The 72,089-nt window shown below is 33.3% G+C and overlaps 1 pseudogene; it reads right to left on the bottom strand.

Annotated features, from left to right (window-relative positions):
• Nucleotides 1–42,219: 42,219 nt before the first annotated feature.
• On the bottom strand, nucleotides 42,220–42,338 carry LOC118609199 (annotated as a pseudogene).
• Between the last annotated feature and the right edge of the window lie 29,751 nt (nucleotides 42,339–72,089).

The raw sequence follows: 72,089 nt of genomic DNA, 5'->3' as shown, positions 1-72,089 counted from the left end.
CTTTGTATATTTTGGATATTAGGCCCTTATTGGAGGCATTGCTTGAAAATATATTTTCCAATTTAGATAGTTGTCTCTTTACTTTGTTGACAATTTCTTTTGTTGAGTAGAAGATTTTTAGTTTGATGTAGTTCCATTCATTTATTTTAGCTTTTACTTTCCTTGCTTTTGAGGTCAAATTCATAAAATCCTTGTTAAGTCCAAGGTCCTTAAGTTTAGTTCCTATGTTTTCTTCTATGCATTTTATTGTTTCAGGTTTTATATTTAGGTACTTAATCTGTTTTGATAGACAACAGTCTAGTTTCATTCTTGTGTGGATGGCTTTCCATTTTCCCAGAACCATTTATTGAAGAGGATTTCTTTTCTTCACTGTATGTTTTCGGCTTTTTGTTGTTGTTGTTGAAAATTATTTGCCCATATAAATAAGGATTTACTTCTTGACTCTTAATTCTCTTCCACTGGCTCATGTTTATCTGCCAATACCATGCCATTTTGATTACTGTTGCTTTGTAGTATAATTTGAAGTCAGGTAGAGTGATGACTCCAAACTCATTCTTTTTTCTCAGGGTGGCTTTGGCAATTTGGTGTCTTTTTTGCTTTCATATAAATCTGATGAATTTTTGTTCTATTTATTTAAGATTTTGATGGGAATTGTATTAAATCTGTATAATGCCTTAGGTAATATGGTCGTTTTAACTATGTTGATTCTTCCAATCCAAGAACATGGAATAACTTTCTATTTCTTTGTGTCTACCTCGATTTCTTTTAATAGAGTCTTGTAGTTTTCATTATATAGGTCCTTCACATATTCCATTAGATTTATTCCTAGGTATTTTATTCTTTTGTTGCAATTGCAAAAGGAATTATTTTTTCCACTTCTTTTTCTGACACTTCATTATTAGAGTATAGGAACACTATGGATTTTTGAACATTGATTTTGTATCCAGAAACTTTACTGTATTTGCTTATTGTTTCTAGTACTGTTCTTGTGGTGTCTTTAGTGTTTTCTTTATAGAGAATCATATCATCCACAAATAGTGACAGTTTGACTTTTTTGTTTCCTGTTTGGATGTCTTTTATATCCTTCTCTTGCCTGTTTGCACATGCGAGGACCTCCAATGTTATACTGAATAACAATGTCGCTAGTGGACAGCCTTGCCTTGTTCCTGATCTTAGAAGGAAGGTTTTTAGTTTTTCACCATTAAGTGTAATGTTAGCTGAGGACTTGTCATATATGGCCTTTATTATGTTAAGGTACTTTCCTTCTATACCGAATTTGTTAAGTGTTTTGATAATGGATGGATGCTGTACTTGTTGCAGGCTTTTTCTGCATCTACTGATATGATCATATGATTCTTATTTTTTGATTTGTTTATTTGGTGTATTACCTTAATTGATTTGCGTATATTGAACCATCCTTGTGCCCCTGGGATGGAGCCCACTTGATCGTGGTGTATAAACTTTTTAATATGTTGCTGTATTCAGTTCGCTAGTATCTTATTTAGGATTTTTGCATCTGTGTTCATAAGAGTTATTGGTCTACAGTTTTCTCTTTTTTTCTGTGTTATCTTTACCAGGTTTGGGTATTAGAGTGATATTGACCTCATAAAATGAGTTGGGAAGTATGCCTTCTCTTTGATTTTTTGGAAGAGTTTGAGGAGAATAGATATTAAATCTTCTTTGAATGTTTGGTAGAATTCAGTGGTGAAGCCATCTGACCTTGGACTTTTACTTTTGAGTAGGTTTTTGATGGCTTTTTAAGTTTCCATACTACTGGTTTGTCTACTTAGATTTTCCAGTTCTTTTTGATTCAGTCTAGGAAGGTTGTATTTTTCTAAGTACTGGCCCACTTCTTCTGGGTTATTAAATTTGGTGTATACTTTTTCATAGTATTTTTGTATCATCCTTTGTATTTCTGTGTTATCTGTCATAATTTCCCCTTTCATCCTTGATTTTCTTTATTTGCATCCTTTCTTTTATTTCTTTAGTGATTCTAGCTAGGGGGTTGTTAATTTTATTAATTTTCTCAAAGAACCAGATCTTTGTTGCATTTATCTTTTCAATTTTTTTTTGTTTTCGATTTCTTTTATTTCTGTTCTAATTTTGATTATCTCTTTCCTTCTGCTGAATGTAGGCTTTATTTATTCTTTCTTTTTTATTTTTTTGAGATGAAGCATTAAGTTGTTTATTGGGATCATTCTTGTTTTGGGAGATAGGCCTGTAATCACATGAACTTTTCTTTTAGGATCACTTTTGCTTGCTGTGTCTCAAATGTTTTGATACGTTGTACTATCATTATCATTTATTTCCATGCATCTCTTGATCTTTTTATTTCTTCCTTGACCCAGTTATTCTTCAGTAGCATGTTGTTTAATCTCTATGTATTTGTGGTTCTTCCTGATTTCTTTTTGCAGTTGATCTCCAGTTTCAAAGCATTATAATCAAATAATATGGTGGTATCATTTCAACCCTCTCATATTTGTTGAGGCTATCTCTGAGTCCCAGTAAGTGGTTGAATTTTGAGAATGTTCCATGTGCACCAGAGAAGAATGTATAAGCAGCTTTTTGGGGATGGAAAGCCATATATATGTCAATTATGTCCAGCTGGTATAATGTGTCATTTAAGGCTGTTATTTCCTTATTGATTTTCTGTTTGGATGATCTGTCCATATCCAACAGTGGGGTATTTACATCCCCTACTATGATAGTGTTTTGCTCTGTTTGTCCCTTTAGTTCGGTTAGTTATTGTTTTATGTAATTCAGGGTTCCCTGACTGGGAACGTATATATTAAAAAGTGTTATGTCTTCTTGGTGCATGATTCTTTTTATTATTATAAAGTGTCTCTCTGTATCATTCTTTACCTTTTTTATTTTGAAGTCTATTTTGTCTGATATCAGTATCACTACTTTTGTTTTTCTCAGAATGCCATTTGCTTGAAATGTCATTTTCCACCCTTTCACTTGGAGTCTATATTTGTCTTTGGAGCTGAGATGTGTCCCCTGAAGGCTGCATATGGTTGGCTTTGTTTTTTGATCCATTCTGCAACTCTCTGCCTTTTTATTTGTGAGTTTAGACCATTGACATTAAGGGCGATTATTGAAACATGAGGTTTTCTTATAGTAATTTTATCTTTTGCTTTCTGGTAGCTCAGTGTTTCCATTGCCTCCTTGTCTTTGTGTTTCTGTTTTCTCTATTTTGGTTGGCATTTGTGAGTTTTAGCTCTGGTCTTTCTTGTTTTATGTTATATACTTCCATTCTGAATCTTCGGTGTGTGGTTACCATTACGAATATGAAAAAATAGTTATATATACATAGTCGTCCATTTTCTTCTATGCGTGCCTTTTCTCCATTGCCCTTTGCGAATTTGGATTTTTGAATCCTCCCTTTTTCAGTCATTGTTATCTCAATTTGTTTCTATGTTTGCTGAACATTCGTTACTATCTTACTGTATCAATTCTCTTCTTATTATTTAAGCTTATCATGCTCTGTTCTTAGTATTGCACTCCTCTGCTTTTATTTGCTTGATAGTCACTTATTCCTAATTATGTTTTTATTTTTATTTTTTGACACTTTGTTTTAGGTGAGCTGACCCTTTTTAGAATTTCCTGTGGTATAGGCTTTGTAGTGGAGAATTCCTTTAATTTTTGTATGTCTGGAAAGGTCTTAATTTCTCCTGGTAGTTCCTTTCACTTAATAGTTTAAATATTTGATTCCATTTCTTTCTGGTTTGTAAGATTTGTGCTGAGAAGTCTAATGGGTTTTCCTTTATAAGTTTACTATTTTCATCTCCCTGGTTGCCCTGAGAATTCTATCTTTGTCATTGATTTTTGGTAACTTTAATACAATATGTCTCGGTGAAGGCCTTTTTGGGTTGATATAATTGGGTATTCTTTTGACTTTTTGAACTCCATGCTCCAGCTCATTCTGGTATCATCTAGTTTTTGTATTTCTCTTTCATCCTTTTTCATTCTTCAGTTTTTCTCTTACTTTAGTTTTATTTCTAGATTTCTGTCTTCAGTATCCCTGATCCTTTCCTCTATTTGATCAACTCTATTTCCCAAGCTTGCTATTTCATTTTTCAACTCTTGCAGTGTGTTTTTTTATCTCCAGAAGTTCTATTTGGTTCTTTTTGAGGGTTTCAATCTCCTCGTTCTGCTTATCTAGTTGTTTTTTCAATTCCTGAAATTGTTGATAGGATGCATTTCAGAATTTGCTGAGTTTTTTCAGATGTACCATCCTGAATTCTCTGTCACTTAAGTTGTATATTTCTATGTCTGTAAGCTTATTTTCTGGAGATTTTGTTTTTTTCTTTCTGAGATGCCTCATCACCTTGGTTGTTCATGGTGTTTAATGGACTATTTCTCTTCCTGGGCATTAATGGAAGTGTATCCTGCTGTTTTTTTTTTTGGGTTTTTTTTGTTTTTGTTTTTCAGAAAGAAGATTTATTATATAAAGGTCTCTCTTTAGTTTGCTGTAAAGAACACCCTTTTCTTTTTGTTTTGAGTAGGTGATGTCTAAGCCTCTTGGATCACTGCTTTATATAAAGCCTTAATAATGCCTGTTTCATTTTCTTGTAAATATTTAATCACACTCACTGTCCTTAGTTTCAGTTCCTGTCAGTGTCAGTCTTGGCAGCATTTGCTCAGATTCCCCTAGGGCTCCATGGTGTTTGATCTTGGAGGGCATGAGGCGAGGTGCCCTCTGGGTTGGAAGTTAGGGGTTGTGGCTCATCCTCACTTTTGCAATCACTTGCTGATCAAATAAAAAACAGCCTAGTCAGTATCCTTGATTGCAACCAGGGCCAGTAAAAATCAACTGTTGTTTCTCTGTAATCCCATCCTGCTTTTCTACTTTCTTCCCTGACACCTTGGCCCTGCTGTCAGCTGTGTGGAACTCATGGCACTCCAGGCAGGGCTGTTTAAGGAAGTCACCTCACCTTCGTCCCTCCCCCTCTTCCCACAGAGAGCTCAGAAGGCTGCGAAAGGCAGCTTCTTTATTTCTCCCAGTCCACCGCCCAACATCCAGTGTTCTGACTGGTGGTGGCTCTTATGCGCAGATCTCATGTTCAAGACATGCTGGTGTATAGTTTGGCTGTTTTTTGTTGAGTTTTAGATGTTCAGCTTATTGTTGTTTCACGGGGAGAGATGAGGACGTTTCTCACTCCACCATGTTTCTCAGAAAACTTCGCTCTATTTTTAAAGCAATTTGTCTGTAGACTTTGTTTGGTTCAGGCATCAATTGAAATGGAAACTGCACCCAAGAAATCAAGAGAAGGTTGACACTTGTAAGGGCAGCAATGGAAGAACTCTTGCCCAGGTGCTGTGTTCTCTCCACTTGAGGAGTTCAGTGGTAGCTGTCTCTGAAGGCCAGGGTGAAAGGCAAGGATTTATCAACATATTTAACCTTTTGGAATATAAGCCTCCTGAGGATAGGGAAATTTATCCATTTTTCTCATTTCTGCCTCCCCTGTTCTTCAGTCAGTTGACAGTAATTATTTCTCGGCTACATGATTTGAATCCTCACAAAACCCCTGTGCATGTGGCATTACTCGCTCCACTTGACTAATGGGGAACATCTTAATGAGTTATAACAACTTATTGAGAATCTTAGAGATGGTAAGTGAGTTCACGGTCAGGCCCTAGTTCCTTGATTCCTCAGCTTATATCTTTAAATTTTCTTTGCCTTCAGTGTCCACTAAATATTATAAAGTCCTGAAAACATCTTTAAAATAATGGTATGTTCATGCGTGTTTTATTCTATATGTTATGTTTGCAATGCAATTAATAATAAAAGAAAGATTTTAAAAATATGTATATCTACACTTGAAGTATTTTCTGTCATTGATTTGAGGAAATTGTATTGTCAGTAATAATTTATTTTGAAATAGAAGTAATGAATAATTCTCTTAAGGTCTGATGTTTCCAAAGTAACTTTTCACCAATTGGTATGTTTACATTTCAATTGAAGAGAGAAAATTTTTCAAAAAATATATATTTTCTTAGACTTTATATTTTCTTTTTTATTTAGATCCCCAAAGAAATCCAAATACAGGCATATTTTGGAGATATTTTGGGTTCTGTTCTAGACCACCCCAATAAAGCAAATCTCACAATAAAGTTATTCTCATGAGTTTTTTGGTTCCTCTATTCATATAAAGTTATGTTTATATTGTACTGTTATTAAGTGTGTAATAGAATTATGCCTAAAATGTACATAATTAAAAAATACTTAATTGCTAACAAATGATAACTATTATCTGAATCTTCAGTGAGTTATACTCTTTTTGCTGGTGGAGAGTCCTACATCGGTGTTGATGGCTGTGGAAACTTCTTAAAGTAAGACAACAATGAAGAAGTTTCCCTGGTCAGTTAAGTCATCCTTTCATGAATGATTTTGCTGTAACATGTGACGCCGTTTAATAGCATTTTACCCATAGCAGAACTTCTTTCAAAATTGGACTCAATCATTTCAAACCATCCTACGACTTTATGAACAAATTTATGTAATATTCTAAATCCTTTATTGTCACTTCAACAGTCTTCACAGCATCTTTACTAAGAGTAGTTTCCAGTTTAAGAAACCACTTTCTTTGCTCATCTGAAAGAAGGAACTCCTCATCCATTCAACTTTTATTATGAAACTGTAGCAATTCAGTCCCATCTTCAGACTCCACTTCTAATTCTAGTTCTCTAGGTTTTTCCATCACATCTGTAGTTATTTCTTCTACAGAAGTCTTGAATCCCTCAAATTCACCCATGAGGATTGGAATCAACTTCTTCCAAACTCCTGTTAATGTTGTATTTTGAGCTTTTCCATGACTCACAAATATTCTTAATGGCATCCAGAAGGGTGAATTCTCTCTAAAAGCTTTTTAATTTGTCCAGATTCTTCAGAGTAACCATAATCTATGACAGCTACAGACTTACAAAATGTATTTCTCAAATAATAAGACTTGAAAGCTGAAACTACTCCTTGATTCATGGATTGCAGAATGGACATTGTGTTAGCAGTCATGAAAACAATATTAATCTTGTATATCTCTATCAGAGCTCTTAGATGATCAGGTACATTGTCAATAAGCAGTAATATCATGAAAAGAATTTTTTTTTTTTTTTGAGTGGCAGGTCTCAAGAGTGGACTTAATATATTCAATAAATCATTTTGTAAACAGACGTGTTGTTATTCGGGCTATGTTCTACTATTTGTAGAACATAGGCAGAGTAGATTAGCATAATTCTTAAGAGCACTAGGATTTTCAGAATGGGAAATGAGCATTAGCTTCAAGTTAAAAGTCATCAACTGCATTAGTCCCTAACAAGAGAATCAGCCTGTCTTTGGAGCTTTGAAGCCAAGCATTGACTCTTCCTTTCCAGCTATGAAAGTTCTTGATGAGATCATCTTATGATGTAAGGCTGTTTTGTCTATATCGAAAATCTGTTCTTTAGTGTAGCTACCTCCATTAACAACCTTGGCTGGATCTGGGTAACTTGCTGCAACTTCTACATCAGTATTTGTTGCTTTCTTCACTTTACACTTTTATATTATGAAGAGAGCTCTTTCCTTAAACCTTATGAACCAACCTCCAAAGCTTCAAACTTTTATTCTGCAGCTTTCTCATCTCTCTCAGCCTTTAAAGAATTGAAGAGAGTTAAGACTTTGCTTTGGATTAGACTTTGGCTTAAGCAAATGTTGTGGCTGGTTTGATCTATCCAGACCATTACGACTTTCACCATATCAACAATAGACTGTTTTGTTTTCTTATCATTCATATGTTCACTGGAGTTGCACTTTTAATTTTCTTCAAGAATCTTTTTTTTTTTTTTTTTAACATTCACAACTTGCCTAACTGTTTGAGGCAAGAGGCCTAGCTTTTGGCCTATTTCAGCTTTTAGCATGCCTTTATCACTAATCTTAATAATTTCTAGCTTTTGATTTAAAGTAAGAAATGTGTCTCTTCCTTCACTTGAACACTTAGAGACCATTATGAGGTTATTAATTGGTCTAATTTCAATATTGTTATGTCTCAGGGAATAAGGAGGTCTGAGGAGTGGGAGGGAAGCAAGGAACCAGCCAGTCAGAAGACACACGGCCTTTATTGATTAAGTTCATAGTCTCATACAATCATGGTTCATAGCACCCCAAAACAATTACAATAGTGACATCAAAGATTAGTGATCACAGATCACAATAACAGATATACTACTAATAAAAAAAATTAAAATATTGTGAAAATTAACAAAATGTGACAGTGTGACATGAAGTGAGCAAATGTTATTGAAAAAATGAGTCTGATAGACTTGCTCAATGCAGTTGCCACAAACCTTTAATCTGTAAAACAGGCATTATCTATAAGCAGGAGAGAGCAAAGCACAATACAATGAGGCGTGCTTGTACTATCACACAGCATATAAATGCTTAAATTTTTCTCAGTATTCAAGTCCATCTTCCCAAGTAAAGCCCACACATGAAGGCCATCATTTTGACAAATGTCTTAACCAAAAAGGAACACTATAGGGGATATCCTGTCAGTATTCACCTCATTTACAGACACATAAACCAAAATCTCTCTCTCTTCTTCCCCTTTCCTCTCCCTCTCCAACTCTCTCTCTCTCTCTCTCACACACACACACATATAAACACGCACATACATAAATTCAAGCTATTATTAAAGGAGTTATGTACTCCATTTGTTTATAGAGGTGCTAAAAATTTCACTGATTTTTTTTTCTGCAGAGCACTTTTTTTTAATATATGACTACTTTTAGTGACCATAAATTTAGTTTTTTTTCCCCCTAAAGTTACAGCAATGCATAATGCTTGCTGAAATGATTTTACTCCCAAATGAAAAAAGATTGAGCTTTATGGAAAGATGATGCTTTGCACATCCATCAGTTAAAAATTCTCCTTCGACTTGAAAATTTCATGTAATCTAATTTCAAGAGCAGTGTTACTGAGGCATGCAGTTTTGAAAAAAACACTAGACACTCTAAGCTGATGTATAATTTCAGTGTTTTCCTAGAATAAATGAGAATTTCAAAGGCTCGAAGAGAGTATTTCTTCTGCCCTCCCCTTGAAAACTCCCTAGTATATGTCCAGCACATCTTTAAAAGGACTTTCTATTTATTTCATTCTTAATGTGTTAATATTTACATAATTTCTAGACACTATAAAACTACTACATATGAACATTCAAATATTTCAATTCATAGTATTTTACTGAATCTTTGATAATTATCACCCGCAGTTAATAATTATTTTAATGGAATTCTAGAACTATAGAAGTAAAATAATTTCCTAGTGCAATCACTTCCTCCAGTAAAGCCAATAGTTAAATTATACCAACTATGTAATTATTAATCTCATTTCTAAAGTGCTATGAGAGAGAAGCCTAATCTATATCCTTTGTTAAACATGATTTATATATTATTTTTTCTCCAAGAAAACTATTTAATACTCCTTTCCAACTGTCTTCATATCACTAATTTTCCACTTGGTAAAACCACAACTTTTTAATATAATCTCAGAAAAAAAAGTCATAAAAATATAGTCTTTTAAAATGTATTTATACTCCACTCATCTTCCACAAAGGATATGATGTTGCTTACATATAATACGAAAGATAAATAATGATAAAATTGTGTTTAAAAGAGATAACTTTAAGAAAATAATAAAGCTGCGAATAAGATAAACATGAAGAATTAGAGACTCCATAGCAAGTGATACTCAACAGTGGCTCAAAGTAGGTACCAATTTTGCTCCATACTTCACAAATTTACATTTGAAAGAAAAAATTGATTATATTTTTTCCAGTTTTCAACTATTTGGGCCATCACTATGCTATGTGGTAGGCAGAATTCTAAGATATCCTCCAAAATTCTTGACCCCCACCCCCACAGTGTACCCACAATTTCTTCCATTTATTCAATCAAATATTAATTTAGGTGTTGCTATAAAGAGATTTTTCAAATGAAATTAAAGTCCCGAATTAATTAACTTTTAGGAAGATTGTCTTGGTGAGCCTAATCTAAACATGAGCCTTTTAAATCCCAGTCTAAAGGTCAGAGATAAAGAAGTCAGAGATAAAGAAGTGTGAGATGGATTCAACATAAGGGAGGTCCTTTGTAACCAGCTTCAAATATGGAAGAGATCACATGGTAAGAAATGCAGACAACTTGTAGCAGCTCAAAATGGCCACTGGAAAATAGTAAGAATGAGGACCTCGGTTTTGCAACAATGGGAAAATATTTCTGCCAACAACCTGAATGAGCTGAGAAGCATATATTTCCCTAAAGCCTCCAGAGAAGAACTCAGCCCTTGAGCAGAAAACCAATCTGTTTCACTGGACTTTTGACCTATAATATCAGGAGCTAATGAATAAGTGTTGTTTAAAACAGCTAATTTTATGGTAATTTTTATACAGCATAAAAACTAATATAATATACAACTTTCAGGCCATAGCTCCTCACTCATTCTTATGGGAAGGCATACATACAGTTGTGTTTTTTGAAAAAAAAAATCTTGTTTCTATGGGTTCCCTCATCTTGCACACATTCTAAGTTGGACATGTCTCCTCCTTAGATTATTCAACTTTCAGAAGAAGATGTTAACCCAGATACCCTCCTAGTTGACTTTTATATGCACATAGTTGTACCTTTAAGTAGAAGCATAGGATATCTGCACTTAGGGACCTAGCAAGAAGAAAAAAATAAAATATCTGATGCTCAACATTCAACAAAAGTTTAAGTTGAAAGAAATAGTACTCTTGAAGATTGCCTGAAATCTTGACTATCCATTTCTACTCCTGTATGCTCTTACGGAGTCCTTAAACAAGGTTTAACATTCATTCACTAAATAACTGGACTATATGATTTTGAACCTTCTATACTAAATATCACTTTTAATAAACTGTGCTTTTAGCTTTAGTTGGTTTATATCTGGGGGCAATTTCAGTACCATTTTTCCTCTTTCTATATTTTGTACATCAATCTTCACGTTCCCATGACAGAAATTTGTTCATCTGCAATTCTTGGCTTCTAAGGTTGTCTTGGGCATTAAGACAGATAGGGGGAAATGAAGCATAAAAGGTAAGAATGGAGGCTTGTAGGGCTCAAGTTTGAATTGCCATACCTCCTGGCTACTCACACTTTATTGGTCAAACCTTAGTCCTATGTTCACACCTTACTTGAGAAGCAGCTGAGAAATGTAGTTAGCTATGTAACCCATGAATAAAGAGGGGGAAATGAGTTTGACAACTAGCCAGTCTCTGTTCACCTCTTGAAAATGAATAGGAAAAAACAGCATGGTTTTGTCTTTTTTTTCTCACTCATACCTTTATTTTTTATTTGGCCTATTTTTATATTACTTTTATTTCACCTTGTATTATGTATGTTTCTAAGTTGTTTTGTTTCTTTGAATAAGGTATAATAAGAATCATTAAACTGCATAGTCTAGGAGATGAGAATAGTACTTATTGCATAGGCTTTCTGTGAAAATTCAATGTATTATTATGCATATAGTACAAAGAATAGTATATAGCTCGTGGTAAATAAAGATGATAGTTTTCTTAATTGTATTATTATTTACAGTGATATAAAGAAAAAAATGACTGTTTAGAAGAGAAACAGCTTTTCCTAGAGTTAAGTTCTAAGACATGTTGCTGTGAGGTCTTCCTACTGTGTGTATGATATTCTGGACAAAAATAGATGTGGCCATGGGTTTCATAAAGTCCTTATTCATAACATCCTCATTTGCAAGTCATAGATATAAACATAAAGCAGCACTAAGCAATATTATTTAGAGATCAAACAATGAGATTCAAGTTTTCATATTACAGCTTCATCTTAGGGTAAAATTTTGAATTCCTTTAGGCATTCTGCCACTAAATCAATTCTCATAACTAGAATTTTGGTGAGTTAAGCAGCTAAGAATTTGAGATTGTATTTTCTTATTTAAAAAAACCTGAAAAACAATAATGTCAAACTGGAGAACAATTAATGCTTTTATGAGGAATAGAGCAGAGAGAACTACTATAATACCTGCACTATAAAGACATCATTCAAGTTAATTTACAGTCCCTGAACAGTATTTAAACTCAAGATTGACATAAAATCAATTAGCAAGGGAAAGTCAGTTTATAAATGTTATTTGTGACTTTATTACCAATTGCATTTTGATTTAATGTACTGTATCACTAGCATGGTATGACTTTCTTCATGACTATTTCTATTATAAGGAAGGTTTTACAAAACTTTAAGTTTGCATGATAGAGGGGAGGAGAAAAAGAGAAGTAAATGTCTAACATCCACAAAACCACATGAACAAATTTTAGTTGAGGAAGAACAAACTCTTCCTATTTGCTCTCATTTCTTATAAAGAATTAGAAGTCTTTCAAATTTATTTTTCAGGAAACCATATTAAAAATTGACTTAAAAGCATCAATAGTGGAACTTTTCAATAGGGGAATTCAAAAATATATGTATATATTTTTTATAAATTTCAGTTTTTCTAACTTTTATGTTCAGAGTTATTTAGTTCATTTGTTATAAACATTTCTTGAATAAATTCTTAGTAATTGAATTATTTTTTGCTCTAGATTAGTTCAGAGAAGATAAAATATGTCCGATAATATCATTAAACATGTGTTCATTTATCTCATTAAAAAAAACCTACCACCTTGAACATGCTTGATCCCATCTGACTGCGGAAGCTAAGCAGGGTTGGGCCTGGTTAGTATCTGGATGGGAGATCACCTAGGAAGACCAGGTGCTGTAAGTGTAAAAAAAAAAAAAAAAAAAACTGAACAAGAGGACCCACATTAGTCCAAATAGACATGTTAGAATAGGTATACACAACTTTTGTATCACGTTTCTTAAAAAGGCTAATGTACACAAGTAAAAACCAGAAAATAGTAGGGCAATTTCACAATCCAATTTAGAATTGAGATCAAGACCAATACATTACACTTATACTGTTTATAAAATAAACTTATGATGATGATCGTTATAATCAAAACGCTTAAAATATTAATTTTCCTGAAACAATTATCTGATTCTAATAATTTATTTCTCAACTATGTAAGGGAATTCTGTCAGTGGCTAGATATACTATAAATCTGACTGCCTGTTTATGTGCTAAGAATATAATGCAGTCTACATTATAATGTTTAATTTCTGCTACCCCATGAGGAGATGTGAAATCCACCATTACCCCAGTAGCATGAAGGGGGTCCTTGGTTCTTCCTTGCCTACTTGATAAAGAATTACAGGTCAGCAAGATTTAGAAAAAGTGAGATTTATTGAAGATACACTTTTAAAACCAGACGGGCCACACCAAGGAAGGCTATAGCCCCATGGAATTCAGGAGGTAAAAAGACAAAAGATAGAGTATCCTCCAAGGAAGGATTGGATTTCAGTGAAGAGGGCTGTAACCACTAGAAGTGGGAAGGTCTGTTTATATTTGGGCCTTAATGAGAGGTTATAAGAGTAGTGCTAGATGATTGGCATGTGAGGTTATTTTGATTGGCAGTTAGTTGTCATATAACCCTTTGTCTACTGTGTGCGTATTTATCCAAAATTCAGTCTATTATAACTTCATGAACTTCCAGGCATAGGTATAATATTATAATGATGGTATAATGAGGCTGAGATTATAAACAGGTTAGGCTAGTACTTTCTGCACAGGCATTTGTGGCTGATTTAAGCCAGCGGCTTTTATGGTCTTTGTGCCTTAGGATATAAGGGTAATTTATAACCATAAAATGGGTGTTTCAGGGAGGTCCTTAAGGGAGGTCTTCAAGGGAGGTTGCCCTGGTTACAGAGCTGGGCCTTCCCTCTTGTTGCTCATGACTACCTAACTACTGTTATGTTGTATCACATCATTCATCATCATATAAAGAGTTATAGATCATTGTCATCCACTGAATCTGGGGAAGTTGTTAATCTTTGATTCCTTCTTAGTCTATTTAGTAATGGACCTATAACCAAATAAAAATTGTCTTTTCTATAGCAATCTCTTAATCTATTCCCTTGGCAGCCAATTATTGAGCTAGAATAGAGATGTGTACTTCTGCATTAATAATACAGCCCTGCTTTGTCTATTATAGGACTTTTATTTTAAACAAACAAGCATCATAACAAAAATTTTCCTGGTGTGATTGTAAAGAACAAAATTCATGTTTACAGGAAAAAGTCCAGAGGATGAGCTGAAGCCACATCCGGGTATTTTATTAGCGCTTCAAATAATATTATCTACATTTCAGTAACAGAACACTACTCTTCTAAGTGTTCTTTTACTCTTTTCTCATTCAAATAAACATTAAAATCAGAAATACTGCACATAAAAGTTTTTGACTTTATGCACATGTTCTGTATTTCTGTATGAACATTTCTAACATTTTAATGAGGACAATAGCACAAGGATATTTGCAGAAGCAGTTGTAAAAAAATTATTCATCATCCACTACTTGTGGTATTTCCAAAGCATGATTAACCTTCATCATATTCTGAGATTAGGATTTTTTTTTTTTGCAATTTGAAGATGAATATATAGAAATGCAGAAAGATGAAATGTAGACATGAGATCATATAAACAATAAACTTAAAATTAATGGTTTTATTATCACAAAAATGGCACAGACCACTAAAGCCATTACAAACAGATATGGAGGAAATACAAATAAAGAGAATAGTCATTTCACCTAGATTCAGTCTTCAAAAATGGCATCTGTTTAATACTCATAATTTTGTTAGAAATTCTTTAGAAATATAAAATAGAAATTGAACTTAGATTGGCATTTTGACATCATTTCCACCATCTTCTTTGTGCTCCTCTGCATTAATAGCACTGGATATTTAGAAACTACATTTTCATACCTTTATAACCATGCAAACTTCATTTCTTTAAAATGGCTTTTTCTCTTCTCTTTCTCCTTGTTTTGAACTGGCCTTGTACTCACTTGCTTTTCTTTCTTTTTTTCCTTATTCTTCCATCTTTGCACATACTACTTGGCCTCTTCCTTAATCATTAAGCCCTTAGGTAAGCATCAAACAATCTTAAGAACAAAATCTCAGGTCTGTTAACTGCAGAAACAGAGTTTCAGTCAAACTAAAGATAACATTTTGACCTTAGTTGTGTTTCAGCCCCAGATCGATGAAGGCAGATTGACCGTACTGAAATCCCCTGGAAACCAGACAAAACAATGCCATGACTGACAGACAGCAGGACCTGATGCAATGATCAACTGCCTCCTACTCTAGTCCCAACCAATCGGTAGAGTCCATGACCCCAATTCCCTTAGCTACCATGACTAATGAGTTTTCCTCTATGTAACCTATCCCATAGAGGTTATCTAAGAGCCAGGTCTTTAATCACTAGCTCATCTGTCTCTCCTGGCTTGACACTATTTCCTTAAATAAACCTTCACCAATCTTTTAACGTAGGACGCTTCAGTTGCTTCCATGTCCTGGCCACAGTGAATAAAGCTGCTATGAACATCAAATGCAAATATGCAAATATCTTTTTGGATATGGGTTTTCGAGTCTGTGGGGGTAAATTCCCAGTAGAAGGATTGCTGGATCATATGGTAGATCAATTCTTAATATTTTGAGGAACATCCATACTGTTTTCCATAGTAGCTGTAACAATTTACATTCCCACCAGCAATGTAGTAGGGTTCCTTTTTCTCTGCATCCTCTTCAACATTTGTTATTACTTGTCCTGTTGGTTATAGTTGTTCTAACAGTTGTGAGATGGTATCTCATTGTGGTTTTGATTTGCATTTCCCAAATAGCTAACGATGCTGAACATCTTTTGATATCTTTGTTGGCTATTTGCAGGTCTTCTAGGGAGAAGTGTCTGTTCAGGTCCTCTGTCCATTTTTTGATTGGATTGTTTGTTTTCTTGTTGTTATTGAATTTTATGAGTTCTTCATATATTTTGGATATTAGGCCCTTATTGGTGGCATTGCTTGCAAATATATTTTCCCATTCAAATAGTTCTCTCTTTACCTTGCTAAAAAAGCTGTGGTACACATATACAATGGAACATTACTCAGTCATAAGAAGAGAGGAAATACTGCCATTTGCGACAACATGGATGGACCTCAAGATAATCATGCTAAGCGAAATAAGCCAGACAGAGATAGTGGAAAATCACATGATTTCACTTATATGTGGGATATACCTAAAAGCAAAAAATGAGCAGGACAAAAAAAAAGAGACTCATGGACATGGACTATAGACTAATGGTTACCAGAGGACTATAAACTAGTGGTTACTAGTGGAGTGGGGGAAAAGGGGGAGGAGGACAGAGTAAAGGAGGTAAAATATAGAAAGATAGGTGGAGGTGAAGTGGGTAAAGGAGATCAAATATATGGTAGCTGAAGGAAACTGGACTTTGGGTGGTAAACACACAAAAAAATATATAGATATCAAATGACAATGTACACCTGAAAATTATATAATTATATTAAGCAATGTTACCCCAATAAACTTGATTTAAAATAAATAAATAAATAAGCAAGCAAGCAAGTAAGTAAGTAAGTAAGTAAATAAATAAATAAATAAGCGAGCCTTCATTTTTATTGCTGCAAAACCCTGTTCATATTTTTTTTAGCTTTAATGGGTACAGACATTACAAATCTCCTTTCATTCAGTAACTCTTTCCAGAAACATCCCCTCTATGTTTGGTCATGAGAGGACTCAGGTGAGATAAGAAAGGAAGAAGAAAAGCAAACACCATTCTTCATGCAGCATCAGGCAATACATGGACTTTACAGACATGAGATTTTGTAGTGTTTGGGCATTCTCCTGGGACTCAGCCTGCTCAAGTCTGCAAGCAGTAGAGCTCTTCAAAGACGTCTAGTTTTCTAATACCTTGAAAGGTAGCAGCAAATTTAAAGGCTAGCTGCAAATTTCTCCATCTTTCCAATAATTTGTTAAGCACTGATTTTATTTTAAAATCTTTTCTTTTTTATGAAATATATCCAGCTGATTTTTAAAAAAATCAAATCCATCCAAATACACATAGACATTTAGTGAACTTGCCAAAAGATGTGTGTGTGTGTGTGTGTGTGTGTGTGTGTGCGCGCGCGCGCGCATGCTATCATTTTACAAATCAATGAGTCCTTGCCTGGGCCCCACCTGGCTGCCAGACTTTCTATTAAAGTTTGAAGCTATTCAAGTCTATTAAAATACTTATTTAGAATTCATCTCTATTCCCTCATTCAAAGTCTAGGGTTCTGACAGCATGTTTCTCATTTGACCTGTCCCTTACTAATAACCCATCCCTTCCTAATGACCCAAAGCCTCTAACTGCCTGATCATTTGTAACTCATTGCTACATATTGCATTTGACAGATTAATTAGACAGATACAGGCCCAATATCCACAAGACAAAATGTCAGTGATCCTGGGTCTATTTTTCAACACATTTTATGCAGGGACATTTAAGTATAGATATTCAGTATCTCATCAACTAACCTGGATGGGGCACAAAGGTAATAATGTATTAGCAATGTAGGATCTGTGTATCATTTCTGTCATTGAAAAGTTAAAGCACCATATAAGTTATCAATCCTGAAAAAATAATGTCCATAGGTAGCTTTGTAACTTTTCTGAAGTTTACTTTATTGTGGTTCACTGAGAATAGAAATCCCAAAATAGATTGTTTTTAGAATAACCTTTTCTAAAAGAAAAGGAAGATATGAATCATAAAAACCTCTTTCTTAGAAAGTTAGTTTCTTCTATAGATCTTTCTGAGTATTTTCATCTAAAAAGTACAAGGAGTTGAAAATGAATTCTGGAAAGACGTAGTGCATGCCAGCATAAACTGTCCCCAAATAAACATTTGTGTAAAGATAAAAACACAACTAAAACCAGCAACACAAAATCCCCAGCAGCATTAAAAATAAAAGTTGTTCACAGATCTTATTCTCCTCATCAAAGTATCAAAACCTGATAAATTTCAAGTCTCTCCTCTTATAAGTTCAAAATGCACTTTCTTAGACAGTGGATTTTAAAAAAATAATAAATAAATGTAACCCCAAAATTTTGAAAGTAACTTTGAAAGAATCTAATTTAGTGCTATCAAAATTAAGTGTTCATTTTAATTGTTTCATAAAAATAAAATTTTTATTAGGACATTACAAGAGCCAATACAATTTAAGCAAAAACTAAAACTCTATTGACTTCTTATTTAGTTTATTTTACTAAATTATCCAGTGGCAATTATAATGCCAGCTTACATTTATTGGACACCCGTAGTTTGTCAGGTGTTTTATATGTTTCATCTCATGTAATACTCATAGTGGACCTGTGAAGTACTAATAATATTTAATGACCATTTCACACCAGAGAATACTAAGACATAAAGAAATAACTTGCTCAGGATTACACATCTATGAAGAAGAAAATGCAACATTAGACACCAGGAAATATGACAGAGTTTCCATTATAAAGCGTTACAACATATTGCTAGCCACTGTAGTCATGATACCATACAGTACTTTCATCATTTGCAGTTAGTGGAGGAGTAACAATAAACTGAATCAGCCTGGTATTTATTGAGCATCTACTAAATGCAAGATAATTAGAAGTTTAGAGAACCAGGCAAAATGGTGTAGGTGATAGTAGCTTTGCTCATCCCCTCTTGGAACCAAATCAAAACTGAGACAAAAAAGTAGAGCAAACAGCAAGCAGAGTTACCTGGAGGTCTAGATGAACAGAAGAACTACAACTAGGGAGAAAGATAAGAGATCACCCTATAATGGTTGGCGGTATGATAGAGCAAAGATGTGAAGCTGTTGAGTGGGACAGAGGCTACAGCAGCAACAGCTGCAGACGCCTCTTAAAGTTGCTGTGTCTGCAACTGGATATTGGTGGTGATGGTCCTGCTCACTCTGAGCAACAGTACTGGGGTGCTTGCTCTGGAGCTCACCAGGGACTTATGGGGGACACTGAGTTGTTGGAGTGAGGATCTGAGGTGAGGCTTTGTGCTGGGCAGGAGTACTGGTGGTATCCATTGCTCCTCTGTTGAGCCCTCCCCTCTCCCAGTGTGCGTACACAGTGCAGTGCAGCCAAAGCTGAGACGTCATCAAACTGGATAACAGAGGTCACTCTGTCCAGAGGTTCCCTGAAACTCTGCCTCACTAAACTCTGGACCCCACCCAAGCTGCATCCTGTTGTGTACTCAGCGAGTCATATACCACTTGCTGAGCAGCACCAAGACATACACTGGTGGCAGCTGACCTCGGTTTCTGATGTGGCTTCTTGAGGCAACTATAAAACACCAAAGGTAAAATACAAAGAGAGAATCTTAAAGTTGCAAGAGAAAAGCATTTAGTTAACTACAAGGGAGCTCCTATTAGGTTGGCAGCCAATTTTTTGAAAGAAACTTTGCAAGACAGAAGGGCTCAATACAAAATATTCAAAGTGTTGAAAATCCAGGATCTATAACCAAGAATATTTTATCCAGCAAAGCTATCATTTAGCATCGAAGGACAGACAAAGAGCTTTCCAGACAAAAATAAGGGAATTCATCAACGCCAAGGCAGTATTACAAGAATTGTTTGAAGGACTTCTTTAAGAAAAAAAAAATGTATAAAAATCTTGAATAAAAAATGGTACTAACTACATATTAACCAAGTACCTCAAATGGAAAAGAATTAAGTGCTCCAACCAAAAGAGGGTGATTTAATGGATAAGAAAACAAGATCCTTACGAATACTGCCTATAAGAGACTCATGTTAGATTAAAGATGCACACAGACTAAAAGGAAGGGGATGGAAAAAGATACTGCCTTGATGGACCTAGTGGATATTGTGGTGAATTTAGTCAGATAAAGAAAGACAAATAACATATGATTTCACATACATGTGGAATCTAAAGAACAAAGTAAACAACAACAACAAAAATGAAAACAAACTCATAGATGCAGAGAATACTTTGAGGGATATTAGATGGAAGAGGATTTGGGAGGATGATGAAAAAAGACAAAGGGATTAAGAAGTACAAATGGATAGATACAAAATAGTCATGGAGATATAAAGTGTAGCATAAGGAAAATAGTCAACAATGCTCTAAAAATAGATAAGGGGGAATAGGGGTACCTGATTTAGTGGGACGGCCACTTTGTGAGTTGTATAGATCTCTAATCACTATGTGCAACTGAAAAATGAATATGTTATTGCATGCCAACAATAATTGGGGCTTCAGACTCTATGGTTGAAGTGATAACATATAAAACCAAGAAACATTGGTGTCACTATTTTTCTGGTGTTATTCTAGAAAATAGCCGGTCTGAAGATAAAAGGTGAAGCAGACTAGTAGTGAAAAATAATATGAAGGATACAGAGAATTGGTGCTTTATTTTTAACTATTTCTGAGACTCAGCTGCTTCTCTGTCCTTGAGTTCCTTGAAGCACTGTAGTATCTTATAAAAATGTCTTCCTTTTTGCTTAAGCTAGGTCAAATTAGGTTTATGTTACTATCAATCCAAAAGTTTCTAACTATAATAGCAGGGAAAATATGACTTCTCAAGCCATAATCACTTGTACTACTGAGAAGAATTTTACCCAATTTGTGTTTCTGATAGAAGAATTTTGAAAATGTGAACATACAGAGCATTTTTTTTAAGTTAAAATTCATTAGCGTCCTGGATAAGAGAAAAATGGCTACTAATCAGATTTTGTAAAATTTTGTACAAGGATCTCCAAATGTACCCATTCATTTTCCTCTATTTCCTATCACTTACACTTACTTAAACTCCAGCTAAAAGAAAAAAACAAAAACAAAACTGTCTTAATCACCAAAGGCATTATTTCAACTAGGTTGATATTCTACTGGTATTCATAGATACGATGGTTTGGTCAATGTCTAACTTGACTGGCCAGAAGTTTATTCTGATCAGTCAATATTCATGTCATATTATTTGATAAATATTTGAAATTTCACCTTCGACTCTCACAAGTCTGATTTGCTACATGTGTGTCCATCAGCTTAGTGTGTTCATCAGCTTAGTATGTCCTTTTCTAATTGGTTCACTGGAAAATTCTTGCTATTGATTGATTCATTCATTCAACAAATATTGAGCACCTATGAAACACAAATTATTTTACTTGTTTAGGAGACTTATTTTTTAAGAGGTCATTTTGCTGTGTGAGGAAGACTCTAAAGGCAAGAATGAGACAAGAGGACCAATTGAGATACTATTATGACAGCCTAGTCAACACTTGATGATATCTAGGATGATAATAGTAGTAATGCAGATGGTGAGAAATAGTATCTTCTAAGATAAGCCAAAATTATTTGGAATTTAAATATCACTTTTTCTATGAAGCCTTTCATTTCTACAAGCAGAGTTATTTGCATTATCACATGTACTAACATGATGTACTTTTAACATTTTACTCTAGTCTTTATCAAATTGTAATGTAATTAAGTTATAAACGATTGATTTTCCACCCAGACGTCGAACTCTTTTAATTCAGGCATCTTATAGCTTTTATATTTCTTTCTCAATGTCTAGCACAATGCTCAGCTCATATTAAACAATTAATCTTTCTCAAAAAAAGAGCAAGAGAGAAATATGAAAATAAATAATATTTTCTATATTAGGAATATTATTTATATGAATTCTCTGGTAGTTATAGTAATTCTTATTTAATACTTAAGGTTATCTAATAATGGTCTGGAAGAGCAATAGTTAATAAAAATGTTTATTTTATGTACATCTTTCATAGATTATATATACATATATAAAATTACATATATATATCTTTTTTGATCAAAAAAGTAAATATATATTGTTCCACTGGCCATTTTTGCAATGATTGTCAATTCAATGCATTACCATGGCTAAAGTGGAAAATGAAAAATGCCAAATTTGGTTAAATTTCTCAGAAAAAAATTCCATTTGAACTACATGCCTAAATTATTGGCAACCTTAAGTGAACATTTTGCTCTTTAGTCAAGCTATATTTTTAATTCATATGAGATTGAAGTAGCTGCATTGAGTGATTAAATGAAGTTTTTTTGGCTGTTCTTCAAAATGAGTAATCCACAGAAAAGTATCTATTATCAAAAATAGTTGCTGCTCTACATGAACAAAATATGGTGGCACCACATTGTGGAAAAGCTAGTAAGCATTATAATATGTGGATATCTGAGAAGTGGAACCTTGATAATGATATCTAATCTCCCCATTATCTAGAGGCTGTGATTCATTTCTAAACTTAGTTTAGCTTGTGGCAATGAGAACTGGCTTCCACCATTTAAAAGAAGAGTCACTAAATATAAAAAAATAATAATAATAAGCAGAAATTATTGTCAGGAATCCAGCTAAGCATAAAAATATACCTGTATCATCTCTTAGATTTCAGTGAAGTCCCCTGGAAAGATGCTGATAGTAGAAATGAACAAACAGACAAACAAAAATTAACCAATTGCATAGTAGTTTTCAATTACAATTTGATATTTGAGATTTACTCTTTTCCCAGAATAAAATGTCCCTAGACATCAGTACATGTTTTAAGAGTGTTCTTAGTTAAAGAGATGCCACACAGTATGTGGTTTGGTACAATTCATAATGCCTTTGTCTTTTATTTTATAAAATATCCTTCCTCTTTTAATTGATATTTTGGAATCATCAAGTCATTTACCCATGATTCCTACTCAATGCTACAAAAGAATATAGGCAAAACAAACAGAGAATCTCATGATGACTATCATCTGTACAGTGCATTTAATTCATTTCTACATCTTAGCGCAAATCCACTGACTCAAGAAAGATTTTTAAATGCAAATCTAAATGGTTGCTCTTTGATTTGATAATAAATCATTTGCCCTTATATTGAAGATTTACCATGTATTAAATGGGGAAGATTAAAGATAATTTTATTGGAGAATTTCAACTTTTTAAAAATTATTATTCTCAATTATAATTCCTGATACGTCTTGCAGTTGTCACATATTTGCCACATATTTGTAATTCCTTTAGAAAAGCTGTTTAAAATTATGTCTATTAACTTGTTTTTAAGGTGAAACATTTTTTATAGCACTTATCCTTTTATACTAAAAATATATTGCATGTGAAAAAATTATTCTACCCACTTACACATGATTACTATTATTATCCAGACAATATAATTTCAGATTTTCTTGGGTATATGTAGTATATGTATGTGTATGTACATATGTACTATTTCCTATAAAAATAAGATTATACTCCATATACTGTTTTAAAATCTGCAATAATTATCTATGTCATCAATTACATTTATATTTACATAATACAAAAATTTCAATAAAAACTATTCCAAAGGTTAATTTAAAATAAATATTAATAATTGATACTTGTAAAGTGTTTACTAGTGTTAGGCATTACTTTAAATACTGCACACAAACTACATTTTTCTGTTGTGATCTTCACAACAATACCATAATGGATTTTATCCCTGTTTTAAAGATGAGCAAACTCAGGTACTGAAAAGTTAAGTCATCTGCCTCAGGTCAAAGTGCAAATGATGAACCTATGGTTTTGTTTTTACTCACTACACTGCACTGCTGATGTAAAATCCTCATAAAGTAGTATATCAAACTAAAAAGTTTCTGCACAGCAAAAGAAACCATCAACAAAACAAAGAGGCAACCAATAGAATGGGAGAAGATATTTGCAAACAATTCCTCCGATAAAGGCCTAATATCCAAAATACACAAAGAACCCATAAAACTAAAAATATATATATATATATATCAAGTTAAAAAATGAGCAGAAGACCTGAACACTTATCCTGAGAAGACATGCAAATGGTCAACAGACATATGAAAAGATTCTGAACTTCACTAGCTTTTAGGGAAATGCAAATCAAAACCACAATGAGAAATTCTGGGAAACATGGCGGAGTGAGAGAAGTTCTCAAACCTCTCCCCTTGAAACAATAATAAGCTGAACATCTAAAACTCAACAAAAAACACCCAAACTACACACCAGCACATCTGAGCATGTGATCTGTGCATAAGAGCTGCCATAGTTTAGAATACCAAGTGTCAGGCGGTGGACTGGGAGAAATAAAGAAGTTGCCTCTCTCAGCCGCCAGAGCTTCCTGCAAGAGGACGGGGAACGGGGAGCAGAGAAGGAGTAGCAAGTTCCCTGAACAGCCCTCCTAGGAAAGCTGTGAGCTCCCTGTGGCCAGCTGGCAGCAGGGCCCAGTCATCAAGGAAGAAGACAGAGAAGCAGCGGGCAGAGAAACAATAGCTGATTTTTACCGGCCGCGGTTGCAAAACTGAGACTGAGCCGCAACCCCCAATCCTCAACCCAAAGACCCCATCCTCCCATACATCTGAGACTCAACACCGTAGAGCCCCAGTGAAACAATGCCGAGACTGTCGCTGACAGTGACAGAGACTAAAACTGAAGATAGTGAGCGTGATTAAATATCTATCAGAAAATAAAAAGGAATTTTTAAGACAGGGATTCAAGAGGCTTAGATGCCACCTACTGGAAACCAAAAGAAAAGCTCCTTCTTTGCAGCAGGCTAAAGAGAGATCTTTATATAATAAATCATCTTCCTGAAAAAACAGCAGAAAACACTTTCATTAATGCCCAGGAGGAGAAATAGGCCATTAAACACCATGAACAACCAAGGTGACAGAAAGAAAGAGAAAAATCTCCAGAAAATAAGCTTATAGACATAGAAATACACGGCTTAAATGACAGAGAATTCAGAATGGTACTTCTGAAAAAACTCAGTGAATTCAGAAATGTGTCCCATCGACAATTTCAGGACTTGAAAGAACAACTAGATGAGCAAAGCAAGGAGATTGAAAACCTCAAAAAGAACAGAATAGAACTTCTGGAGATAAACCACACACTGCATGAGCTGAAAAATGAAATAGCAAGCTTGGGAAATAGAGTCGAACAAATAGAGGAAAGGATCAGTGATAGCGAAGATAGAAATCTAGAAATAAATTAGAAGGAAGAAGAGAGAAACCAAAGAATGAAAAATAATTAAAGAGAAATTCAAAAACTAGCTGATAGCATCAGGAGAGGAAACAAGAATAATGGGCATTATTGAAGGTGAGGAAAAGGCACAGGGACTATAGTGGTTGAGAATTTCCCAAATTTAAGGAATGAGCTGGAGCTTGAAATTCAAAAAGTCAACAGAACACTCAATTATATCAACCCCAAAATGCCTTCACCAAGACACATTGTATTAAGTTACCAAAAATCAATGACAAAGATAGAATTCTCAAGGCAGCCAGAGAGAAGAAAACAGTAATGAATAAAGGAAAACCCATTAGATTATTCTTGGACTTCTCAGCGCAAACATTATAAACCAGAAAGGAATGGAATCATATATTTCAACTATTAAGTAAAAGGAATTACCAATCTAGAATAATATATTCAGCTAAGCTCTCCTTTGAATATGAAGGAGAAATTAAGACCTTTCCAGACATACAAAAATTAAGGGAATTCTGCACCACGAGGTCTACACTACAGGAAATATTGAAAGGGGTCAGTTCACCTAAAACAAAATGACAAAATTTAAAAAAAAAAAACATAATTAAGAGTAAAATGACTATCAGGCAAATAGAAGCAGAGGAGTGCAACCCTTACTAAGAACAGTGCATTATAAGCTTAAACATTAAGAAGAGAATTACTATGGCAAGATAGTAATGAAAGTATAGTGTACATAGGAATAAACAGAGACAACAATGACTGAAAAAAGGAGGATTCGAAGGTCCAAATATATAAAGGAGAAAAAATAAGGCATGCAACTATATATATATATGTGTGTGTGTGTATATATGTACATATATATACATATATATATGTACATATATATGTATATATATGTACATATATATATACATTCTTATTCTATACATGCTTATACATTCTTCTCTAGTGCTCATATACATATATATACATATATATACATACGTATATATGTATATATGTATATACATATATACATATATACGTATATATATACATATATATACATATATATACATATACATATATATACATATATGTATATATATGTATATATATACGTATATATGTATATATATGTATATATATACACACACACATATATATATACATATATATATGTGTATATATATATACACATACAGTTGTCCATTTTCTACTAGATATATAAGGATATATAACAATCCTTACATATTTGTAATAGTAACCACACATAGAAGATTCAGAACTGAAATATATAACATAAAACAAAAAGAACCAGAGGGAAAACCCACAAAAGTCAACCAAAATAAAGGAAACAGAAACACAAGAACAAGGAAGTAATGGAAACACTGAGTTACCAGAAATAAAAAGACAAAATAGCTATAAGAAGACCTCATATTGCAATAATCACCCTAAATGTAAATAGACCGAACTCACCTATTAAAAGACAGAGTTGCAGTATGAATCAAAAATAAATAAATAAATATATAAATAAATAGATAAATAAATAAATAAATAAGAAAGCCAACCACATACTGCCTCCAGAAGACACATCTCAGCTCCAAAGACATATATAGACTCCAAGGGAAAGGGCGGAAAATGTTATTTCTAGCAAATGGCATTCAGAGAAAAGCGGGAGTAGCAGTACTAATATTAGAGAAAATAGACTTCAAAATAAAAAAGATAAAAGAATATACTGAGGGATACTTCATAATGATAAAGAGAATCATGCACCAAGAAGTCGTAACATTTATTAATATCTATGCTCCAAAGCAGGGAACCTCAAATTATGTAAAGTAATAACTAACAGAACTAAAGGGAGAAACAGACCAAAACACTATCATAGTAGGAGACCTAAATACTCCACTGTTGGGTACGTACAGATCATCAAACAGAAAACCAATAAGGACATAACAGCCTTAAATTACACATTATACCAACTGGACATAATTGACATATATATTGCTTTCCATCCCAAAAAGCTGCTTATACATTCTTCTCTAGTGCTCATAGAACATTCCCAAGGATGGACCACATACTGGGACACAGAGGTAGCCTTAACAAATATAAGAGGGTTGAAATCATAGCAACCATATTCTCTGATCATAATGCTTTGAAACTAGAGATGAACTGCAAAAAGAAAGCAGGAAGAACCACAAATACATAGAGATTAAGCAACATGTAATTGAAGAATAACTGGGTGAAGAAAGTAATAAAAAGAAAGATCAAGAGATACGTAGAAACAAATGAAAATGACAGTAGAATATATCAAAACTTTTGGGACATGGCAAAAATGGTCATAAGAGGAAAGTTTATGTCATTACAGTCCTATCTCCAAAAACAAGAATGAGCCCAAATAAACAACCTAACACTTCATTTCAAAAACTAGAAGAGGAATAATAAATGAAGCTTAAAGTCACAGGTAGAAAGAAATCATCAAAATTAGAACAGAAATAAATAAAATTGAAAACAAAAAAAAACAATAGAAAAATAAATGCTGGTTCTAGGAGAAGTTTAATAAAATTGACTGACTAGACTCACTAAAAAAAAAGAGAAAGCACACAAATAAACAAATTCAGAGATGAAAGAGGGGAAATTACAACTGACATCGCAGAAATACAAAGGATCATCCAAGAATACTATTAAAAAGCATATAACACCAAATTTAATAACCTAGAAGAAATAGACCAGTACTTAAAAAAATACAACTTTCCTAGAATGAATCAAGAAGATATGGAAAATATAAGTAGACTGACCAGAAGTATGAAAACTTAAACAATCATCAAAAACCTACCCAAAAGTAAAACCCAGGGCCAGATGGCTTTACCAGTGAATTCTACCAAACATTCAAAGATTTAATACTTATTCTCCTCAAAATCTTCCAAAAAATGGTAAGGAGGCAATACTTCTCAACTCATTTTATGAGGCCAGTATCACTCTGATACCCAAAATCTGATAAAGATAACACACACACACACACACACACACACACACACACATACACACACACACACAAACTGTGGACCAATATCTCTCATGAAAACAGATGCAAAAATCCTAAATAAGACACAAATGAACCAAATATAGCAACATATTAAAAAGATTATACACCACGATCAAGTAGGCTTCATCCCAAGGGCATAGGGATGGTTTAACATACACAAATCAATTCCTGTGATACACTACATGAACAAATTAAAAGATAAGAATCATATGATCATATCAAGAGATGCAGAAAAAGCCTTCGACAAGTACAGCATCCATTTATCATCAAAACACTTAACAAAATCAGTATAGAAGGAAATTACCTTAACATAATAAAGGCCATATATTACAAGCCCTCAGCCAACATTACACTTAATGGTAAAAAACTAAAAACCTTCTCTGGACAAGGCATGGCTGTCCGCTGTCGCCACTCTTATTCAATATAACATTGGAGGTCCTAGCAAGTGCAATTAGGCAAGAGAAAGATATAAAAGGCATTCAAATAGGAAACAAAGAGTCAAATTGTCACTATTCATGGATGACATGATTCTCTATATAGCAAACTCTAAAGACTCCATAAGAACACTACTAGAAACAATAAGTAAATACTGTAAAGTTTCTGGATAGAAAATCAATGTTCAAAAATCCATAGTGTTCCTATACTCTAATAATGAAGTGTCAGAAAAAGAAGTGGAAAAAATAATTTCTTTTGCAATTGCACTGAAAGGAATAAAATACCTAGGAAAAAATCTAACAAAACATGTGAAAGACCTATATAATGAAAACTATAAGACCCTATTAAAAGAAATAGAAGTAGACATAAAGAAATAGAAAGTTATTCCATGTTCTTGGATTGGAAGGCCAACTGCAAAAGAATAAAATTAGACTGTTGTTTATCCTTACTCACCCAAATTAACTCAAAGTGGATTAAGGGCCTGAATATAAGACCTGAAACAATAAAATGCATAGAAGAAAACATAGGAACTAAATTCAAGGACCTTGGATTTAAAGAGGATTTTATGAATTTGACCTCAAAAGCAAGGAAAGTAAAAGCTAAAATAAATGAATGGGACTACATCAAACTAAAAAGCTTCTACTCAGCAAAAGAAATTGTCAACAAAATAGATAACCATCTAAATTGGAAAATATATTTGCAAGCAATGCCTCCAATAAGGGCCTAATTTCCAAAATATACAAAGAATGCATACAACTCAATAACAACAACAAAAAAACCCAAACGATCCAATCAAAAAAATGGGCAGAGGACCTGAACAGATACTTCTCCCTGGAGGACATACAAATGACCAACAAAGAAATGAAAAGGTGTTCAACATCACTAGCTTTTAGAGAAATGCAAATCAAAACTACAATGAGATACCATGTCACACCTGTTAGAATAGCTATAATCAACAGGATAAGTAATAACAAATGTCAGAGAGGATGTGTAGAAAAAAGAACCCTCATTTACTACTGGTGGGACTGCAAATTGATACGACCACCCTAGAAAATAGTATGAAAGTTCCTCAAAAAACTAAGAATTGGTCCACCATATGATCCAGGAATCCCTCTAATTTGGGGTATTTGCCCCAAAGACTTGGAAACAGATATCTGAAGAAATATTTGCACACCAGTGTTCATAGCAGCATTATTCACGTTGGCCAGGACATGGAAGCAACTAAAGTGTTCTACGATAGATAACATTATATAAGTTCCAATTGTGAAGCATACCCTTACTTAAGCAGTTCCTCACACACCAATTTTGATAGCTTTGAAAATTTATTAGTTAGTAGTAAACTTTTGCTCATTTTAAAGTATACATCTGCTATTAACTGTATGCATTATCCAGCCTCTCCACATAAATATTAGCCAGGGGCTAATTGAATGGCACTTTTGTATGATTGGTGGTTGAAAAGTCAATCTTCATTATAGATTTTTCTACATAAGCATTGTTATTTCTGTATATTTTCAAATTCAGATGAACTAAGAATAAAGATACATATTTTATGTAAGACTTCTGGACCAACGGAAGCAAATATACATAAAGGTTTTTATGTTAAAATGTTTCAATTCATCATTTTACTCTCAGATGAAGCATATGACAAAATCTATGTTTGTCCTTCAGTTCATCATTGACTCTAGCACACATATCTAAAAGGAAAGTTTTATGCTTATTTCAGTTGAGTATGCCATTTAGATAAAGTAAAAAAATATATAAGTTGTGGAACACATTAAACTTCAAAGCAATTATGCAGCCAAAAGCCTTCCTTTATACTCAGCTTCAGCTCTTTTGTCCTTTAAATTTTTGTGTAAACTCCTAAATCTTTAAGCATCTTAAAAACCTAAAGGCTATAATTTTCAGAATCAGATATGTCTACCATTCATTAAGATCATTTAATTTTTTTCTAAATAAAAAACAAAGTCATTTTAATTTTAGTAATATTTTAAACCATTCATAAATTTGAGATATTTTTTAAAGTAAAATCTTTTAAATTCTTATAAATTAATCAACTGGGAAATCTTTCTTAAAGGTAAGCAATGTCCAGGATTGAATGAAGAACTCTCATGACTATTTCAAATAGAGCATAAGGACTATATCTCGTGTCTGTGTTCTACTGAAAGCAAGTGAGAAAAATAAATTTGTGGGTCTAATGAAAAAAGTAAGAAATATTTTTAGTATGCAGTAAACATCTCCTACTTCTCAGATGGACCTAATATATCATTCTCTGCTCTATAAATATCATATTTTATTCATCCTTGTGATAAAAATTTTACTTCATTCTAAAATCCTTTCAAAGTCCAACAGATTCTGCAAAAATCTATAATTATTAGGAACAAAGGCTAGGAATCAGGCTATTTAGCATTAAAACATTCTCTCCTGTTTACTGGTTGTCAGATATATGGCAAGTAAATTAAATCTCTTTGTGGCTCAGTGTCCTCAAAAGAAAGAACAAGGATAATAATTTAGCAAACAAGGTTATTGTGAGGGTTAGAAAATATGTCAGAAAGATTGCAGTTTTCAATTTCTGTTGTTGAATATATAAATTGAATATATAAATTCAACAAATATTTTATTAACATTTAGTGTAGTGGTTATTTTTGAGAAAAAAAGTATATTCATTTGGAAAATACTTATAAATCTTTTGTGAAACATGGGCAAGTGTTTTTTTTTTTTTGTGAGAGGAAGAGATCAATTTATATTGCTTCTAAAATGTTGGAGAGAAAAAGAACCATGAAAGAAGAGGGAGAAAAGAGTTACAGAGAGTCTGTAAAATATAGGACTGCATGCAGAAATAATCAGTGGAGTTTCTTCTTTACTATGTACTTAGAACACATAAAGATTGGGGATAAATGGCACTGAATTTCAAGTAATTTGATTGCTATAATAGGTGAAAACCTTTCCAAATTTAGGAGATCATCCAACCAAATACTTACTAAAGCCTAGAACACTTGTGAATGCTTTATATGACTTAGTTTACTATTTGGCTTTTTAAAAAATAAGAAAGGGCCAAAATTTTGTGGCATATAAAAAAGTGGACTGCCTTGCAAAGGATCAAGAAGGTAGTCAACCCCAGATATTGAAAAAAATCCTAAGGACTGCATTGGATTTCCATGGAATATAGTATTGAGACTTTTAATTAATCAGATCTAGATATAAATGACCTTCTGTAGTTGGTATTGACTTTATGAGTATAGCCATGACTATTACATTTTAAGGTAATGCATGTTTTTCAAGAAGATTTTTGGACATTAACTCACTTGTTCTTCACAAAATTCTATGAGGCAGGCTGGGCAGGCATTTTTCTTTCCGCTGTGAAGGTCAGGAAGCAACCTGAGAAGATTGTGACGTGCTCATTGTGCTACTGTGATAGAATAAGAAATATACATTAGGTTTTTGTTCCCAGTTACTGACACAAAGCTCCTAAAACCTTTTCCTCAGTGATAAGGATGAAAGAAGAATCTTTTTTTTTCTTTTTAATTTATAATAAGCATCTTTCCCCATCACCAAAGTCTATGTTAATGACGTGACTATTTATGGGTTCCTAGAAGCTTCAGGATGGGAGTCGATTGCCAGAGAAACCAACCACATGGTAAGAGAGTTGGAACTTTCTGTCCCACCTTCCTGACCTTCTGGGAGGGGAGAGGCACTGTAGATTGAATTAGTCACCAATGGCCAATAATTTAATGTCTACATAATGGAATCTCCCTAGTACAGAGAGATTGGGAGAGTTTCCAGGTCGGTAAACACATACATACACTTGTCAGGAGGGTGGTGAACCCTTAACTTCAAGGGACAGAAGCTCCCATGCTCAGGACCATTTCAGACCTTGCCCCATGTACCTCTCTCTTCATTTGGCTGTTCCTTTGCATCTTTTGTAATAAACTGGTCATAGTAAGTAAAGCATTTCCCTGAGTTCTGTGAACCATTATAACAAATTATCAAATCTGAGGTAAGGGTCATGGGACTCTGATTTGTAGCCAAGTCAGAAAGAACTGTGAGTAATCTGAGGATCTATGACATGCATTTAGCACGTGAGGTAGGGGATAGTTTTGTGGGACTGAGCCCTTAACCTATGGGGTCTATGCTAATTCCAGGTAGTTAGTGTCAGCATTGAATTAAATTATAGAATACCCAATTGGTATCTGTAGAAAATTGGAGAATTGCTTGGTGTAGAAAACCCACACAATTGGTGTCAGAAGTTTTGTGAGCAGAGAAAAAAATTTTCCTTACCCAAGGTCTCACAAGCTAGTTGAACAACGAGGACTAAAATACTCTAGTCTCTTCTTTGATGTACAGGATAGGAATCTACATAGTGGAGAAAAGCACTTGGATCTGGTGACTTTTCATTTTTTTAATATAAAGGACACCTTTTATGAAACCCAAGAAAGGAAGGGATATATATATTCATAGAAAAAAGTTAAATGTATTATTCAAAAATTAGTTTTAAAGTTTGTTTAAAATAAATAAATCTATCATTTAGATTAAATAGGAAGCTCTTTAGGAGGAAAATGATCCTTTAGGTAGTAATCTGCTTTTGATTTTAAATTTGTTGAATAGAAACCAGCCATAGCCTAGAATAAAAGCCTCTTCTTCCTTATGTATGCCCAGAGTACACACACAAATTCACAAAGTTCCTTCTCTACCTTCCCTCCTATCCAAAGTGGAACTCACAATTTAGAACTTATCCTTACCACAAAGGAAATCTGTCTAGAGGATAAAATCCTCTTTGTGTGACACAGGCTGCTGAGTAGACGTGCCAGGATAGTCAAAAGGATTGATAGATTAAAATTTTAAGTCTATGAATTGTATTTTCCTAAGAAGATAAAAACATAACACTTTAAAGAGAGCATTGAGGAGGGAAAGGAAGAATAAGGTCAACAGGAATCAAGAGAACACCCACATTCTGAAGATCTAAGCAATCTGAAAGAAAACTTTTGTATTTGTAAAGTAGAAGAGGCGGTAAGCACCTTGTCTCATTTCCTGTTTGAGCCTATGACAAAGGATCAAATCATGAACCTAGACTCACACAAATTGTAGATCTTATCCAGCATCATGTTTACTAATAATTTCTAAGTTATAAGTAAGCAAAGGATACAGACTGAGCAGGGAGAGGCCTGAAATGATGAGTGTAGCTCCACATTTTTTCCCCTTTGTATTTTGGACTCACACAAGCTCAGAGTGACAGATAGAGTAATTGATGTGTGTGAAGTACATCATACTTTAGGGGGAATTTAAGTTATGAAACATTGCCATTTTTATACCTAAGTAGTTGTGCAGCTTACATAATGTTTTTCCAGGAAACCATTGCTCATAAATTGGACATCTTGTTATAAACTTTCCATAAACTAGTACTTTATTTCTAGCAAAAGCATTAGTCTGTTTAATAAGTTCAATTTGTAGCATGCTTACGAGGAGATTGAATTGGATTATCAGCTTTTTTTTCCTTTTCCAGAAGCATCTGTCCAGTAATAAGAAAAAAGTGGATCACAATCCCATTGTTTAACTCCTTTCTCCGCATTACCTTTCTCTACTCAATTTCGATATTTTAAATCATAGATATTTGTCTGCTTTTGGGACAATTACTTAAAATCTTAAATAATGTGCACTTATAACTTTATGTAAAAGGATCAAGGCTGTATGTACAAAATAAAAGAGAAACTTTATTCCACGGTCATTGAAAAGAGAGTAATCCAGTTGGTGCTAGAGGCTAATTTTCTCACCCTATCTTGTACTTTTTTAAAGAGACGATTCATCTCTCCTCATTTAGGTTAATGGAAGAACAGGTTGAGCAAGGAAGGCTTTTCTTTCTTGCTAGATCACTTACTGTCCTGGGTAGCTCTACTATTACATAATTGCTTATATGTTTCTTAATATCCTTTTCCTATAAATATCTAGTTAAGGAGGTGAAGTCTTTTTACTGGAACCTTTTCTATGGTATGTCCAGGCCAAGGATTATCAGTTTAAAAACAAGTCTTTTAGATGACATAAGCTTTGGTAATTATGTGTGCCCTGCTACTTCTCTGCTTGTGAGTTTTTCTCCAATAAAAAAAATATATATATATATAATATTTACATTGTATGATGGTAGTTTCATAGACCTCTGTTTCCTTTTTATACAACAATTATAAGATGGGCATAGGCACACAGTACAAGGTGCCAAAAAAAAAAAAAATTTACTCTTGGATTAAAAACCAGTTAAAAACATAATAACGCTGTCCCTTTAATCCTTCCATCCTTTATATTATAGAGAAATGTTTATAACCAATATTATATTAGTAATGGTATTTCTCTAACCAAAAGTTAAACCTAGTAATGCCTAGTAGAATAAAAGTTTTACTGAGATTGTTCATTCAAGTATTTATTGAACCTCTACATATATATAGCAATTCTGGTCTAAAAAAATATCTATTGCTACAAGACTAAAAAGAGCAGTTCTATCGTTCCATATATAAATGATATTTTTGCATTCATAGAAATAAAGTATCTCAGAATCATTTAGGCCATAATTTTTGAGAAGGTTCGATTTCCTTGTTTTAAAAGAAGAATGTACACTGGTACTTAATTTTTTAACTACCATAATGACATATAATTCTTTAGTAAAATTTATTACTATTTTCCAATCATATTGGCTCAAAAATATAATGAAGGTAATTTAAAATCAAAATTTCAAGTATTTCTAGTGTTTACTTTTGCACATATGAATTACACATCTAATAATATGGGGAACTTTCTAGGTATAATTAATGTAAAATAAACATGAAAGTTTAGAAAGTGTGTCTGGGCTCCCCTGGGCTAAGTTTAGCTAGAAGTAATTTGTTAAAAAGTCTTTGGCTATAAAATAACCCAACGGAATAAATATTTTAAGGAAAAGCAGGACATTAGCAGTGACACTAAACTCTGGAGATCACACAGAAAATGTTTCAACAAAATCTAGGGTGTTCTCCTGAGGCAAGAGATTCCAAGATTACAAACTGTGAATCTAATTATACATTAGGCTTTCCATACCCCATGCTCATGTTTACATGGAAACTTTTAAAGATTAAAAGAGAAAGAGAAAGAAGTTTTAGGTCTTAGCAATAGAGTTATTAATACACAAGACTTAAAATGTAAAGTCAACTTTCTTAAGGCCCACACAGTGATGGAACTTGTGTGATACTGGGGATTCATTATTAATATTGGGTTATGTTTTATACAGCAAATGACCTCAATGTCATATGAAAGTAAACATTTATTTTTGTTTAGGGGTCAGTGGGTTAGATGGGTGATGATATCAATCTTAGCCAGGCTTAACTTACCTTGGCTAAACTTATTCATTTGTCTGTGGGCACCTTGTCTGTGGGCATCCATTGACTGCTTGCTAATCTAAGATGACCTTAGCATGGATTTCCCATCTGTGCTCCGTGTGGTCTCATATCCTCCAACAGTCTAGCCTGAGCTTTTATTGTGTCACTGACAAGTGTTGAGTAGAATAAATGGAAATCGGTGAGTCTTTTTGAGGCCCCATCTCAGAAATGGCATGGCATCACTCTGGTCAAAGTAATGGTCATACTAGATTCCAGATATGAAGTGAAGGGGAGGAAAAATAATATATTTTTCTAGACTTTCTGGCTGGAGCACTGTTAACTGAACTGGCATGCAAAATTATTTAATGTACATTTTATGTGACCTAGGAGACCTCATAAGGAAATGAATACCTGAAGAAATTGTTAAATTTGAAAATCTTTATATCAGATTTGATGCAAGTGGAAAGTCATGGGGAAAATGTGATAAGATGAAAGGGTATAAATTAAGGTTAATAAACTTGTTAAAACTTAGTGAGTCTGTTCATTTAGATTTTTCTTAGCATCTCTCCATCTTCAGAGATAATTATGCTTCTTTCCTCTGGGTATAGGGAAGGCACGTCTCACAAGATGGTCTTATGACCTGCTTCAGAAAAGGAGAGGAGGTCAGAGAGGCCTTTCTACACCTCTCATTTCTCAAATTCCTTTATTTTTAAAAATCACTATACCAAGGAGACATATTTTAGGGTAGTGTGCTCTGAATCCCATCAAAGGTGATTAAAATTTACAAAGTAAATATTACATGTATGAAAGCCATTAACTAGAACAATCAATATAATAAATTCATCAAAATATCCACATTAGAAAGTACAAAAATGTACATAAGCCTCATAGTATATAACCAAGGGATTAGGTCTATAACCGTGATTATTTTCCATCTTGAGAAGTCCTGCCGTATATCATTTTCTGCTAAAGTCAACATTTAAAACTTTTTAAAGGCACAACAATTTCTAGGACTTTGGCATCTTAGATGTGTTGTTACCCAAATTCAATGTCCGTAGTAAATGGCAAGAGGAAACCACAACTCTTCATCTTGGAAATACGCCAGGCAGCCCTGGTAAGCAGCAGGGTAAAGGAGAGACTCAAACAGATGTTAATGGGAGAGGAGTGCACATTTTGCAATGAATTAAAGCACAGAAAATTTCTCCCACACCAGGTAAAGAGAGATAAGAGTGGCAGTTTAGAGAAGACAGCATCTTCCCAGGAGTGAGTCATTTGCTTTTTGAACTAAAGCCAAAAATCATAAATAAGAGCAGGGCTCTGTAATAAATGTCAGTTCTTTTATATTTATTAACCGCTGTTATTTATATACAAGTTAAAATTCCTATGAAGGAGCTCGTATTTCCTTTCTTCACTTAATCCAAAAACACATTAAAATGTAGGAGAGGGAGAGGAATGAAAGGTCCATCCATCCAGTCCATCCCACAAAATATATCTTCTTTTAAATCCATGTCAGCAAAACTATCAGGTAAATCCATAATTTTCTTGTTTTTATTAACATTATCTCACTGAATAATAACAAACATACATTGAATACAGAGATAAAATGGACCAAAAGCCTGGCACCAACACATACACAAATAGATAGCACTAGATTTCAAAAAACTACCACCAAAATTAGTTGGAAGCTTAAAATTTTTTTAAAAAAATGTACTTTAGTCAATTTGCTGTCATGAACAACATTTTATTAGAATGTTAACTTCTTTTTTCAAAGATTTTTATTAAAATATAGCTAATATATAATTTTGTATTAGTTTCAAGTGTACATCATAATTATTCAGAACAATCCATTAAAAAATTTAGTTTAGTCAAATGTTTCAGCAGCCATTTTCAACTCTCTTGCCTCTCTTCTGTCCCAATAGTTCTTTATTGCACTTTATATTCTGAGCTCCATCTTTTGGATTTAGCTCTTTTTTTTTTTTTTTTTTTACCATGGATCTAGTAGTAATGACTCCAAACACCCTAATCTTTGCATGTCATGCCTCCCATATAAAAAGAATTTACTACAACATCTAGTGCTTCCTTAATATTCATAGAGGATAGTAAGAATACTAGGGATTTCCACAGCTTTTTAGCAGGTTTTTAAAGACAAAGCTTTTATAGGAAAACACTGGAAACCACTAACAATAATTAGAAAGCTAAACTTGTTTTCCATGTGATTGCTAATTATTTGATCTATTGTCCTTGAAGATATTTATTTTTTCTTGAAAACCTAGGCAGAGCTTTACAAACTCATGACCAATAATCCCTTATATTCAAGAAATCACCAAGTTTCAGTTGATTCAACTCTGAAATAGAAATATGTCTCAAATTTAGTAACTCTTTTCTATCTCCAAGTCTACATCCTAAGTTCAAGCCTAGTTATTTTTTCCCTAGACTATTTATTAGTATGCTGCCTTGACAATTAGCTTTTAGCACCGTTCCCAACCCAATCTCCAATTTAGTATTCACATTTCTGCCTGTTATCTAAATTTATTTTAAAATTTCTTGAAGAGCCATTTCCATTCCTTATAGCTGATAAGATGAATATAAAATCCTTGGCTTTGAGGCTATTGATTATTTCAGAGAACATATTTTATTGCCCTTATATGTGTAAGGCTCTGTGCCAGGTGGCGGTTCCTGACTACAAAATGAGTTAGCCACTGCATCTGCCACTGAGGAATGTATTACACTGTATTAAATGACCAGAAGTTGACTTCAGACTTCATTGAACTGACATGAATCGTGTGGTTCAGAGCAGCAGTTTTTTCATGTTTCCTATTAGGTTTATACACAACTTTCTGTCTTTCCTGAAATGGGAATGTTAGTGATGAGGAAAGAGGGATGACATTTATGATACATCTCTTCATATCCTCAGAGATTTTGTTAAGTGGCTTATAAAATTTTAAAAACGTAATTTAGCACACATTTTTAATCCTTTCAAGCCCAGTTCTACAGGTTGGGTACAATTATCCCCATTTTTTCTGATAAGGATTGTTTAAGGCTGCTTAATTAATAAATGGTACATGCAATTTGGAAAATCTAGCCCTTTTTTGGAAAAAAAGTGAATCTCACTGAAGCGTTCATTTAAGATTATGAGTAGGAATGCTACATTTTCTAGGATTTGACATTTTCAGCAATCGAACTACTAGAAACAGAGTGCTGTAAAAAAATGACATCATTTGTTTCTAAAGACTATTGATGTAATAGAGTGATGCAAAAATAATAAAAGCGAGATATTTCATGGGAAACTTTGGGGTTAGGACTGTAACTTGCGAATCGCCTATATGTAAATGCTGCTATCACAAGCGCCACCAGCGACTGCTCTCAGGGGAAATGGGAAATGGTCTACCTTTTAGTTAAAGGTAAATAAAAGTATCTAGGGAAAGTGAATGAGGCATATCATTTTTATCAGTTAGGAGAGAAGATTTTCAGAAATAGTTTTGATGGGGTCTAATTCCATTATCATTATATTATCTGAGTTGGCAAAATACTTAAACTTCTGCCAACTATGAGATGCCTTTTTGTTAAGCATCTACAATGCAATTTCCCTATCACTCTAGTGTGTACTTTAAACACTGAGGAAATTAATAATATTTCTTTTTAAAGTAGATATGTTTAGTTAAAATAAATTTATTTTTTATTCTCTTTTCTTTTGCTATATTCTTAAAAGTTTATTTTTCTTTCTATGTTTCAAGTACATCTCTTCTAATGATATCCTATTCTAAATTTCTATTCCAGAACTCTATCCTTAATTTTATATCCAATAGAATGTTCTTCAATGATAGAAATGACCTCTATCTACACTGTCCAAAACAATAGCTACTAGTCAATTGGCTTTAGAGCACTTACAATGTGGCTAGCACAACAGAGAAACCAAACTTAAAATTTAAAGAGCCATATGTGACTAGTAGATCACAGTTCCAGACTTTTATCCTAAAATGCCTATTACGTTTCTTATAAATATCCATAAAAATTTTGATTTTAAAACATGTAAGTCTGAGTGTTCATTTCCTGGTCAACATACCCAGTATTCCCTCACCATCAAAATCTATGCCCACACTACTTTCTGCTTTTCTGTTTCTCTATCTGTTATTTTTATTTTTATAAACACAAAGTCTTCTTTTATCTATTTGTGGATCATATTCATTTCTTATCTAGCTGAGACATACTCTCACCTTGATATCTTATAATTTTAGTTTTGATATCTAAGAGTAACTATTATCAACACATCTTATGATAACTAGAGGGAGAATAAAAAAGAGAAAGAGAAAATCTGATTAATGTATACATAAATATATCCAGGTCAGAATAAGTAAGAAAAATTCATATCTCTTTATATCTATTATAGTCTTGCATCGTAAAACAAGTTCTACGGTCATATTTAATATCTATAACTGCCTTTTTCTACCATCGTTTCTTTTATTTTTTGCCTTATGCAGGTGTAGGCCTCAGACCTGGCTGAGGCAATCCAGGCTCGTGGCCAAGGATATGACCCCAGAGCTGGTGTGTTACATTAGACACAGTAGTGCGCCTGGATTTAGCTTATGTAAGAATGAATCAGCTCGCTGTACCACACATGTGTGGCCAAATGCCACTATTGTTTTCTGGCATATGCAACCCATTCTATCCCTGTAATAAAGGCTTGTAGTCTCATCCTCATGTCAGCTCTTGTGTGTTTTTCCAATTGGGTATCTCACTGCCGAAACCTTCCCTCCTTGATCAGCTCAGCACTGACAGCAAGTAACTTAACTTGTATGGTTTTTTTTTTTTGCCTGATAAGCAGTGATCCAAATCTTCCTTCTCGAAGCATAGGAACCATCGTCAGACCTGCTTCACCCCAAAGGATCTTTTGCATTACAGACATATCCCTTCTTATTATTATTGTGTAGAAAAAAAACAAATTCATTACGTGGTAATAAAGATTAATCATCACCATCGATTTAGTAATCTTTTTTTTTTGCTTCTTTATTCACTGGCACGAAGGGTCTAAAGTAGCCTGGTGGCAGTCTCAAATTCAGTTTAACGAAGCCATTGATATTTCTTCCAGTGGAAGCCTTCCTCCCTTGCACATGTAGAGCCTAAAGTTGCAAGGAAAGTAAGTAAAAATTTCACTAAATTATCAACATAATAATGAGAAGAGTCACTCCTCTTACAACTGTTTTATTTCCTTTCTTGGGTGGTTATAAGAGAAAGAGCACCATATTGTTTGCTGATATGTTGAAGGCTATTACTTGATCTTTGGAAGGTGTTGTTACCAGCTGGTGCATAACTGAGCTTAAAAAGCAGATTCTTGCCTGCTTCTACCCAACATGAAGTAATAGGGGTCAGTTAAACCCTTCTTCTTGAACATATTTTTTTTAAAAAAAGACAAAAGAAAAGTAATTTTAAAAACATTGTGCATCAGGCAGTGAACAATAGTAATCCTTGATCTGTTTCTATTATGTCAAACTGCCTCAAAGTTTAGGTTTACTCGTATTTAAATGGAAATCCAAAATTAACTCAAGCCAGGTAAAAGTGACACTTGGATTATCAGTAGCAGTGAAGAATGCATCCCTTTATCCACTCTCTCTAGTCTATTGTGTGTGTGTGTGGGGGGGGGGATACTGTAACAAAAAAAGTTACTCTTACCATTCATTCAGTCAATAAATGTTTTTAAGAATTTTATTTTTGCAAAAATTGTGCTGAGACTGATGCCAAAAGAGAAGATAAGTCATATCTTAAAGAGGTATACTCAAAGTAATTTTTATTTCTGTAAAAGCTGTGAAATGCTACACCAGTCAGCTTCAAAAACACATTGTGAAACAGCTAGTCCCTGAATTGTTTTATTCTCTTTTGGAAACCTGTGAAAAAGAAACAATATGAGGGAGTTAGCCCTTGAATTGGTCTTTCAGAGCATACAAGAATGAAAGCATTCAAAATTTTCTGTCTGTTTCATCTTTGGGAATGAACTACTGGAAGAAAATCTATTAATAATAGTAACTGATTATACTCTAGAAAAAAAATATTTAAAACAAGATTAGAAACCTAAATTTACCAAAATATGATTAAAAGGGTGACTTTTTTAGAAACAGAGAAACAGCATATTTATTAAATAAGTTAAAACAAATAAACTTTTCAAGTAGACAAAGTCTCACTGGCTGAAATAGATGGTATGTATAATTAAAAGAAAATGCTATTGTGATATGTCAGTTGGCTTGCATTGTGTAAAAAAGAAACTTTCAAAGAGAAATTTCACTAAAATAAAACCAGTTTGTTTTTTTTATTAATAAATCACCATTTTCTTGGCTCAAAACTGACGTTGTTATATTGTTGTTGTGTTTTTTGTTTGTTTATTTGTTTTTAGGTGAGGCAACCCTGGTTGACCTCACAGATCGCAAGAATGTCAGCTTACAATTCCTTATGTATTTATTTGTTTGTTTGTTTGTTTTTATTTTTTACACCTACAGTGCCTGGTCTTCCTAGGTGGTCTCCCATTCAAGTACTTACCAGATTCGACCCTGCTTAACTTCCAAGATCAGACAAGATCGGGCTCGTTCAGGGTAGCATGGCCATAGACTGACATCTGTTATGAAATTCACTGTATCACATGTTTCTAAGATGACAAGGAGTAATTCATCTTCAAAGCGCAAGTGAGTCTATTTACAACCACAGCAAAAAAAGCAATGATAAAGAGAAAGGAATTTTCAAAAATACGCAAAGATTGAAACATTTAGGATGCAAAATTAAACTTTTTTTTTTTTTGGTTACAAGATAAAAAAGAAAAGGTGATTAAATTACAGATGGTGATTTCAGCTGTACAAACTATATAATGGAATCCAAGATCTTTAATAACGTGCTTACATTGTTTTCTATTTACAAAATGCTCTGGAAATTTCTGGTAGAAATTACAGTGTCTCAAAGAAAGAAATATAATACTAAGCATATCTTGCTACTATTTCATGGATGTCATAAGACCCATTTATGGATTAGAGTTAGTGTAAAATGCTATTGCTAAGAATTGAAAAATGAATATTGTAAAAGCTCAATACAAATCTTCCAAAATAAATCTTTTAGTAGTTACATTTATATTTAAATGCAACCGAAATAAAAATAAAAATAAAAATATTTCCCTTTTGTCTATTCCTTATGCCTTGTAGGATCTCCAGTTGATAGGATCGATTTTTAGACGTGAAAATGATCTTCGAGATAGTCTAATCCACCACCTCAATGATTTTTCCAAGGTCATGCAACATGTTAATGGCAAAACCGAGACTAAAAACCAGATCTTGACCCTTAGCTTAGTATGCTTTTCAGCATGTCATGTTCCTTCTATTTAATGTACAATTCACTATAAACACCTGTTAAAAATATGTACAACTACAAACGCTGACAGAGAAAATGTGTTCCTAAGACTTGTAGAGGATTACTGCAAAGGACTAATGAAGAGAAAAAAATTTTCTCCCACCCAACAAAAATATCAAGCATCATCAAATAAATGTTTCCTTGCTAGGTCAGCACTCTCAGATGTTATAGTAGTTCTTGTAAACTTTATGACAGCCTGAGGATTGTACATCTGGTGAAATCTGGACCCTAACACAATGCCAGTTCCCAAAAGGTAAAGACAGAGGCAAACAATGAGAGATGGTAGATAAAAGAATGAAACAAAAATTCAAAGAATCCAATTGGCTTAGAAACTAGCATTCCATCTTTATTTATTTATTTATTATCTTTAAAATTATATTGGGGTAACATTGGTTAATATAATTATATAATTTTGGGTGTACATTATAATTTGACATCTATATATTCTATTGTGTGATTGCCATCTAGAGTCCAGTTTCTTTCAGCTACCATGTATTTGATCCCCTTTACCCAGTTCACCCTCCCCCAACCACCCATATTTGACCCACTTCCCTCCTCTCTCACCCACTACTCTCTGGTAACCACTAGTCCATTGTCCATGTCCCTGAGTCTCTGTCCTGTTCATTTGTTGCTTTTAGGTTTATATCCCACATATAAGTGATATCAAGTGATTTTCAACTTCAGTCTGGCTTATTTTACTTAGCTTGATTATCTCATTTTTTATATATTATATTATATTATATTATATTATATTATATTATATTATATTATTATATGTCTAATTATCTTATCTATATTATTTATATCATTATATCTAAATATATAAATAAAGACACGAAAGGGTAATTATTGATATCCAATAAAAAAACTAACAAAAAATTAGACTTGAAATTACATGAGCCAAATCCTCTTGGATCTGCCTCTTTCCTCTATATTGCACACTTTCTCCTCACAGAATATCTCTGAGAGCCTTTGTATAAGATCATTTAAATAATAGCTTTCCTGTCTTCCTTTTATCCCTGGCAGTTTGATTTAGAATGCTATTTTCACCATTGTTCTGTTAGAAATGTCTCTGATTTGTAAAATGTAGAAGCACAATTATTTAAATACTTTAATATGTCATTTTATAAAACCCTAGTGAACACAGATTTATATGCAGCAAACTTAAACCATGGCTTTGACTGTGGTTTCCATGATGTGGTAAATTAAAAAAAAAATTAATTGAAAACAAAATAGACAAATAAAAAAAATAGCAAAACCTTCAGATTCTTCAAGTACTTGATATTTCTTTCTATAAACTATCCCAAGATTTCACCCAATCTACCTATCTGACCTATGAAAAATTCATTTAAATGACCTAATAATTTGTTGCTTTTACTCTTTATTTAATAAATTTACTTTGGCATTTGAAACTGGATTTAATTTCAATATACATGATACATTATATTTTTCATTGATGCATGACAAAAAAATTATCAGAGGTTTTATTAGATAAGAGGTTACATTTCTGGGAACACTAATGTCTTCCTTTCTCTAGAACTTGTAGAAGAAACTAACATTTAAAACTAGGTATGGAGGTTCCATTCAAGATGGCAGAAAAGGTAAATGCTGTGTTTGTTGCCTCCCATGACCACATTAAAATTACAATTATATTATAGACAATCAACCTGGAGAACCATCTGAAGATTAGCTGAACAGAACTCCTAAAGGTAATTATATAGAGAAGCCACATTGAGATTGGCAGGAGAGACAGAGGTATGAATAGAGCTGTCCCCACACCTACATGTGGAGGTTGAGTTTCGAGAGGGATATCTCAGATATGGAGGTCCCCCTGGAAGAGTGAGAGGTCCCAGCCCCAAACAAGGTTCCACAGCCCAGAATTCCAATGCTGGGAAGAGAAGCCCCTACAAAATCTGGCTGTGAAAATCAGTTGGGGATTGTGAATATCCAGGTAAGATAGAAGGCTTCTAGAGACACAGATATTCCTTTAAAGAGTGCATGCACAAGCTTACTTGCTCATAGACACTGATCCTAGGGTTTGGCAGTGGGAAGGTGATCCAGAGCCTCCGTACAGAAAAAGACTGAGTTATGTGGCATTAAAATGAGGGCTGGAGAATAGCTGCCATTATCTCTGTGTTGAGCCCTGAACCCACATGGCCAAATCTGAATCTATGTTGGTTTGGTGAATGCCACTCACTCCGCTCTGGTTAGGGAACCCCTCTCCACCCAACTTGTACACCCCAGGAGGCACTTTCAGTGGCTGGGCAACCAGCTCCACTCTGCACATGTCAGGAGACTCTTTTAGCAGCAATTAGCAGGCCTCAGCTCCCACGCCACCCAAGATACTTATGGTAGTGGGCAAACAGCCATGGCCCTAATGGCAGTATTTCGCAGAAAAATCTCGGAAGTCTGAGGCCCCAATGTGTACAACAAGTGACCTTGAGACTTTTATGATTGGTCCCAAGCTCAGTAAAAGCACAAAACCTGAATATACACTGATCTGGCAAACACTACTCTCTTCACCCTGGTGACTGACTTTACCTCACCCAACTTGAGTACTATCTAAGACTCTTTCAGTATTTGAGACTTATGGGCAGCCAGAATGTAGCCTCAGGTTTTGGAGTGCTCTGGGACATTTTTCAAGATGCCCCGGGACTGGTACTGATGTCAGTTGGCCTTGGTTAGCTGAGTGGCCTCTCCCACACTTCTTCAGGTCCAGCACAGGAAGCAACTAACCATGGATTGATTTGTAGTTCCTACTAGGTAGTCCCAGGCCAGTCACAGGGAGTGGTTGACCTTGGGTTGCACAGGAACCACCCACTAGAGGGCCTAGAACCAATACACCTGATTTTTGGCTTCAGAACACAACAGAGTACTATCTGATTAGTTCCACAAGTGGCAAATCCAAAGGGTGGTTTCAATAGGCGCACAAGTCTACTGGGGCAAATCCCACTTTGTGGGGTCAGCACTCCCACAGTAGCTCATATCCTATGGGTGTGGCCAATTTTCATAGCCAGTCAGCCTGAGAGTCAGTTCCACCCACGGATATGTCAAAAGCATTTAAGGCTTAACTACAACAAGAGGGCACACACAACCCACACAATGAACACTTCTGGGACACACACCACAAATGATCAGAAAACTGTGCCCTTAGGCCACACAAGGAACTTACTAGATGAGGACAGGCAGCCAAGACTGAAAAATGTAGCAGTTCTATCTAATACATAGAAATGACCACAGAGAGGCAGACAAAATGAGGAACCAATGAAACATATCTGAAACAAAAGAACAGGTGACAACTCCAGAAAATAAATAAATAAATAGATAGATAGATGATAGATAGATAGATAGATAGATAGATAGATAGATAGATAGAAAGAAAGATAAAATGGAAGCAAGCAAACTACAAGATACAGAGTTCTAAACACTGTATGTGGATGCTTAATGAAGTTAGGGGGAAGATAGATGGTCTCAGTGAATACTATAACAAAGGGATAATAAACATGAAAAGGACATAGAAACCATAAAAATGTCAGAAATAATACAGTAATTGTAATGAACAATACACTAGAAGAAGTCAACAGCAGATTAGATGAAGTAAATGATTGAATAAGCAATTTGGAAGATAAAGTAGCGGAAAACAGCAACACAAGGGAATCCAAAATAATAAGAGTAGGACATTGTCCTCTAGGACAATATCAAGTGTATAGACATTGAAATCATAGGAGTACCAGAAGGAGGAGAGAGCGCAAGGCGTTGAAACCTATTTGAAGATATAGTGAAAGAAAACTTCCCTAACCTCACAAAGGAAAATGATATACAAATTCAGAAAGCACAGAGAGTCACAAACAGGATGAATCCAAAGAGGCCCACACTAAGACACATCGTAATTAAAATGCCAAAGGTAAAAGACAAAGAGAGAATCCTAATATTGGCAAGAGAAATGCATCTAGTTACTTATAAGGGAGCTCTCATAAGATTGCCAACTGAATTCGCAACAGAAACTTTGCAGGCCGGATGGGATTGACATTAAATATTCAAAGAGATGAAAAGCAAGGACCTATAACCAAGACAATTCTACCCGGCAAGTTTATTATATATAATTGAAGGTGAGATAAAAAGTGTCCCAGACAAGAACATACTAAAAAAACTTATCACCACCAAACCAGTATTACAAAAAAATGTTAAAAGTGCTTCTTTAAAAAGGGAAGGAAAAAAGAACATAATTTGAATAATAAAATGGCAATAATTATGTACCTATCAATATTCACTTTAAATATAGATAGATTAAATCTTTCTATCAAAAGACATAGGGTAGACAAATAGATAAGAAAAGAAGACCTATACATATGCTGCCTACAAGGGACTCAATTCAGGTTGAAAGACACACACAGACTGAAAGCAAAGGGATGGAAAAAGATATTTCACGCAAAAGGAAATGAAAAAGAAAAAAAAAGCTGGGGCAACAATACTTATATTAGACAAAATAGACTTTAAAACAAAGGCTGTAATAAGTCAAAGAAGGGCATTACATAATGATAAAGGGATCAGTTCAACAAGAGGACATAATTCTAGTAAACATCCAATATAGAAACATCTAAATATGTAAAGGAACAATTGTCATAGAGGGAGAGATCGGCAGTAATACAATCATAGCAGGGGACTTAAACACCTCACTGACACCAATGGACATATCTTCCAGACAGAAAATCAACAAGAAAATAGAGTCCTTAAATGACACGATAGATCAGATGGATTTAAATGATATTATTAGAATATTTCACCCCAAAGCAGCAGAATATACATTCTTTTCACGTGTACATGGAACATTTTTCAAGAAAGACCACAATTTAGGCCACAAAAACAAGTCTCAATTACTTTAAGAAGATTAAAATCATATCAAACACCTTTTCCAACCACAATGGCCTGAAAATATAAATTTATTACAAGAAAAAAAGAGAAAAGCACACAAACACATGGAGGCTAAATAACATACTACCGAACAATGAATGGTCAAGAAAGAAATCAAAAAATAATCTTGAAATAAATGAAAATGAAAACAAAACAACCCCAAATCTATGAGGCACAGTGAAAACAGTCCTAAGAGGAAACTTCATAGCAAAACAGGTCTACTTCAAAAAAAAAGAAAAAAAAAACAGACAAAAACACAAATAAACAATCTAACTTTACACTCAAAGAAACTAAAAAAAGAACAGCAAAGAAAGCCCAAAGTGAGTAGAAGGAAGGAAACGATAAAGGTCAGAGCAGGAATAAAAAATGTAAAGTCTAAGAAAACAATACAAATGTTCAATGAAACCGAGTTGGTTCTTTGCAAATATAAACAAAATTAATAAATCTTTAATTAAGCTTATCAAGAAAAAGAGAGAGAGAACCCAAATAAATAAAATATGAAATGAAAGAGAAGTGAAAACTGATACCACAAAAACACAAAAGTTTATAAGAAAGTACAACAAGCCATTAAATGCCAACAAATTAGACAAGCTGGAAGAAATGGATATATTCCAAGAAACATACAATCTGCCAAGACTGAATTAAGAAGAAATAAAAAATCCAAACCAACTGATTACTACTAACAAAATAGAATTGGTAATTAAAAAACTCCCAACAAATGAAGATCCTGGACCAAAAGGCTTCACAGGTGAATTTTACCAAACATTAAAAGAAAAGTCAACACCTATTTTTCTCAAACTCATCCAAAACGTTCTAAAGGAGGAAAGACTCCCAAGCTTATTTTATGACACCATCATTACCCTATTTCAAAACCAGTAAAACATTACAAAAAAAGAAAATTATAGGCCAGTATCCCTGATGTGCATAGATGCAATAATCCTTAATAAAATATTAGCAAACTTAACTCAGCTATACATTAAAAGGATCATACACAATAATCAAGTCGGATTTATTCCTGAGATAAAAAATTGGTTCAATACTGCAGATCAATTAATGTAATACTCCACATATACAACTTGAAAGATAAAAACTATGTGATCATATCAATAGATGCAGAAAAAGTGTTTGACAAAATCCGGCATTAATTTATCATAAAAGCTCTCAAAAAAGTGAGAATAGATGAAACATACCTCAACATAATAAAGGCCATATACAACAAACCCATAGCTAAGAACATACTTAACAGAGAAAATCTAAAAGTGTTTTCCTTAAGATCGGGAACAAGACAAGACTGTCCACTAACACTACTTTTATTCAACATAGTATTGGAAGTCTTGGCTACAACAATCAGACTAGAAAAAGAAATAAAAGACATCCGTATTGGAAAGAAAAAAGTAAAACTGTCATTATTTGCAGATGACATGATACTCTATAGAGAAAACACTAAAAAGTCCACCAAAAAATGTTAGAATTGATGAAATTAATTCAGTAAAGTAGCAGAATACAAAATTAATCTTCAGAAATCAGTTGTATTTTATACATCAATAATGAACTATCAGAAAGAGAAATTAAGAAAATAATCTTATGTATAGTTGCATCAAAAAAAAAAAAACAGACCAAAACAAAAAAAAAAACCTGGGAATATATTTAACCGAGAAGGTAAAAGATCCATACTAGAAAAATTATAAGACATTGTTGAAAGTAATTGAAGATACAAATGAATAGAAGCACATATTGTGCTCATAAATAGAAAAAATTAACATTGTTAAAATGTCCATGCTACCCAAAACAATCTATAGATTCAATGTAATCCTTATCAAAATACCAATGGCATTTTACACAGAACTAGAACAAAACCAAAAATTTATATGGAAACATAAAACTTGAATAGCAATATTAGTTTTGGGAAAGGAGAACAAAGTTGGAGGTATTAAACAAAACTACAAGTCTATAGTAATCAAAACACCATGGTACTGGCATAAAAACCAGACATGTAGATAAATGGAACAGAAAAGAGAGCCCAGAAATAAACCCATGCTTCTATGATCAATTACTCTATAACAAAGGAGGCAAGAATATATAATGGATAAAGAGAGTCTATTTAATGGTGTTAGAAAAACTGTACAGATACATGTAAAAATATGAAATTGGACCGCCTTGATACACTATATACAAGAACAAACAAAAAATATTAAAGACTTATGTGTACTATTTGAAATATAAAACTCATATAAGAAAACATAGGCAATAAACTCTCTGACATTGCTCTTGGAAACATTTCTTTTTTTTTTTCTGATATATCTCCTCAGGCAAGGGAAACAAAGAAAAAATAAACAAATGGGACATCAACTTAAAAAGTTTTTTCACAGCTAAGAAAACCATCAACAAGATGAAAAACTTACTGAATGAGAGAAGATAGTTGTCAATGATAAAGAGCTCATGCAACTCAACGCCAAAATAATAAACAATCCAATTAAAGAATGGGCAGGGGCCTGAATAGAAATTTCTCTAAAGAGGACATATTGATGACCTATAGATATATAAAAGATGTTCAAGGTAACTTATCATCAGAGAAATGCGATTAAAACCCCAATGAAATGTCACCTCACATTTGTCAGAACAGCTATCATCAATAAATCAAAAAACAACAAATATTGGTGAGAAAACAGTAAATTGGTACAACCACTATTGAAAATGGTTTGGCGGTTCCTCAAAAAGTTAAATATAGAACTACCTTATAACTCAGCAACTTCATTTCTGGGCATTTTTCTAAAGAAATCCAAAATGCTAATTTAAAAAGATATATGCACCTCTATGTTCACTGCAGCGTTATTTACAATAGACAAGATATGAAAGTAACCTAAGGGCCCATCAATAGATAATTGGATAAAGAAGAGGTGGTACACATATGTAATGGAATATTATAGGGCCGTAAAAAAAATAAAATTTAGCATTTGTGAAAACATGGATGGACCTAGAGGGCATTACCCTAAGTGAAATAAAATATGTCAGGAAAAGACAAATACCATATGATTCACTTACATATGGAATCTAAAACAAACAAACAAACAAACAAATGGACAAAACAGAAACAAACTCATAGACACAGAGAACAAACTGATGATTGCTACATGGGAGGCAGGTTGGGGAGCTAAGTGAAAAAGGTGAAGAGATTAAAAAGTACAAATTGGTAGTTACATAATTGTCACAGGGACATAGGGAATATAAATGATATTGTAATAATAACTATGTGTAGTGCCAGGTGGGTACTATACTAATAGGGGGACCACTGTTTAAATTATATAAATGTCTAACCACTATGCCGTACACTTGAAACTAATATAAAATAATATTAAATTTCAACTCTAATTGAAAATAAAAATTAGAACAAAAACAAAAAACAACAAAAATCTTGGTCTGGAAAACAAACAACTTGGTGAGAATAATCATAAATTACTTATGGGAAGAATATTATATTCCTGATTAAATAAGTAAGTAATTTATTATGAAAAGCAATGAGACTGAGTCTTTTTTTTTTCTGATAAAACAGTAACCCATTCACCAGGAGGACTGTAAAGAGTCTAGTAACTTTTTACCAGACATGTCTTTCTTTGTCTGTTTTAGCAATCATTTTTCTGAACCCCCTTTTCCATAAATAATTCTACCAAGACAGAAATGTTTGAATTGATCTCTTAGAGGTTTCTTGCATTGTGGAAAGATTATAAGAATACTCTAATGTGTACTTAGAAGTATATTGCCCAAAAAAGACTTAAAAAAAATAAGAACTAATACAAACAACACTGAAAAGACTAAAATTAACATCCTTTGGCCCTAATTGAAATTGCTTTTTAAGATGTCAATTCAAGACTGCTCATTTATTTTTAAAAAGAGAACTCAATAAGATTTTTATATCAGATAATGGAAGAACATTTGATCTTTTATAATTAAAAAATCATAGCCCAATTTGCCACTTGTTAATTATTACTCATGAAATTATTTCACTCATCTTTCTGAAAAATTAGATAGCTACTTAGAAATAGAACTTTACTTCAATGACACCTATTCATTTGCAGTGAAATTCACCAAATAATCAAAAGGAGAGAGGCATTTGTTAAGTGGTCAGAAAACTCAGTTTTCCACTACTGAGGTCTTCGTTTCCAGATTATTCCAAATTTATCTGTTACACCATGTTCTTTTACCACCCCCAAATTATGTACCTCTGAGATCTCTTATCTTAAGGAAACCAAAATTTCTGAAAGTATTTCAACCTCCTACATCCAGACCCTAATGTGTATTCTTCAACCCTTACTACAATTTTGTCCCTGTAATAAATACTCACTCACAATATTTCTTTTCTAAGAATTGTTCTCCCACCTAGTCATCTGTGTCTATTTGTCCAAAAGAGTCAACAATGCTAGTCATTCTCCTGGCATTAGTACTTAGAAACTCAGCAATTTAGATGAAGAGTGTTTAGCCACAATCACTGGAGGAGCAGAGAGAGGTGGTTTACTGAAGGAAGGATCAGAATGAAAACAATGACAGAACCATAGGTTAGGTCAATCCATTGTTGGGAGAAAGGGAGAGTAATCTTAGTTACTGATGCATTTTCATTTCCTCTGTTCACTTCCTAAAGAGGTCTTATTGTACTTTCATCTCTCAGCATTAATAATAAAAAAATAACTTTTTACTGCTACAACTAATAATGATAATATCTAGTAGTTGCTGAAGATTTGCCATGAAACAGGCAGTATTCTAAGAACTTCATATATACTAACTGATTTAATCCTTTTATTAACTTAGTAAAGTAGTTACTTTTATCACCCTTATTTTACATATGCTGTATATGAATCTTAGAGAGTCAAAAAAGTTGCCTAATGTTACCTTGGTGGAGCTAGAATTGCAACTCAGGAAGTCTAGTTTCAAGGCCTTTGCTGTGCTTTTATAGTCATTCCATTTTTAATTTTTCCTTTTTTGGATTTCTATTACTTAAAACCAAAAGATGTATCTAATTCTGGATAAAATGGGGTTATAATTCAAGGATTTTACAAATCCATCTAGGAAAAAAATAACCAAGCAAAGTGTATGGAATAACCATTTAGGAAACTGGGCATTAGGCAATGAAGACATCTTATTGTCATAGATAAGAAACAAATGAGATAGCTCAGTAATTACCAAGACATACTGTTATAAGAAAGTTTTCAAGCTGTGGTGGAAGAAAGAGAAAACAAAAGAGGGTCCAGTGGATGCTCTGAGTTAAGGAGACAGAACTGACAGTTCAGGGAAACAAGAGTAGCTATAATTCGTATGGAAGAGTACTTATTAATTTAGAGCTGAACAGAGAGAGAACTCTAGAAATATGCAGTGAATCTTTCTGTAATATAATAATAAAGGTACTTCTTAGCACATGTGTGAGAAACTACTAAAGGCCATGAAAAGAACCACCCAAATGAATTATAAGAAACAGTTTAAAGCTCACACTGTGCAGGAATAGTGCCCGTTACCTAGTCAGATGGGAAAGCCTTGTAATCCATGCAGAATTGGGTAGTATACCCCGAAGGACCATTTGTCAGTGGAGGGTGGGGGTGGGGGAAGGCAGGGTAAAAGAGCTCTAGACTAATTACTGCTCTCGTTTCACCTATAACACATTAAAAGCAAGACCCAAAAATCTTGAACTATTTACAAATAAATTAATTCCCAGGAAAAAAGCTTAAGAAAATTTATGACTACAAAAACATCCAGCATTCATGGTAAAATTGCACTCAACAGGCAAAATTTATAATGTCTTGCATTTTATAAAAAATTACCAAACATGTGGTAGGAATGTACACTGGTTCAGCCACTATGGAAAACTGTATAATGTTTCCTCAAATCATTAAAAATAGATCTATGATATGACATAGCAATGCCACTTCTGGATATTTAACTGAAAATGAAAACACTAACTCAAAAGATTTTTGTGCCTATGTTTATTGAAGCACTATTTATAATAACCGGTATATGGAAACAACATGTCTTTCAATGAGAAATAGATAATAAAAATGTGATATATATATATATATATAAAATGAAATAATACTCAGCCATAAAAAAGAATAAAATTCTGCCACTTATGACAACATAGATTAACCTTGAAGTCATTATGCTGAGTGAAATAAGTCAGACAGAGAAGTCAAATACTGTACGAGCTCTCTTACATGTGGTATATAATCTCATATGTGGTGGTTGCCGGAGGTCGCGGGGTGGGGGATGAGAGAAATGGGTGAAGATGGTCAAAAGTACAAACTTTTGGTTATAAAATAAATAAATCCTAGGGATGTAATGTACAGGAATGGTGACTATAGTAAATAATACTGTATTACATATTTGAAAGTTGATAAGATTAAATCTTAAAAGTTCTCATAAGAAAAAAAATTGTAACTATGTAAATGATAGATGTTAACTAGTTTTATTGCTATAATAATTTTGTAATGTTTACAAATAGCAAATCATTATATTACACACCTGAAACTAATATAATGTTACATCTATTGTAACTAAATGCAAAAGTAAATAAATTTTTAAATTACCAAGCATGGAAAAAAGCAGGAAAATATGACTCATAATGAAGAGAAAAATTGATCAATCAATTTTTAATAATAAGCTAGAATTATCAGACAAGAAATATAAGTTATTATAATTGCATTCTAAAAACTGTAAGAATGATTAAACATATTAAGTAGAGACATGAAAAATATTTTTAAAAAAGAGCTAAATCTTGTGGCAAGAAATGGAAACTATAATGACAGATAAAAATACACTGGATAAAATTAAAGAAAGATCACATATTATAAAAATTTAGTTAGTTAACTTGACAATATTGAAACTATTAAAAATGAAATAGAGAAAGAAAAAGACTTTAAAAAATGAAAAAAACCCAGGAAGCTGTGAGACTACTTCTACCAGTCTAATTTACAAGCAAATGAAGTCTCCAAAGAAAGAAAAGAAGAAAATTAAAAAAAAAAAAATAGTCGAAATAAAGCTGTCAAATTTTACAAATTCGATGAAAACTATAAATGGATAGATTTTTTAAAAGTTGACAGATTTTAAACAAAAGAAACGCAAAAAGAAGAACAATGAAAAATACACAAAGTCACATATAGTCAAAGTGCTCAAGACCAATGACAAAGAAAAAAATCTTAAGAATAGCCAGAAAAAAAACTTACATACGGAAGAACAAAGATAAGTATAATAAAAGATCTCTTATACTTAAAAATGCAGACCAAAAGATAGAAAAATATTCTTAAAGTATTAAGAACAAATAAAAAAGTCAAATAATAATTCTATAACCAGAAATAATATTCTTTAAGAAATGAAGGTGAAATAAAGAGTTTTCAGACATATAAATATTTTTTTAAAAAACTTATTTTCGGGAGATATGCATTCTAAGAAATCTTAAAAGTACTCAACAACAACAGCAAAAGCAGAAATAAACTCATAGATACAGAGAATATTTTGAGGGCTGCTAGATTGTAGGTGGTTGGGGGAATGAAAAAAAGGCAAAGGGATTAAGAGGTATAAATGGATAGTTGCAGAACAGACATGGAGAAGGTGGTAGATAATGTAATAAATACGTAAGGGGGAAGAGGGGTACTAGATTTAGTGGGGTGATCACTTTGCGAGTTATGTGTATCTGTGATCATCTTGCTTTACAACAGAAACTGGTATATTACTGTATGCCAAGTATAATTTAAAAAAAAAAACAATTCATTGAATTGTGCAATGCAAATATAAGCAACTAATTGTCTATTATATTTCAATAGAGATGGGAAAAAAGATTTAGTAAAAAAGTACTTAAGGAAGAAAAAATATGATACCAGATGGAAATCTGGGACTAAGTCAATGAAGACCCCTTGAAATGGTATGTCAATAAACATATGTGATTTTTCCCTCTTTTTAAAGCTCTTTAAAGGTAATTAATTATTTAAAAACAGATAATAAGAGTACAGTCTGAAGATTATAATATATACAAAAGTAACATAATTACTGGAAGGAGAGATCAAAATATATTATTAGAAATTTTTAGATGCTAATTTAAGTGATATGGTATACATAGAAGTTGGACTATGATAAGTTAAGAGGGTGTACTATAAACTTAAGCAACCATTGAATTATCAACAATGAAAGAATTATCACTAATATGCCAACAAAAGAGATAAAGTAGAATCATAAAAGTATAATTTGCAGGAAGGTTGGAAAAGAAGGGAACAGTGAAGAGAGGAGACAAATAGGAAATAAATATCAAAAAGATTTATTTAAACCTGACAATATCCAAATATCAATAATCACACTAAAAGTAAGTGGACAAAACATAATGATGAAAAGGCAGAGATTGTCAGATGGAATAAAAGAACTAAGACTCAATTATATGCTTTCTTTGAAGAAATTCATATTAAAAATAAAGACACAAATAGATAAAAAAAAGAAGGGATGGAAAAGATAAATAATGTTAACATTTACATTTGAAAAACAGAAGTGGCTTCATTAATATCAGACAAAGTAGATTTAAAAGCAAAGATTATTACTGGTCATAAACACGGTCATTTCGTATTAATACAATCAGAAATTCATCAAGACATTACAAATCTAATCATTTTTATAACTAATATCCTTATAACATTTTTTGCATGTGCACACACACAAACTTCAAGAGAAATAGAAAGCGGGAACAACATTATCTGCCGGAGCCAGCCAGCCGAGATGGAACAGCACCTAAAAGAGGGAGGTGAAGCCTAAGAAAAAGAAGAAGACAGAAAAGATCTTTCAGGAGGGAATACAGTCAATGCTGCAGCCTCGTCTTTTTTTAGCATAGCCTTTATATATGTTTTTGGATACAATAACAAAGCACAATGTATATCATTCAAATGCTGACATTTACACAAGATCATAAAACATCCAGCTCTCAGGGTACAAACATCCTTGCTTTCCAGGCTGTAAAAACATTCCAATACCTTAAAAAGGGTTTCTTAATGGAGCAAATCTCCTCACCAGGGTCAGTAATGTTTAACTTAACGTCCTGTTCCTTGAATCATTGTTTAAGCTGTCTCAGCAGCTGCTTTATGGCTCCTAGCTAAGTGACACCTTCAATGCCTCATAATGGCTCCCGACAATTATCAACTAAATTGACCTAATTTACCTTTATGGAACACTCTACCCCAAAAATAATTACATTGTTCTAAAGCACACACAAAACAGCCAGAATAATCAGGGAGAGATAGCAGAAACAGAGATGAGAGAGAAAGATGTGGGGGTGGGGGAGAGGGAGAGGGAGGGGAGAGGAGGAGATGGGGAGGGAGAGGGGGAAGGAGGGAAGGTGAGAGAGAGGGACAGGGGAGAAGAGGAGAGGAAAGAAGTAAAATTAGATTTTTTCCCCCTGATTTGTCTCTTAAACTTGAATTTCACATTTGAAATATCTACTTGACATTTTAATTTGCATAATCTGATATTTTATTTCAACACTAGTAAACATAAATTTTTAAATCTCTCTTTACATATGAGTGTATGTATATACATTTTTCCCACTCTAATCTCCAAGCCTGATCTTCAACTTTTTTCTTTCCTATGGATTCTGATTCTCCCAGTCACCCATCCTCTACTTTTTCTGGCCCTCAAAATCAGTCAGTTTAGATTTTTTTCTCCTTTTTATCGTTTTTATTAATTTATTCAAATTCTGTTAGTTGATATTTTTCATTGCTTCAAATTCTTCTCTTGCGTTTTTTCATAATGACATTTTCTGTCTTAGATTTTACCATCCCTAATTATTGCACATAGAGGAAATGATTTCTCCATTTTCAATCATGCTCTTTCAATATGTTTTGCACCATGTTCGCTCTATATTCTTTCTCTCCATCTCTCATTTGAAAATCTGTTCAATTTACTCATTTCCACTAGGATCGTTAACTAAATATCCAAGTCCTCTATGATTTATCCTAATGTGTCCCAAACCTACCTTTTAATACTTACCATTATAATCCCTTTATCCAAATCAGACTGCTTTTCTCATTATTCAATAAGCTTTCTCAGATCTTACTTCAAAGCCTAAGCTCCCACCATTTCCTCTACTTTATTCTATTACAGTCATGCAATTTCATTCACTTCTAAGTTTCAATCACATTAGCATAGACAATTTAAGATGTAGCATTAAAACGAAATTCAAATTTTTGACTGTTTTCAAATCATGACCACATAGTTCTTCTTAGGTGATTATTTACAATGAAAAATGTTCTTTTTGTTTAGGATTTTTTTTTCAGTCCCCAAAGGAAGTTTTATCATAGCCAAAAATGGTTTATGTCTTTTTTTTTTCATAATAAATCTACATAGATATTACTTGGTTAATTCTGAAATGATCCAGAATTCAAATGGTATTCAATTAAAGCAGATATAATATCCTATTTGTCTGAAAAAGGAATAGAGTGACTGAGAATAACTACAGCAGGATAAAATGGAATTAAGTAATAAAATTTATAATTTTAATTGTGGATAATATTCAATCTGTTCTTTCAGTATGAGAAAGTTTGTGTATTTGGGAATGATTATTAAAATGCAAGGTTTTTTTTTATATATACATTAAGTTGTTTAAAAAGTCTTGCCTTATTAGCAATTAAACATAATCTTTTACACAGATTCTACTTTGTTGAATGGCACAAATTCCTAATGATGCTTTAGTACTTTAGTGGAGGACTTAACCATTAGATGTGACCTATTGAAAAACATTGAAAACTGACTTTAAAACAGGACCAAGGTTTACTTAAGTCAAAGTAAACCTTTTCCTGGAAATTTTACTAATTTCGAGGTCTTTTCCTGTATGAAGAAAAGTGAGATATGTAGAAACTCTAGATAGATTCCTTAAGGCTTATATTTATTTTACAAGATTAGAATGAACATTAGGATTAGTGCTGAGGCTGATTCAACATTCATTGACTAGAGACAGATTGACAATAAAGATCTTTAATAACAAAGTACATTTGGTAATAGGTATTATTTTTCAAAATATTTTCTACCTGGGGAGATGGATAATTCTTTTTGCTTATACTTTAGGCTTAACTATGTGACTTGAAATGTATCCCTCCTTCATGGGGAGATTGTACCTCTTACCTTGTTGAATTTGGGAGAGGACATATTACTTGCATTAGCAAATAAAATATTTCTAAGAAATAAGTAATGTGTACCATTTTAAAGAAAGTTTTAAGAGCTTATGGTTCACATCTCACTCTTTTCCTTCTGCCATGATACTCTCAGATAGGAATGGTTCCATTAACATTGACCTGGAATGTAGACAATATGGGAAAGAAATGAAGCATGCCCTCAGCAGACATGTAGCATGAGAAACTTGGTTTGTAAAACACTGAAATTTGGAGGATGTTACTGCAACATAACCTAGCCTATTCTGACTGAATCCTGACTAATACAATTAATTGTATTCTTTAAACATTTTTTTGACTAAAATGTGTCATTGAGTTAGTGGGAGTTGTATCGATTCATATTTTGTGAAGATGCCAAAGCTAAATGATTCCACATTTCCAGTTTCACTCCAACAATAAGACAGCTTTATTCATTTAGTTTTCCGATAGGTATTATAAGTGTAAAATGCTACATTGTGAAAAGTCTTCCTCACTTCTTGCTTGCTCCTTTGTTCATTTTTAGCTCCTTACCATAAAATTCATTGTTATTAGATTTATATGAATCTTTTCAGAGTTTTTTCATGTATATCCAAGTATAATAGATATTTTTATTTTTCTTTATTTTTACACAAAAAGTGTTGCATTATGCACATTGTTCTGAATATGATTTTGTATATATAATATATATCTTGGAGTACTTTACATATCAGTACATAGTTATGCATTGGTTTTTATCCATATATTATACATTGTAATAATGTACCATAAGTTATTTAAACCCTCTCCTTTTGATAGCCATTTGTGTGGCTTTAGTCTTGGGCTACTACAAACAACACCACAAGTAAACTTATATTTATGTCGTTTTGCTTATGTACAACCACATATATAGATTAAATTCTCAGAAGCAGAATTGCTTGCTCAAAAGTATGTGTATATGAAATTTTGATAGATATTGTTAAATTTCTGATTACAGAGGTTGCACTAATTCATATTCTTACTAGCAATGTATTAAGGTCTCTGCTTTCTTAACTTCCTTGCCTAAAGTGTTTTACCAAACTTAGAGATATTTATAAATCTGATAAGTGAATAATGGCATCTCTGTGTAGCTTTATTTTTCATCATTCATATATATTATAAGAAAGGTTGAATGTTACTCCTAACAATGCACTTACTCTTCTTTGTTTGCCTTAAACACCTACTTAGCAAATCAACCCTGAATCAGGTCCTGCTCCAATTAATTTCTCCTTCCCTCTATTTGTTGCTATTATGCTGTATACCTCTCTCTGCTTCTAATATCCATTTCTACAGCTCCCCCCACTTTGGTTTAGTGCTTTGTTGACTAACTAGAACATAAATATCCTTAGGGTATATTTTTATAGCAAATCAGTGTTTCACAAAATAAAATGAATAAATCCATTGATATACTTTCTAATGAGATTCTTAAACTTGAAAAACCAGGAATATCCATCTTATCCATGGAGAAAAGATAGAAAGGGGCATATAGAAGAGATGCTTCGTCGTACCAAGAGAAATCTCTGCCAAAGAAAAATTATTATTTTAGTAGGACTAACTCTTTTAAATTCAACAGACTTCTGACTTGGAATCTCTCTCTCACGCTTTCTCCATTCCCCTCCCTTCCTCCCTGCTTCTTTCTAACTCACTCCACACTATACCTCACACAATATTAGGAAATATAGAGACAATTGACTGAGGAACTTAGTTGAAAGTAGCTCTTCCTTGGCAGCAAATTTAGTGTAAGAACTGGAGAAAATAAAACAGCATTTGTAATCTGCAGGTTTGTAACTGATTTTTTTGGTAAGCTACATTATTGTCATTATGATGCAATCAAAGATCCTGGTTTCATATTTATTTATAAATAATTCCTAGCTGAGAGCCTTAAAATAACAAATTGGTTCTTTCTATTTTGCCAGAATAGTTATTTATCAAATTGAATTATGAACAAATAGAATTTTCTCTAAGAAACACACTCTTACATTTTCTGCATAGCTGTTACTCGGTCAATGTTTAGGTACTTGAAATGTCCCATGGGCAACATTCAGACTTTTTCAAACCTTTTCTGATCTGTACAAATATTTCACTATTTGATTTCACTATTTTTTTTTTTTCAGATCAGTTGGGAACCAGAAGCATCTTGTTCTCTTTTTCAATATTTAATTTTATGTAGATACTAAAGATAATCAGCCAGTCAAGATATCATGTATCTATCCATCTGGCAATTCAGTCTTCATCTCAGACACTGCCAGAATGTCAAAATTCCTATGTCAGAAAATATAACACTTATTTTAAAAATGTATAAAATTTCAATTGTCAATATTCATAATGCAAGAGTGCAAATCTACCTTTAAGTCAGAAATATGTAAGTTTACAAAACACTTAAGTGTCCTGAGCATGTTGGGTACTCTGAGGTATAGTATATTAAAGGGATAAACATGCCGGCATGCTGTACTCGTGTTTAATTCAGTTCTCTCTCTGACCTCTAGCACGCACTTTGAGAAGGCAGTCTAGAGAAGTATTTTATCAGCAATTATCCCATTCTTCTGTTTCTTTCCTAATTTTGAAATGGCAATGATTGCTGTCAGCACAGCCTTCTCTTCTAAATAAGTCTCATTTGTTTTCGTTATAGTCTGCAAACTTACCCTTAAGAAAAGAGCAATATTCATGTGACCACCTGGGGTGAGAGAAGGAGAGAATGGATTCCTTTCCAGCCTGGAACTCTTTTATTTCTCAACAACATATGATATTTGATTCAAATTTTCACATAATAGATATTTATGTACTTGACTTAATACCCTATAGGTCTAGGCTTTTGAAGAAAAGGTTTAATTATTACCCCCCAGAATCCTGTAAATGTTGCTTTGTAATATGTAAGTAATGTATAAATATGTGTTTATTTATAGTTAATGTTTCTAAGTTTGATTGATACCACTTTATTTCATTTTCCTGGACCATTGGATTTCAACTGGGTATTTAGCAATGTATTGATGCATATGTAAATTTATATCTATATTCACATTTTAGTTATTATTTAGGAATTTTTATTAACAAAATTTTATGTTTGCCTATAATTTAACATAACCTTTAAGATACAATTTGTGTATGTTTTATAATATCTATAACATTTATTTAAAGAGAACACATGTATTTATAAATAGGTAAATACACATGTATTGAAGATATGTACTCAGATATTTCATTGAAATGATTACAAAATCATAAAATATTGAAAATTACTGAATTATTGTCCTAGAATATAATATATAATGAACCTGAGAAGTTCAGCTTTCTAGAAGATAATAGTTTTGTGAGAACATTCAAGTAATGTTTAGATTGTTATATCTACTTTATTCTTTTTTAAAGCAAAGGCTTAACTCTGAAATTCAAAAGGAATTCAGAATGGCACCTTTCACTTAGAAATATTCATTACTAAGGCTAAGTAATATTCGTTCTTAGGATTTAAGTTTTTTTCCTCATCTTTCATAGTTTAATAGTTAATTTATTTTTAGTGCTGAGTAATATTTCATAGTCTGGTTGCACCAGTCAATTTACCTACTAGAGAACATCTTGGTTACAACTATGTAACCAATTTTTTTGGCAATTATATTTGTTTGGTAACCAGTCTGACAATTATCAATAAAACTTTATAAACATTTTTGCACAGGATATTGTGTGGCTATATGTTTTCAACTTCACTAGGTAAATACCAAAGAGCGTGATTGCAGATGATAAGGTAAGTATATACTTACTTTTGTCCGTGTTTTGAGTTTTGGCTATTCTAATAAGCATATAGTGGTATCTCATTGTTTTAATTTGCATTTACCTGACAACATATGATGTGGAGCACCTTTTCATGTTTATTTGCCACCTGTAGACCTTAAGTGGTGAGGTATTTGAAGTATTTGCAGTGAGATCTTTGGCCCACTTTTTAACCACTCATTTTTTAACCAGGTTATTTTCTTTTCGTTAAATTTCAAGTGTTCTTTGTATATTATGGATAATAATCCTTTATCAAATGTATCTACTGCAAATATTTTCCCCAGTCTGTGACTTATTTTCTCATTTTATTGACAATGTCTTTCACAGAGCAGAAGTTTTTAATTTTAATAAAGAACAACTTATCGATTAGTTTTTTGATGAATCATGACTTGGATGTTGTATCTAAAAATTTATGGCCAAATCCAAGGTCATCTAGATTTTCTCCTTTGTTATCTTCTAACAATTTGAAAGTTTTGTGTTTTACATTAAGGTCTATAATCCATTTTGAATTAATTTTCTGAATTAGCATAACATCTGTATCTAGACTTGATTTTTTATAGGTGGATATTCAGTGTTCCAACAATATTTGCTGAAAGACTATCTTTTCTTCATTGTATTTCTTTGCTCCTTTATTCAAGATCAGTTGACTATATTTGCATGAGTGTTTTAGATCATTTAATTTTTATATAATCAACCAGTTTATTTTAAGATTTTGGATTTTTTATCTGATTCTCTTAATTATGGATGAGAATATATAGGACTAGAGCTTTTCTAGAACTCACTGGAGCCAAGGGAAAAATCAATGTTTTTCAGCTTCCAGCCCAGTGATTTTTCCACTCCAGTCCATTTTTTAATCTGAATTTTGTATTTTTATTTTTATAACATAATATTATCATTCAAATTTTGAATGATATAAACATATAAACAAAGTAATGTTACACTGGTTTGGGTAGTGACTAAATATTTCAATCAGGCTGGTGTGACGGGCTTCAATATTTCTAATATAATTAATTTCGGAAGATCTCTGATAAACTAAAAGAAAGTAGGATCATAGTGTTCATTGGAAGATACCAGCCATAATTGGATTTGATCCTTTCCAGTTGCTATCTTTCTGGATTCTGCTTCTCTCTGATTGACATATGTAAATTTCAACTCTTTATGTGATCTTACATTTGAACAACTGTTTTTTTCCCCTCTCCCTTTATTTTTTTTAAATAGTTTTTATTTTTCAATTATAGTTGTCATACGATATTATATTAGTTTTAGGCATACAACACAGTGATTAGATATCCTTACATCTTATTACAATATTATTGACTATATTCCTTATGTTATACTTTATTATATCTCCATGACTATTTTATAACTGCCATTTTGTATTTCTAAATCTTTTCCTCCTTTTTCACCTACATTACAACAACCCTCTCATAGGGTAACCCTCAAAATGTTCTCTGTATCTATGAATTTGTTTCTGTTTCTTTTGTTGTTGTTATTTTTTTTTGTTCTTTAGATTCCACATGTACATGAAATTATAAGGCATTTGTCTATATCTGACTTTCTCCACTCAGCACAATATCCTCTATGTCCATCATGAAATATCTTTTTTCATTCCTTAACTTTTAGCCTGAGTGTGTCTTTTAATCTGAAGTGAGTTTATTGTAGGCAGTCTATGTAAGGGTCTTGTTTTCTAATCCGTTCAGCTACCCTATCTGTTGATTGGAGCATGTAATTCTTTTTCATTTTAGGTACTTGTTGATACAGATGTAATTATTGCCATTCTTTATTCATATTTTTCCCCAAAAGTGTATTGGGTTCATTTTTCCTCTCTTCTTCCTCCTCCTCCTCCTCCTCCTCCTCCTCCTCCTCCTCCTCCTCCTCCTCCTCCTCTTCCTCCTCTTCTTCTTCTTCTTCTTCTTCTTCTTCTTCTTCTTCTTCTTCTTCTTCTTCTTCTTCTTCTTCTTCTTCTTCTTCTTCTTCTTCTTCTTCTTCTTCTTCTTCTTCTTCTTCTTCCAATAAGTTTCAGCTGTACACTTTAACAGTAAGGCATGTATATATATTTATACTGTGTATTCACCTCCTATAGTTAGATTTCTTTTTGTCTCTATCTATTTGATCCCCTTTACCTATATACTTCCCTCCTTCCCCCACCCCCTTTCCCCTTTGGTAACCACTAGTCTATTGTCCATGTCCATGAGTCTCTGTTTGTTTGTCCTGTTCATTTTTTGCTCATATTTTTGATACATGTATTTTTCTTCTCCTTAAAGAAGTCCCTCCAAAATTTTCTGTAATATTTGTTTGGTGGTGATAAGTTCTTTTTGCTTTTTCTTGTCTGGGAAGATCTTTATTTGTCCTTTGATTATAAATAATAGCTTTGCCAGATAAAGTAATCCTGGTTATGGGTCCTTGCTTTTCATCACTTCGAATATTCTGTGCCGTCTCTTCTGTCCTGCAAAGTTTCTGTTGAGAAATTGCCTGACAGTTTTATGGAAGCTCCTTTGTGGGTAACTAACTGCTTCTCTCTCGCTGCTTTTAAGATTCTTTCTTTGTCTTTAAGCTTTGTCATTTTAATTATTATGTGTCTTGGTGTGGGTCTCTTTGGGTTCATCTTCTTTGGAACTCTATATTTTCTAGACTTGTATGTCTACTTCTTTCATAAGGTTAGGGAAAGTTCAGTCACTATTTCTTCAAATAGATTTTCAATTCTTTGCTCTATCTCTTCTCTTTCTGGTATTTCTATGATACAAATGTTGTTGCTATTGATGCTATCCCAAAGGTCCCTTAAACTATTTTTATTTTCGTAGATTATTTTTTCCTGTTGCTGTGTTGATTGTGTGTCTTCTGTTTTCTTATCTTCTGAATAGCTTATTCAATCTTCATCTAAACTGTTGATTCCCATAGCGTATTCTTCATCTTAGATATTGTATTCTTCATTTTTGATTAGTTCCCTTTTTATGTTTTCTATCTCCATTTTTATATTTTCTATCTCTCTGTTGTTAAAGTTCTCACTGAGTTTACCTCCTGTTCCCCTAAGTTCATTGATCATCCTTATAAACAATGCTTTGAACTCTGGTAGATTTCTTGTCTCCATTTCATTGATTTTTTTTTTCTGGAGTTTCCTTCTGGTCTTTCATGTGGAACATGTTTCTTTGTCTCCCCATTATGGCTGCCTCCCTGTGTTTGTTTCTATGTATTAAGTAAGGCTCCTAAGTCTCCTGGTCTTAGTAAGGTAGCTTTATGTAGTAGGTATCCTGTAGGGCACAGGGGTGCAGTTTTCCCTGGTCATCTAAGAGAGGTGTCAAAGTGTGTTCCCTTATGTGGGTTGTATGTGCCCTCCTGATGTAGTAAAGCCTTGGCTGCTGTTTGCACATTGATGGGAGGAATTGACGCTTGGGCTGATTGGTTGTGAAGACTGGCCAGTGAGGGCCTGACCCTATGAAACGGGATTCACTTTAGCAGGGCTCTGGTGCCCAGTCTGCCCTTTGACTGTGTCCTCCTCAGATGCAGACCTGGGTGGTACTCTGGCTCCAGTGCTGGTCAAAACAGCTCACTGGGTGTGCCAGCCCAAAAGCCTCCTAGGAGGGGCTAAGCTCCAGGCTGAATTCAGCCACAGCTTGTGTACTTTCAGGGGCACCTGGTAAAAGTCATCAAGTGATCTGCAGATGGCTGCCATTTGTGCTGGGCTTTTAGGTGCCTCAAGAGGCCGAGCCAGGAACCAAGGCCAGCTGCCACTAATGTTGGGCTTGGGGTTGCTCAACAAGAGGTATGGGGACACTGAGGCCAGATGCTGCTTCTTTGAACCTTTGAGAGATTTTATAAAAGTCCTCAGCATGAGCCAAAACAGGCCATTTATAAAAGAAACCACTGGAGGCAGCTTGGTTTGACACAGTAGCTTAGAAAATCAGAGTCTCAGGGAATCATCTGGGCAGAGTGACCTGTATTATTCAAGTTTACAGAGACTCAGATTTGTCAGCCAAATGCATCTGCCTGCTTGCGGGGAGAGTTGGAGGGGTCAATCAAGAAACAATGGATATTGCCAGCAATTCTCTCCTAGGGAAAGAAGCCCCTCCAGCCCTCACCCCAAAGCTCAACAATTCTATGTCTCCCTGTATGTCTCAGTGCTGGAGCTCAGAGCGAGTGAGTCCATCAGAGTAAGTCCAGGTGTGGGCCCTTTAAGAGGAATATCTGCAACTCCTAAAACCTGTGTCTTACTCAGCCACAATCTTCATTGGTTTTTCAAGCCAGAGTTTGTGGGGGACTTCTCTTCCCAGCACTGGAACCCTGCTCTGGGGAGCCTAGTGTGGAGTTTGGACCCCTCACTCCTCAAGGTGGGTAGGAAACTCTGCCACTAAGATAACTCTCCCAATTCTCTATCACTACAGCAGTTATGCAGCCAGTTAGTTCATTTGTGTCTCTGCCCCTTCTACTGGCACCGAGGTGACCTCTTTTGTATGTCCTCAGTTGTAGGGCTTCTGTTCAGCCAGACTGCAGATGGCTCTCAAGTGATGGTTGCTCTGCAGTTCCATTATAATTTTGGTATGGTCATAAGAGGAGGCATGCACAGTATTTACCTTCTATACCTTGACCAGTCTCTTCTCTCCCTTTATCTTTAGATTACTAGTCATCCTCAAGGTAACCAAGGACTTTAGTTAAATAGAAAGTTGTGTGTAGAAGAAAATATTTTTTAAAGAGTCACAAATATACATTTCAAAAATATATATTCTTTTTATACTGATCATTCTCTATTTACGTGCTTCTACTATAACATCATGATAACTTCCACCTCTGAAATCTAAGTATCCCAATCTTTGACAGCATCCTTGTATTTAAAGTGAGTCTCATATATATAGCCTATTATTAGTTTAAAATTTGTCTGACAAATTGTTTTTTTAATTGGAATCTTTAGTATAATTACATTCAATATAATTACTGAAATTGTTGGTCTATCATATTACTCATTGCTTTCTTTTGTACTCTATTTTCATTGTTTATCTGAATTCCCTTTCTTGCCAAGAACAGTATGTAATGCATAGTTGACATTCGATTTTTTTTTCATTCTTATTTCCAAATAATTCCTAATTACTTTAAATAATTTTAATATTTTAAAATTAGGCTACTTTCAATTACTACTACTCTCTTAGTTCAGCAATTTTTAGTTCATGCTTGGTTACAACAGAAGACTTTGATTTCCTACACCTGCTTTTACCTAAATTTACCATATTACAAGCAGAATGATCTTCCTAAAATGCCAGTTGGAATCTATCATCTTTTTTATAATTACTCAATGGCTAAACTTTGTCACATCAGTTTTGGAAAAATCTGAATTACTTAAGTAGAACTCAAAAATTTCTCTTCTTCCTATAACCCCTTCACACCCTATGCAACAAATATATTAAACAACATGATGTTCTTCAAACACACCATGTTGCTATTCTGCTTTAAACCTGAAAATGCCTTTATTTTCCTTGCTAGCCCCTCCCCCCAAATCTTCTCCAAGTAACTTTCTATAAATCAGCTTCCGAAAGAAAGCTAAATGCTCCTTTCTTTGTTCCAAACACTTTCCTTCCACAGATATATCTATCTTAGCATGCTGTTAAATCACAATGGCACATCTGTTCCTAAAGAATGATATTCTTCAGGATTTAGAAATAAATTTTATACCTGAAACTCTTGAAAAATAATAAGCATTGTGTAAATAGTTATTGTTATTTCCTGTCTATAACCAAAACATAGCACCTAGCAGACAGCAGGGGCTCATTAATATGTTACATGAATGGTTCTATGCATGTATAAATCAGTAAAAAGTACATAAGCTAAAATATAAAAATATGTGCTAAAAAATAAAACTGTACCAGATGATAACAAATATTTCACTTTATCTTTTCAAATCTCAGAGACAATATTAATGTTAGCATGTACTCATGAGACTTTTTCTTATTTTTTATAGTTTATTTTGAGAAGATCTTTAACCAATATCTAGAGTTGGAAGGCAGCATAGGGTTCGTGACAAATTTTTGGAGAAAGAATAAGAGTTATATTGATACCAACTTGTTGAGAATAACTGTCAGTTAAACATAAGTAAGTGTAAGAGAGAAAACAATAACTTTCCCTCTTTCTTTCCAAGTTCTTAGCCGGAACCCCTATAGCAAAACAGATTAACAGGAGGGAGATAAACAAGTTTATTATATATACCTCTTGTATACATGGGATTTATACAGGAAAAAATTAGTAGCTCAAAGTTTTGGTTAGAGCTTGTATTTATATAGTGTCTTAACATAGAAACCAAACATTTTTAGAGAAGCGACAAGACAAAGGAAAAGACCTTGAATCCCTAGGGGCAACAAATTGTGAGAAGGCAAATGTATAGAAAACTAATTGTAGGTAAAGACTAGTTAGTAAAATTTGTTATGTAGATTCAGCTGGTGCTCTCTCCAAGTTGATGAGGTCTAAAGTTGTCTCTCATGATTAACTTTTGTCCTTTCTGGTAGAGAAGGGAGGAGAGACTTCTTTGAAAAAGTGTATCCTGCTTTTAGGCAAATAGGAAAAATGTAGAGAAATTTTCTTGTATTTGCTTCTCAATACCCTCAGCTCAAAATAATTCTTATGCCAAATTAACATATTTTGAGGTGGCATATTCTAACATTTTTCAGAAGAAATACAGGACTCAGCTGAGTATAATAAAGATTAAAGATGTTTTTTTGTTAACAAAAGACATAAAAGTAGAAATAGCTTTTAATTTATTTAGTATATACACACATTTATAGTTTGCTTCACAATACAGTTATTAGAATTTTTTTGGTGCTGACTTATTGTTGATCTTTGCAAGTTTGTGAACAGGTAGAATTACATTTTATATTTTAGAACCTATTTGTTGAATGTAAGCTACAGTAGGAAACCTCTCTTTAAGAAATTAGAATTTTTTACTAAATAGAGGTATTTGTCACTCTTTTGGCTTTACATAGGTATAATTTTTCTACAGTGGCCACTGTTTACATGTCTATGTTTATGAGCTTTTAGTACAGGCCAACCCAACTTCTCTTCTTCATCTTTATTTTTATTATCTAACATTGTCTTGACTAGTAGTTTTGTTTTGTTTTTTAATTTTCCAAGGCAAAATGTTCTTGGAAAATCAAAGTTATAAGCACATTTTTTTTCCTTAATTCCAAAGGAATCAGATTTTTTTAAATCAAGATCGATAAGGAAGACATTATAAAGGAAAAAAGTTGTTACTGAAATAGCAGCCTTAAATTAAAAGAAAATGAAAGGAGCTGGACTCTGAAGTCTCCCAGAATGAGTTTAAATCCCACCTCTGATCTTTGCCACACAATAGCTATGTTATGTAAGAGAAATTACAGCATTCCTCTGGCTTGGTTTCCTTATCCATGAAGTGAGGATAATGGTTTAAACTTGTTGAAATTATATATTTTATCATGGGACAACTTAGACTATTATTCTAGAACCTCCATAGTAACAGAGACCATACCTCACTAATTGCTATGAATACAACACTCAGAGCATAAATGGTGCTCAAGAAATATTTATTTAATAAATAATAAATTGGGAGAGTTTTGGTGAAGATCAAGATGTAAATTAACCAGCCCATTTGTAGGCACTCAACATTAGCACACATTTCCCTCTGATTAATTTGAGTTGGCTCTTTTATGTTTTTCACATTTACCATTTTTTTAAATGTTATATTATTTGCTGAGGGTGGTATCTTGCTGAAATTGTTAACATTTTTTAACATGACTACAGATTTTAATAGACAAGTATATTTATTTTATAGTTGAAATTTATTTTATAGTTGTCTATTGTTACTAGAGCCTAATACACAATCCAGTAGAAACTGGTAAATTTCATTAATGATAGAAAAGTTTCTTTAAAATTACTGTACTCAATATATTCTGTGCTCACAAATAATTGTCTTCAACACAAAGCTGCTTTTATTATCTTTCTATATCTCCAGCCCATGGGAAACTTACAAGTCTCTAGGTAGATAATAGCTCTATGTAAACAAACAAAAAAAAAGTAAATTAAAACTGTGAGAGCTTTTCCAACCCATGAGCAGCTCTGTTTAAAGAAAAAAATCAATAATTTTTTTTATTTGCATGTCATAGAGAAACAGATTAAATCACTAAAGTTGTGTGTGTAATGTGAGCCATGTTTAGAAATTCAGCCAAGCATAAGAAGAAAAAAGCCTTCAATGGTAAGTAGCAGCATCTGATTGACATAGCTGTCCTTCTAACGTGTCTAAACGCTTCATTTACCTTAAAGCGTAGCTCAGATCTTTCAAAAAAGTTCAAAAACAAATGAGACCAAGCTTGCTTTGACATCAATCCTTAAGAGTTAGTTTTAAATCATTTCCTTCATTAAACATGGTTATTTGCCCTCATTCTTGCATTCTCTTTTTTCAAAGATAAACGTTTAGAGAGAATAAACTTACATCAAAATATTCCTGAATAGGATTAAAAAGGATTAAAAACATTCATTGAACCCAGTTTCCGACAGTTTTTGGAAAGGACTCCACAATAATAGCTACATCAGATGTAGCACATGTTTGCATACCTCTAGAGGGTAAGCTCACTATCTGTCAAGGAAACCTGTAGCATCATTGGATACTCACATTTAAAGAAAACTCACCCTCTAGTGAATTGAAATTTTGTTCCAATTGCAAATACTGTTTTTCCATATATAGCCATCCAGAACAAATGTAATATTTTTCTATATTACGGAGGCATACTCTTTTCACAATGCAAAGTAATGTCTTCATAAAGACATGTCTTCAGTCTAAATAAAATTATTTTGCCAGTTTTTTCTACTTGGTCTCAAATTCTATGAAATAGAAATATTGTACTCTAGGATTGTTTATAGTGTGCGGATAAGTAACAAAAACAGTATCTATAATGAATTTCTCTAATTAATTATTATATTTTTTAAAAGGAATGTTTTATTAAATTTCCAATTGACATAATTTGTGATGAATGGAAGTAAATTTGTATTGATCATTTTCAAGCAATATAGTACCTGTGTATGCTAAGCACTCTTCTAAACACTTTACAAATATCAATATTTAATACTCATGACAACATTTTTATGGATTAAAAAAACTGGACATTTGAGAATAATTT

Source organism: Rousettus aegyptiacus, unplaced genomic scaffold, assembly GCF_014176215.1.
Source record: "Rousettus aegyptiacus isolate mRouAeg1 unplaced genomic scaffold, mRouAeg1.p scaffold_m13_p_10, whole genome shotgun sequence".
Taxonomy (NCBI): Eukaryota; Metazoa; Chordata; class Mammalia; order Chiroptera; family Pteropodidae; genus Rousettus; species Rousettus aegyptiacus.
This window is presented reverse-complemented; position numbering and strand designations above follow the sequence as displayed.